This window comes from Pelobates fuscus, chromosome 12, assembly GCF_036172605.1.
Source record: "Pelobates fuscus isolate aPelFus1 chromosome 12, aPelFus1.pri, whole genome shotgun sequence".
Taxonomy (NCBI): Eukaryota; Metazoa; Chordata; class Amphibia; order Anura; family Pelobatidae; genus Pelobates; species Pelobates fuscus.
In genome coordinates this window covers 94,583,366-94,655,454 of record NC_086328.1, presented here as the reverse complement: position 1 = coordinate 94,655,454, position 72,089 = coordinate 94,583,366, and the positions used below count along the sequence as shown (strand labels likewise).

The 72,089-nt window shown below is 41.9% G+C and overlaps 1 protein-coding gene across 2 annotated transcripts; it reads left to right on the top strand.

The window, feature by feature from the left end:
- Positions 1–26,865: 26,865 nt before the first annotated feature.
- Positions 26,866–59,090, top strand: IRF7 (interferon regulatory factor 7). Of its 2 annotated transcripts, none has more exons than XM_063437850.1 (12): positions 26,866–26,910; positions 33,648–33,710; positions 34,701–34,863; positions 35,833–36,073; positions 36,905–36,958; positions 37,599–37,702; positions 38,748–38,796; positions 41,678–41,821; positions 42,945–43,142; positions 44,267–44,659; positions 46,286–46,395; positions 58,752–59,090. In XM_063437850.1, exons 2-12 carry the CDS (start codon positions 33,694–33,696, stop codon positions 58,917–58,919), a joined length of 1,641 nt encoding a protein of 546 aa, XP_063293920.1. In that variant the 5' UTR covers positions 26,866–26,910; positions 33,648–33,693; the 3' UTR covers positions 58,920–59,090. The 2 variants fall into 2 exon arrangements, with proteins under 2 accessions (XP_063293920.1, XP_063293919.1); XM_063437849.1 differs by having other exon boundaries at positions 37,563–37,702.
- Positions 59,091–72,089: the final 12,999 nt, after the last annotated feature.

Below are 72,089 nucleotides of genomic sequence, written 5' to 3'. Positions count from 1 at the left end.
ACACCTTGGCCTTGTATAACCTATACGATAGCTGGAGAATATTACACCCCATTAATCGGGATTACTCCTTCTACTCCAGGGCCCACAACACTTACACACGTATAGATACATTCTTCATAGATAACAAGACCCTACCACAACTGACCAACTGTAAAATAGGAGAGATAACATGGTCTGACCATAGCCCAATCTATCTTGACTTGGAAGACACATACCAACCCCGTGGCAGGGGCACACGGAGACTAAACGAGTCTCTCCTCCTAGATAAACCATTCGTTGAGCGTATGAGACAAGAACTCAGTGAGTACTTCCTCACTAACACTACGGGCAAAGTCTCGGACTACACTGTGTGGTCCGCACATAAAGCGGTGATGGGGGACAGTTCATTAAACAATCTGCGTACATAAAAAGACGCCACCAAACCACCCTCCTAGACTGCCACAAACAAATAGCGATAGCCATTGCCTAGAACAAAAAGACACCCACGACAGCCCTAGCGGACAAATTAAGAGACCTATACCAGGACCTTACCAAGCTTAATGCCCAAAAGACCAAATACTTTCTACACAGACTAAGAGCCACCACATACCACCACAGTGGTAAAGCATCCAAATACTTGGCCAACAGACTCAGAACAAAGCAGGCCGCTAATAGAATCCCATACCTTATAGGACACACAGGAGACAAACTCATGAACCCCATGGACATAGTACAGGAATTTGCACACTTCTACAAACAACTATACAATCTAGACTCAAGCGGCGGCGCTAAAGCCCCAGACACACAAGCTATCTGCAACTATTTACTAGGTATAGACCTCCCCAAGCTTGACCAAAACTCAGCGAGAGCCTTACTCGAACCGATTACTATGCAGGAGATTCGGGAAGTAATTAAGAGCCTGCCCCTGGGAAAATCCCCAGGCGCAGATGGACTCCCAAACATCTATTATAAGACATTCACAGACATATTAACTCCACACCTGCTAAAAGTATACCACAAAGCGACAGAGACAGGATCCCTTCCCCCTGAAATGCTGGTGGCCACGGTAGTAACGCTCCCGAAACCTGACAAGCCTACGGACAATTGTAAAAATTTCCGACCCATCTCCCTTCTTAATACTGATGCAAAGATATACGCTAAGGTACTGGCCAACAGACTGGCACACATCCTTCCAACTATCATAGGAGACGACCAAACAGGCTTCGTTAAAAGTAGGCAGGGCAGAGACAATACTAGAAAGCTCTCCTTGGTGCTAGAGAGGATGAGGGGATCGGGTCAGGGCGGGCTTTTGCTAGCCCTTGACGCCGAAAAGGCGCTTGACAGACTGAACTGGTCATTTCTTGAACACACGCTCCTAAAGTATGACATCCCCGCAGTATTTATCAAACAGATCTTTGCCCTATACGCAGGTCCCACCGCTCGGGTACTACAAGCCGGCTTTCTCTCAGACCCATTCCCTATAACGAATGGTACGAGGCCGGGATGCCCTTTATCGCCGCTATTATACGTCCTGGCCCTGGAACCATTACTGGTCCAAATTAGGAATCGAGAGGGTATCCGGGGAATTGAGCTACATGGCAGAGAAATTAAAATTAACACATTTGCAGATGACATCCTCCTCTGTGTTACCAAACCAGAGCAGTCGATTCCACTTATCTTAGACCTCATAAAGGAATACGGGACGTTGTCCTACTACTCCCTTAATGCCAGTAAGACACAGGCACTGGGAGTGCGGCTCACCCAACAAACATTAACCGCACTCAAAAAATAACATAATTTTGAATGGAGAACAGATACAATAAAATACTTAGGACTGACTTTCACAAAAAACCCTACAGGAACTTTTTCTGCTAACTATGTCAGGATGTGGGGGGATTGTCGTCAACTAATGAAGAAATGGAGCACCCTGTTTCTGACCTGGGCCGAGAGAGTAGCAACCGTCAAGATGTCCATACTCCCTAAGCTGCAATACTTGTTTCGCAACTTACCAATTCAGGTACCCATGTCCTACCTCAGAGACACGCAAAAAGATATCAATAGATTTGTGTGGGGGTGCCAAAAAGCTCAAGTGCAGGGAACATTGCTACAAACACCGGTGAGGCAGGGCGGCCTCGCCTTACCGGACATCAAGACATACTACCAAGCAGCACTTTTAGCAGCAATCCTTCCCCACTTTACAAACACGGCTTTACCGCAATGGGTGCAAATGGAAAAATGAACCATAAAGCCCTTTGATGTACCCACCATACTGTGGCTTCTTAAACAATTTAGACCAGAGATTCCACAGATGCCATCGCAGTTGAAAATAGCAGTCAAAGTTTGGGACAAGGGGGGGCGGAGTCTGACCGCCAAGCTGCACAGACGTGCATGGAGGGAGCTCCTGCCAGGCGGGCAGCAAAATGGACCAAAACGGAGGCTATTCAGCCCAAAAACGCACTGCGGTGCGCTACCCACACTGGGGGTGCACCGCAGACTCGATGGACACCTTCCCGGAGCCTGTCGGAGCCCTGAACCCGAAAAGAGACCTGCGGCCTGCGGGAGTAGGTGCTGGGGAGAGGCGGCCGCTCTCTCCGGCACCGGATCCCCTCAGAGGCGCTCCGGATCTCCCATCCCCCCCCCTTGGACCGGAGGGGGTTATCCCGGTATCCATAAACCAAGCGGACCGACACGACGACGAAAGATTGCAGCCCCGCAGCCAGCAGTGACCCCAGCTGGCCACGGCACACCCAAGATGGCCGCCCAGCACGGGCCTAAAGGCGGGAACACTAGCGCTTACACACGCGCTCACCAACTGGAAGCTCTAGACCTCCTCTGCACAAGCTTCCGCAAGCTCATGAGCGATAAGGGACTATCCCACCGTCAAGCGGCTCGAATGGTGGCCTCATGGCTCCGTCCGGAGACTCGCCGCCGCCACTACGGACTCCCACAACAAGCCCTCAGGGCAGCCGCCCGACCAACTGCACAGCGACGACCGCAAGGGCGAGAAATCCCGGGCGCAAGCACCCAAGCTTCCACAACCCAGAGAGCAACCTGCCGTCCCACACAACTTGCTCCACACTCAACGTACCCGACAACCTCGGGCAAGCAGGGCTCAGCCCCAGATGGGAGGAAGTGGAACCAAACACTGCAAACCCGGGGCGAATCGATGCTGCCGACCAGGAAGGCCGTGACCCAAAGAGAGGACGGGCGCAACACGCACCAAGCACTGCCATGTACCTGCAGCCAAGCAATCAGGAGAAATCACAGGGACGACATGGCTCTACCAAGCCGAGGTATCGGCTGATCGTGCCACATACTCTTGAGCAAGGTACCCATGTCCCCTAAAGGACTTACAGCCCAAACCCAGCCTGTCGGTACCAAACCAGTGACTCACAAGATGCCGTAATATTGCGACACTTTGCCTAATTGTTTTAGCTTAAATGACCTAGTTATGCTCTATTTCAGTTACACCAGTTTGAGCATAAGTCTATTCTTTACATAAGGCTAATCATATTGTCCACCAGCAAGGTTACACTAACCTAATATCGCTTCATAGCGACTATCTAATCTTACTAGAATACAAGTAATGCTGTGGTCCTAGCCTGACAAATGTATGCTCACCAGCTAAATATATTACTAAACCTAGCAATGCTTCGGATTGTATTATGCAAGCCTAACCTATATCAATACTCGCTGTTTTCATGTTTAAAAAAAAATATATATATGTGCTGTACCAAAATGCCACTCATCGCAATGCCTTGAATATGCCTGCAGTAGCTGTCGTGGCCCTGCACGCCTGTTTGTAACCTATCTGCACATACAAAAATAAAGAATTAATAAAAAAAAAAAAGTTTGGGACAAGCTTAGACATAACCTAGTAACCCATACCCCCCTGTCACCAGCCACCCCGCTCAATACTATCACATACTGCATCCCAACCTTTAATGCCAAGCCATGGATCACTAACGGGGTCACACACCTACACCAAATACTCACGCATAACAAACTAAAAACTTTTCCAGCCCTACAAGAAGAATTCCATATACCGGTGGCCTCCCAATTCTTTCACATGCAATTAAGCTCATTCATACATAAACACACAGAGAAAACTTCCACCCCCAGCGAAAACCCCCTCGGTATGACGAAATGGGAACAGACGACCACTAGGGGTTCATGGGCACCAACATTTAAGCCACTATCCTGGTGTTATCAACTTATCCGACCCACACAACACTTTGCAGATTCCAACCCAGCCAAGCACTGGGCAAAAGACCTACAGTGTCACATAAGTAAAGACCATTGGGAGCGTGCTATAGTGGTGACCAAAAAACTAATTAAGTCAGAAACCCTACTGGAGCAATACAGGAAGACCCTATATAGGTGGAACATGGTACCCGCTCGCTTACACAAGCTGTACCCAGGTTCATCTCCGGAGTGCTGGAGGTGTGGAAAGGGAGAGGGTACAAATTACCAGCTTCTGGAGAGACATACACCGCCTGATCCAAGATATTACACGCACCAAGCTTCCCTTCAAACCCATAACGAGCCTTCTACTACACATGCCAAACAACACACCTAAAGAGATACAGAAACTAGCCTTCCACATTCTTTTGACAGCCCAGAGGGCAATAGCTAGATTATGGAAATCTCAGAGACTTCTACAAGTACTACATTTACTAGGATATTTAGAGGTGTGCCATTAAGGCTAGATTTTCTACCCAATTCGGGTGTTTGACCACTAATTTGGTTATGTTTGCTATATGACTCCTTACGTTTATATTATTTGGAAGATCCCATTTTTTCCAATTCCAGTACTTACTTTGGACACCTGGGTATTTTATCCAGATGATCTAAGTAATCTTTTCCTTCTATTTCTAAATCGGGGTTAAGCCCCAGGACATTTCTGGAGTGTCCGTATAGGTGTTTTTCTACCTGTGGAGAGGGGTTCCATGAGTTGGGCCCACCGACAAGGGTAGAAATTACTTTTCTGAAATCTCAGAGACCACCACAAGTGGCAGAGGTGTGCAAAGACATTGATACACAACACCTATATGAAACCTGCTATCGAGGGGTCCTCCCCTTGACAGACACGGCAGCAGAGGCTTGGAGGCTGTGGGAAGCGAGAAGGATGGGAGACCCCCTGAAAGCTAAGCCACTAGACGTGCTAAGCTCCCAGGGTCAATCACCAGATAACGATAGACAGATGAGAAACAATGCAACACGTTAGAGACAAAAATGAAGGAACAGTCAGATTTACGAATATAGAAAAAGTGTATGTAGGTATATGGCACAACTAGAGATCTTAATAACTGTGATTATGAACTTTGATGTAAAAAGTGTGATATGGACCCCCTCCTCCCCTCCCTGCCTTCATTCTGTACCCCCTCCCCTCCCCCGTTTCATGTTTTATGTTTATGGCATTGACAAGATGAAAATCAATAAAAATCTTTAAATAAAAAAAAAAATAATGAATTGCCAAGTGATGCATGTCCCTTTAATGAAATTCTGCTCACAAAATGCGTACATTAAATGGTTACTTCAACCAAAAAACTGTTGTTTTGGTTAGAGCAGCCCTAGCCAGAAGAAGAAGGCTGTGAGGGATGGAGGGCAGGCTCAGAGGAAGACTGTAAAAGCACTGAGGGGTGCTTAGTGCTATTAGCTGTCTGGCACCAGCATTTTGTGAGTACTGGTGTCTGATGCCAATTTTGCACAAACTAGTCACCCAGAACTCTTATTCTGGGCTGTCTTATGGCAACCCAATAACGCTGCCTTAGGTGGAGTTAATTCTCAAACAGCATAGGGGTTAATCTCTGTATGTGCATCATTTCAAAGGATAATTTGCATGTACAGGTTCCAGGCACCATAACCATTTCGAATCCCTTGAGTGGTCAAGTTGCTTGGAGTAACACTTTGAACTTTCCTCCCTACCATTTACAATAAAATTGTGTATAGCATGACAGGTATAGTGTCAGGAACATGTTTTACTGACACTATAGTCCTGAAGTGGCTTTTTAGTGGGACCCCTCCCCCAATCTCAGTAAAAAGGAAATGTTACTTACCTTTTCTCCCAGGTCGTGCCATTCTCGCTGCGGCTAAACCCGCCCGACTCCACCTCCATGACTGAGATTATCAATCTTGGTGTTCTCAGCCAATGCAATGCTTTCCCATAGGAGAGAATTGGGAGGCTATTGCGCGGGCGGCAAAATGCCACACTGCACCAATCAGCATCTCAATGCATCTCTATGGGGAACATTCAGCGTCTCCATGCAGAAAGTGAAGACACTGAACTTAGGTGCTGGGAGGTGTTACTAGGCAGCAAGGTAAGCTCTGCCATTTTCTTTGAAATTCCTGCAGAGATAGGCAATAGACGCGAGAACCACTACATTAAGTGGTTAAACCGTTTAGTTTTGGGGATTTTTAGCTAGTATGCTATTGTGGTTATATTTCACACTGAGGAAGGAAAGCATGCATATTTTTAAGAGCCTGTTACTCATTCACACTTTTGCTAGAAGGATATGAAGATAAGTAGCGATTTCCAGGAACCCCTTATGAGAAAAAAAAACATTTCATTCATAATAATCAACCATTATGTTCTCCTCTGCTGTCTGCACTTTTGTGTGATTTATTTTACTGCAGGATTGTGGGTAAATTTAGTTGGCAACTGAAACAGAGCCTGACTTTAAAAGACAAATATCACCTAGTTAAATATAATAATCCTTTAATCAAGTGTTTAAAGGAAATTGATTTTTTTTATTAATGAAAAATTCATTATATGTATAAAAAACAAAAATAGGAAAAAGTCATCTCTACCTTTAGTGTATGATAGGCCCCTTCAGCCATGTACATGCACCTTTGGTCAGACAGTATTAGAAAACAGAAAGTCTCTATGGTCTTCTCTACAGGGAGTAAAGCAGGTAAAACCATAGAGACTATCTGTCGGTTTTCAAACAATGTCCAACCAAAGGTGCATGTATATGGCTGAAGGATCCTGTAATATCCTAAAAGTACGAACAAGGTTTTTCTCATTTTTACATATGCTTAATTTTAGAAAAATCTATTTCCTTGCAATACTTCATGAAAGCATTATTAAATTAATAGTTTTGAGGTGTTGATACCGGAGAAACTGACGGAAGCCAAGCACAGAGAGATGGACACAGGTTTCTTCAGGAAGGAAGAGATTCTTTATTGGATCACCGATCGGGACTCAGAGGGACTAGCGTCACCAAAATACAGCAAAGTCTGAGTACTGAATACATAGAGTACATTCCTTATATAGCACTGTAGCTCCTCCCACAATTAACTACACCCACACATACCCTTAACCTATTTAATGAATAGAGTCTAAACTCATCCATCCGGTCTAACCACGTGGCTCATCTGATACAAAGGAGAGGGACGCGTAATTCCAGTTCTTACATTCCTGCACCTGGTCAGTACAGTGATAACAGTATCTTAGCTACGTGTAATTAACCAACTGATACTACAAACACATATACATACATATGCCTTGTGGCAATCTTAGCCTGCTAAACTTGTATTTTACTGGAATTACATCACATTCCCCCCTTTGATGCCTCTGATATTTCACAATTACTTGAGGCATCACTTAACCTTGGTTTGCTTACACCGCAAGTTACCTTGAACCAAACCAGACTTATCTTATGATGTGAATCTTTTCAACACTCATCTTCCTGCATAGTTTCTCCCTGATCTAAAGCCTTATACTTATATATCGCCATTATCTGTGCAGCAGCCTTCCTCTCTGCTATAGTTCCTATCAGGCTTTGCACAGACCTAACTACTAAGGGTATAAGACACGGTAGGAGTAGACACAACATTAAAATTAGTAGGACTCCACCTACCACTGCCTTAAGCCCTCCAAACCACTCATACCAGCTACCAAACCAACTACTTGGATTGTACCCTTTCCATACCTGAGTAGGCACATGCGCTAGTTTAACCATATGGCTAGTAAGCTCAGCTATTGCTTGCCCTTCGTCATCTATTTGAAGACAGCAATTACTTAGGTTAAACTTCCCACATACACCTCCCTCTACTGCCAAAAGGTAATCCAAGGCTAATCTATTTTGGTAGACTGCTGTCCTCATCCTGGTGTTATGCTTCGCTAGAAGATTGAGCGCTTGTGATGTCTCATTTGTGATAATCTCAACCACCGCCTGTAATCTTATAATACGGTTGAGCATATAAATAGGGGTTCTATAACCAAAGGTACCATCCTCAGCCCACGTGGCTGGCCCATAGTAATCTATAATACGCTGGGGAGGCCATTCATCATCTTCCCAGGCGCCTATCTCTATGGGTCCCCTTTTCTTCCTATGATTCACATCATACACTTTAACACCTAAAGTCTCACCTGTTTCAATCGGTAACAAGAAGAAGGATGGTTTGAGCATACCCAACACACATGCCCCTTCCCAGTCCTGTGGCAGCTCCGAATAGGCTTTCTTACCACAGATCCAGTACAAATTTGCTGGGGCTCTCCAAGTAGATGTGATGGATAGATCAAACCACACATCCTTTAAATTGGCATATCTAGCAAACGGGTTAGATGGTTCTGAGACATTTGAAGCCGACCACCAAGTTGTATTCTTTGTATCATCATCATAAGCTTTTTGCCCTAGACAAGTTAATTCTCCTACAGAAGTATTATACATTATTCCTTTCCTTGCTATGCAAACATAACCTATGATGGAGGTCTTTAATCTCCACTCAGATTTACCTCTAACACTCATCTGATAATCGGCTTGTGAAGATATTAATTGTTGAACTGCCTCAGAACCGGACATTACCTCCTTTGCTTCCTAAGGCCATTGGTCTCCCATGTTAGTACCTCCACACACATAGCAGTTGGTAACATTAAGACTACCGGCAATACTTTCAGCTAGATCAATGAACAGGTTTTTAGCATTATGGGGGATCTTATTATCTATACTCATCTCTTCGTAAAAGGAATGGTATACTTGATGAGTCTGGGAGGATACCGTATCAGTCTCTATCCCTATAAATAATATTGTCCCAGGGTCTAAACCCGTCCCATATATTTGAAACCCAAATAAATTACCATACTTATCTAAGAACTTGTCGGGGTTATTAATGAGTATATGGACTGGGTTGCATTCCATAGACTTACAATAAGGGCTAGTCGGCAACTTAGTCACTATCATGTCTTTGTCTACTGTCTGTCCCCAAGTTGCCCACCCCACACAAGACCAATATGGACAAAAGTTATAATCTCTATTTGGGCATCTAGGACTTACATATTTATTTTTGCTACTGGGACAAATATATTTATCGTTAGACCCATACGTCCTCTCCCATCTAAGATCCCCACATACATTCCACGGTTTTCTACCACTCGATATCGCTTTACACGCATCAAATAGCAGAACACCCGAAGAATGTACGGATTCTAACACCGTTTTATTAATTAGGGTCCCCTGAGGATCTCCATTCCTGAGAGTCAACCAAATTGTACGAGGTTGATACTCCGGACTGAAGCACTTAGGTTCTCCTACTCCTAAATGGCACACACTATAGTCTATATTTAAGTATCTACATCTCGATACATCTCCTTTACACTCGTATTGTGAATGCCAAATTAGGGTTTGGGATATATGGTTACCTGTTCTCGTAGTCTTAATGCATACCTCACAGCTAGGAGTGTCGGTACCTCTACCTTCCTGAATATAAAAACACATGTAAATAAACACAATCAAAAGCACATCTTTCGCCGTCATCCTCAGTCTTCGTCCGTGCGATGGAACCTCAGCTTCCAGGATGTGAGGGCTGCAGGGAATGGAGTTCTGCTCGTCTTCACAGGTGTCCCTTCGAGACTTTCCTGGCTTATACACTATGTGATGGTAAGCGGACAGGCTTTATTATGGCCTTCTCACTCACACCTGTAACAATAAAATTTGTAATCCACAATAATTCCTCGTTACTCCGACTGAGTAGTGCGTTTTAACCGGATCTTGCAGGGATTCTCTGGATCTGCTGTAACTTGCCAAGAATCGACTGCTGCTGGTTTAACCCTGGAGTGATGTATCCACGGAGTCACTTCTGCTACTTTTATTGCTGTAGGGGTAGACAAAAGAACAACATAAGGACCTCTCCACTTGGGCCCTAACGGTACATTATTCCACTCTTTAATCCACACTTGATCTCCTGGATGATAACTATGAACAGGGGGATAAATATTCACAGGTAATCTATCTTGTACCCATTTCTGTACCTCCTCCATAGTCTTACCCAACTCTACAACCTGCTGCCGGGTAATTCCTTCTCCCAACTGACTCAAGTCCCCCCTTAAGTTACCAAGTACGGGAGGTGGTCGCCCATACATGATTTCAAAAGGAGAGAGGCCCATCCTTCTGGTAGGGGTACTGCAGATTCGCAATAAAGCTATGGGTAAGAGAACGTTCCACTTAAGTTGGGTTTCCTGACACATTTTAGCCAACTGGTTCTTTATAGTTCTATTCATTCTCTCTACCTTACCAGAACTCTGGGGTCTATATGCAGTATGAAGCCTCCACTTTATACCAAGCATATGAGTCAGTTGTTGTAGGCACTGGTGAACAAAAGCTGGACCATTGTCCGATCCTATAGAACAGGGTAGTCCATATCGGGGTATTATTTCTCGTAGCAGGAATCTCACAACTTCTCCTGCTTTCTCTGTACGAGTAGGACATGCTTCTACCCAGCCTGAATAGGTGCACACAATTACCAGCAGGTAACGATGTCCACCCGATTTAGGCATCACTGTAAAGTCTATTTGTAGATCGGACATGGGGAGTCCCCCCATAAACTGGACTCCTGGTGGCTTTACTGGTCCTTGTCTTGCATTATTCTTAGCACACGTTACACATCTACGTACAATGGCCTGAGTCAAGTTGGACAATCTTGGTATGTAGAAATGTTTTCTAAGAGATTCTTCAGTACTGTCTCTCCCAGAATGTGTCCCGTTGTGATAATTTTGGACAATTTCTACCGCTAGCGATGCTGGTATAACTATTCTTCCATCTTCTAGCTGATACCACTTGTTCTCCAGATACTTTCCCGGTTCAGTCTTTAACCACTCCTCTTCTTGAGCTGTATAAACTGGAGTCCATTGGGACAGTGGAGTTGGTATAAGAGCAGCTATATGCCCTACATACTCCTGTCTTCCTGATTCAGCAGCACGCTTAGCTGCACTATCTGCCATCCGATTTCCCTTGGTTACATCACCATCACCTCTCAGATGTGCTCGACAATGAATAATACCGACTTCTTTCGGCTCCCACACTGCTTCCAATAGTTGTAGGATTTCAGCTGCGTACTTGATTTCTTTGCCCTCTGAATTCAGTAGTCCTCTTTCTTTATACAAAGCTCCGTGGGCATGAGTGGTTAAAAACGCATACTTAGAGTCCGTATAGATATTTACTCTTAAACCTTCAGCCAATTGTAACGCTCGTGTTAGTGCTATTAATTCTGCCTTTTGTGCTGATGTTCCTTTCGCCAGTGGCCGAGCTTCTATCACCTTGTCTATTGTTGTCACTGCATATCCTGCATAGCGGATCCCTTCTTTCACATAACTACTGCCGTCGGTGTAATATTGAACATCGGGGTTCTGGATGGGAAAATCACGAAGATCTGGTCTACTTGAGAATACTTCATCCATTACTTCCAAACAATCATGTTGACTTTCAGTAGGTTGTGGCAAAAGGGTAGCTGGATTTAAGGTGTTTACAGTCTCTAAATGCACTCTTGGGTTTTCACACAACATTGCTTGATACTTGGTCATACGGCTGTTACTAAACCAATGATTTCCTTTGTAATCCAACAACGTCTGTACTGCATGTGGGACTCGTACATAAAGTTCTTGACCCAGAGTGAGTTTATCGGCTTCAGCTACTAGCAGGGCGGCTGCAGCTACGGCTCTTAGACAAGGTGGAAATCCGCTGGCCACTGCATCCAATTGTTTAGACATGTAGGCAACAGGTCTTTGCCATGATCCCAAGTACTGTGTCAATACTCCCACAGCCATTCTTCTTTGCTCGTGTACATATAAGTAGAATGGTCGTGTGTGATCAGGTAGACCTAATGCTGGGGCACTCATCAAAGCCTTCTTCACATCTTCAAATGCCGTTTGCTGTTCTTGGGTCCATAAGAAGGGGTCGTGCTCTGTACCTTTGATAGCTGCGTACAGAGGTTTTGCTAGTATCGCATAGCTGGGAATCCATATCCTACAGAAGCCTGCTGCCCCCAAGAATTCTCGCACTTGTCTTCTATTCTTGGGTATTGGTATTTGGCAGACAGCTTCTTTTCTCTCTGGCCCCATAATTCTTTGACCTTCAGAGATATGGAACCCCAGATACTTGACAGTTGGCAAACACAACTGAGCCTTCTTTCTAGACACCTTGTATCCTGCCTTCCAGAGAATGTGTAGTAGATCGTGCGTTGCTTGCTGACAGATTTCTTTTGTAACTGCTGCTATCAACAAGTCATCTACATATTGTAACAATACACACTCTCCTGGGATGGACTCGAAATCCAATAGATCTTGACTTAGGGCTGAACCAAATAGGGTAGGTGAATTTTTAAACCCTTGGGGCAGTCTTGTCCAAGTCATTTGGCGTTTTGAGCCCGTTACAGCGTTCTCCCATTGGAAAGCAAAAATACATTGACTTTCTGCGGCAATTCGGAGGCAAAAGAAGGCATCTTTGAGGTCTAAAACTGTGAAGTAAGTAGCCCCGCCCGGAATTAAAGCAAGCAGGTTATATGGATTGGGTACAACTGGATGTATACTAACAACCGCATCATTGACTGCTCTTAAGTCCTGCACAGGTCGATACTCATCTGTGCCGGGCTTTTGAACAGGCAGCAATGGGGTGTTCCAGGGGGAAGTACAGAATTTTAGGATACCATACCGTATGAACTTATCCAGATAGGATTGGATGTTCTTCTTAGCCTTCTGCGGAATGTGATATTGTCTTAGGCTCACTGGATAAACCCCATGTTTCAGTTCAATTTTTATTGGTGGAATATTGCGGGCCAGTCCTGGTGGGTTGTTCTCTGCCCAAACTCCTGGTATGTTAAATAATGTCTCATCACTCCTAGGGTTTTGGCTAGTCAACACTGTATAAAGTCGCCACTCTTCTTCCTTTGGTACGGATAAAGTCATAATACCTGAAGGTCCATTAAACTTTAAAGATGTTGTTCCATCTGGTAGGAACGTAATCTGCGCTTGTAATTTGGATAGCATATCACGTCCCAGCAATTGGACTGGACATTCAGGCATATAAAGGAATTGGTGTTTTACTACGTGGCCTCCCAATGTACAGAGTCGACTTTTAAGAACCGGTTTTTCAGCACTTCTTCCAGTTGCTCCTATCACAGTAATAGTCCTTCCAGATGGAGGAGCAACTAGATTAGTCACCACTGAATGTTCAGCACCAGTGTCGATCATGAACGCACTCCTTTTCCCCCCTATTGATACATCGACCATAGGCTCCGCTCGACCAAGGGGGATGGAGCCCGGTCGGTATCAATAGTCCTCCATGACCGTGTCAGCCAATCCTACAAAGTCCCTACCTTCTCTATCGCGAGACCTTTGCGCTGCTGGAATATACCTGTCTTCCCTAACACTTCCTCTGTTCCCATTACTCCCTCTATAACCATTACTCCCTCCGGGACCTCCTCTACCTCTCGCTCTGCCTCTAAAGTTTCCGTAGCCTGCCCTGGGTTGGTCTCTCTCGTACTGCTCTCTTTGCGGACATTCGTTCCTCCAATGCCCTTCTTCCTTGCAATACGCACACTGATCCCTACTCAAAGGCTCCCTACTCCATCTATTATTGCCTCTATCTGGGCCCCGTTTATCTACGCCTGCGATCGCTACCGCTAGCATATCAGCCTTTTTACGCATCTTGCGCTCCTCCTCTTTCTTGCTTTCTGTTTCCCTATTCATATAGACCTTATTAGCTACCTCCATTAGTTGGGAGATTGACATACCTGCAAACCCTTCTAACTTTTGTAGCTTGCGCTTAATATCTCCGTAAGCTTGGCTGACAAAGGCGGAGTTAACCATTCGGGAATTGTCTGCGTCTTCCGGATTAAAGGGGGTGTACAAGCGGTACGCCTCCAATAATCGGTCATAAAAGACACTGGGCGCTTCATCGCTTTTCTGGATCACCTCAACTGTCTTCGACATGTTAATGGCTTTCTTTCCTCCGGCTTTCATGCCAGCAATTATAGCGTCTCTATAGGCTCTGAGTTGAACCATATCAGCACCATTTACGTTCCAATCGGGATCAGTGTTGGGATAATGTGTTGCGGCCCATGCTGCTGGATTAGCTTGGTTCAAAGCACGGGCTCTATCTTCTAATGCTTTAATGGCTGCTTGATTTATTCTTGTCCTTTCCTCATTGTTAAATAAAGTCATTAGTAACTGCTGGCAATCAGCCCATGTCGGATTATGTGTCTGTACTATTGAGGTGAACAGATCAGTCATGGCTTGTGGTTTCTCAGTATACGAGGAATTATGGGTCTTCCAGTTTAAAAGGTCGGTAGTGGTAAATGGGACATATACGAAGACAGGGTCAGCGTGTGCCATTTGACCTGCGGCATCGATATAAGCTGACCCGGGATTTAAGCGAAGAGGCATCTGATAGTGCTTTAATTGTTGGGCACCAGTCAACTGTCGGGTTTGGATGGGGCTACGTAGGGAAGCGTCAGTCATGGGTTCCGGTCGGGGAGATATAGGGTATGGGGATGTGGGAGGTTGGTTTTGGGAAAAGGTAGTGAATAGAACACTTCGGGCCGAGCTAGATGAAGCTTGACCGGAAGTCTGAAGTGGCGCCAAATCAGGATATTCGTTTCTAATGGGGGTGGGTTCTGGTTCCGGAAGGGGAGATTTAGTACGAGGGGGGGTGGATCCTGTACTGGAGGAGGAAGCGGAAGTGGATGAGGGTAATGAGGGAAGGGTTACAGGACTTCCTGTATTTGCGTCACTTCCTCTTACCGGAAAGTAAGGGGGCGGCAAAGGGATCTCGGACTCAGGGGGCGTGTCCAAAATGGGCCTAACACCAGCCCTAGTGGACGAACAAGTCCTAGCTACCATGAGGCGACACTGTTCCTCGTGGCATGTCCGGAGCCATTTTGGCGAGTCATTTACGGCCTGTCTCCAACAATCAATATAAGGAAACTGGCCGTAAAGTTCAGGCCTACCCGATACAGCCACGTGTAAGCGCTGTACCAGAGTTGGATCCAAACTGCCACGTGGCGGCCATGCCGCAACCAAAGTAGGCCACTCCCTAGTGCACAAAGTGACCAAACGTACAGGGGACATCTTAACCCCAAAATCACAAACTTTGAATCCCTTTTTAAAATTCTTAACCATACATCCTAAGGGATCCGGAATCGTTGACTGCGACGCACCCATATTTAACAGTGGAACGTCGTCGACAACGATTACTATACACGCGTACTATTCAACAGTCACACCCGTTTCCTCTGGCAACAGCACCACGTGGTACGGTTACCAAGTGAAACGTACACAATAACAATAAACACTCAGGGAATTCCCGTACACACACAGCTGCTACACCAGTCACTATATAATCAATATTATGCCCTTTGGCGTAACTACACAGTCACCCACGCTATAATTCTCTATATACGAATTACCCGTCTATAACACACCCCAGTAACATCGTCTTTTACAAATAGCGGTTACAGTACGGTTAGCATAGGTCAAAGCACAAGTTAAGGTCACAATACAATTATTAGTGGTTATGGTGTTAAACATGCAATGGACGACAATGATTAGTACTTATTATATAATGTCAGTAAATATACAGGGTTATGGTACCGTGCACTATAATACAGCAACACACTATTAACACTCTCGCTAGACGGCTGAGCTCGCGCTATCTAACAAGATATACACTTTACTAAAACAATCGTTAACACATTTACAATTCCCAACTAAACTATTGGCCAGTACCTTGAATGGACTACCTAAAACTATATACACCCGTTTTGGTTAGCCACACTGCCCAATCACCACATATACATAGCGAGCTAGAGATCCGAATTTACACAGGCGCCTCTTAGTCGCACTATACAACGAGCTAGAGATCCGAATTTACACAGGCGCCTCTTAGTCGTACTATCAAAAGTCTAGTGGGTTCCAAATTTACACGCCTTCCCACTTAGCCCAGATAGGATGAGAACTAGCGAACCGAATTTACACAGGCGCCGCTTAGTCTCCCGGTCCCTCCGACCTAGCGAACGTAATATACACCCTAGAACGCTAGTCTAGACAAGACACCGGTGTCCGGCTAGGGCTATCTTACACCAGGACCCCGCCTGACTAACCAAATCAAACGGTCTGACTAAAGAGCGTTCGATCGAGCGGTGCGCCTTCGCTCCTTCCCTCCGACAGAGGGGGCAGATACACAGATTCAAAACCCCTTTGGGCCTACCGCACAATCGGTATACCCCTAGTGGGTCCTGCCGTCTAAAACAGCAGTTATCTTACCTCCTCGTTCCTGAACCTGAGTTCACACTCATCGACGGGGACACCCCAGCACTTCTCACGTAGAGGCCGATGATCTCCTGGACAACAGACCAGTGGCGCCGAGACGAAGGGAGGTCCACGCAGAAGTTCAGGGGTGCAGCCGTAGAGAACGTGGGCAAAGATAGACCGTCTCACGCCTCTGCCTCTCAGCTACCGTTGAACGATGAGCTTCCCGGCCAATGCACCAAATGATACCGGAGAAACTGACGGAAGCCAAGCACAGAGAGATGGACACAGGTTTCTTCAGGAAGGAAGAGATTCTTTATTGGATCACCGATCGGGACTCAGAGGGACTAGCGTCACCAAAATACAGCAAAGTCTGAGTACTGAATACATAGAGTACATTCCTTATATAGCACTGTAGCTCCTCCCACAATTAACTACACCCACACATACCCTTAACCTATTTAATGAATAGAGTCTAAACTCATCCATCCGGTCTAACCACGTGGCTCATCTGATACAAAGGAGAGGGACGCGTAATTCCAGTTCTTACATTCCTGCACCTGGTCAGTACAGTGATAACAGTATCTTAGCTACGTGTAATTAACCAACTGATACTACAAACACATATACATACATATGCCTTGTGGCAATCTTAGCCTGCTAAACTTGTATTTTACTGGAATTACATCACAGTGTCAGTTGTCCTGTAAACTCCACCCACTGTCAAGTTTTGTCAATTTGAAAACTATAAATAAGGAAAAGTAAAATGTATTTTATGAAAACTTTAGCTCTCCGGGAAAAAAATAAAGAGATTTAGAGAAAAGATGCCATGCAGAATCAGATTCTAAAGTTTATTTTTATTGACAGTTACTTTTACTCATGTAAGATTAATGAGCCAAAAGAGTTTGTTACATGCAGTAAAGTCCCGGGGGGGGGGGGGGGGGGGAGAAGGGGAGGACAGAGGGGATGTGTGGGATCTCAAACCAAGATTTCCACCTCTCAACAATAAAAATTATTTTAAAAATAATGAATTATACACTTGCATGCCTGTGTGACCCTGCCTACGCGAATATACACATGGTCGTGCAAGTCGAGATTATACCGGTGGCAGCCATGCTGCCGTTTGCTGTTGTCCCCATAAGTGGAATACCAAAGTAAAAAAATTGACAGGGCTAGAGTGTGTGTATAGAAGGAGCTGTTTGTCGTGTAGTGTGTGTGTGTGTATAGAAGGAGCTGTTTGTGGTGTAGTGTGTGTGTAAAGGGTCCTGTTTGTAGTGTTCCATGTGTAGTTAGGGACTATAGTGTGTGTGTACATGCATGCATGTGCTAGCAGGGTCTGTAGTGTGTGTGTGTGTATAAGGCTTGTAGAGTGTGTGCATTTGTATCTAGGTGCTGCAGTGTGAGTATTGGAGCTGCATTGGGTGAGGATGTAGAAACTGTAGTTTGTATGTATGTGTGTGGTGATGAAGTGTGTATGTGTGTATAGTGTGTTAGTGTACAGTGTGTGGGTGTAAAGAGTGGGATAGGGAAGGGTTTTATTATTTTTTTATAATTATTATTTTAAATATATATATATATATATATATATATATATATATATATATATATATTCCCCTCTCCCTGTTTTTACCTTGCAGGGGGAGGAATTCTGATGTCAGTGGGGCTCTAGACTTTGTGAGGCCTTATGCAAATATCAAAGGCCCCCACTAACGCCATAAGTGAAAATATAAATAAATAGGGGTTGCCTTGTGTGTGTTTAAGGAGCTATAGTTATATTGAACGGCAGGCTTGCAGAACTGAATACGGAGAGCTAGTCTCTATATTCATCGTTCAGAGACTTGCATGGTCACAGCTCTCTGCACCACTGCATTGTGAGCTCTCTGACTGTAGGGGGTGACAATATGTGGAAGGGGTGACAATGTATATATGCGTATACATGCATAATAGCTTCAGGAAATCATATATATTAAGTAAAACTAGTTCAAAAGTTCCTTTAAGGTATATATAAAGTTAAGAAATGTATGCACTCCTTGACACACACACCCAATGACGCACTTTGTCATTCTCATATCCTTTGAAACATACACACACAAAAACATGCAGTCTGACCCATGCACACACTGATCCATACATACACTTCACACAGACTGACCTGTATATGTAAACACACACACTTATTGACACACACAGAGGTATGGATGGTCTCCCCACTGGCCCCATTACATTATAGAGAGCCCTATTTGGGCTGATGCTGCCCTGCCTACCTTATTCTAAGCAGAAAGTACAGGATCACCGTTCCCATGCATTACTACAGGACTCGAGCCATGGTTACATGAATAAGAAAATCATGCTGTTCAAATTATAAACTGAAATGTCGACCATGCAGTTTGCGATGAAATAAAGAGGAATAAACTGAACTTTGGTTAAGACCCAGAGTGCTGGTATAAAATTAAAATATTTGTGCACAGTGTGGCTTCCTAAGTGTAATTAAAGTTCAATTTACAAAGCAGGAGATTAAAAAAATGTCTAAAGCAAGCTAACATCTGATTGAAAAGGAAACCATTTTGTTTTCATGCAGGTTGCGTGAGTAACAGCCAGTGGAGGTGTGGCTATGGTTGTTTGAATAGAAACAAAAGTGATTTATCTACTAAGTGTCAGATAATCAAGCAGTGAGACTGCAGGGCAGGGGCGTACCTAGAGCATTTGGCACCCGTGGCCATTTTTTGCCCCCCTCTCCCCCCCCCAACTTAGAAATGTAAAAAACACCAGCAGTTTTTTTAAATGTATTTAGTACTGAAAAGCGTTGGTGTGTTTGAATGTAAGCATTGTTTTGTATGGAGTATGTGTGAGTGTTAGGGGTGTACTCACTTTTGTTGCCAACGGTTTAGGCATTAATGGCTGTGTGTTGAGTTATTTTTAGGGGACAGCAAATTTACCCAGTTATACAGGCTCTACAATTGCTACTTGCTACCACTCGAGTGTCATTTGTTTTCAGTGTTGTCATATGAAAATATATAATAAAATATTAACAAAAATGTGAGGGGTGTATTCACTTTTGTGAGACACTGTATATGCCAGGCACTGAGCAGTTAAAAAAGTTAAAAAGTTATAGCAAGTTTGCATGCCTTAATGGGGAACTGTATCATTCCAGGGCTTTCAGAAAGGCCAAGCATCGAAGTTACTGAATAAACTATTGGTTTTTGTTAAAGGACCACTATAGTGGCAGGAAAACATACTCGTTTTCCTGGCACTATAGTGCCCTGAGGGTGCCCCCACCCTCAGGGACCCCCTCCCGCCGGGCTCTGAGGAGAGGAAAGGGGTTAAAACTTACCTTTCTCCAGCGCCGGGCGGGGAGCTCTCCTCCTCCTCTCCTCCCATTCGGCTGAATGCGCACGCGCGGCAAGAGCTGCGCGTGCATTCAGCCGGTCTCATAGGAAAGCATTATCAATGCTTTCCTATGGACGCTTGCGTGCTCTCACTGTGATTTTCACAGTGAGAATCACGCAAGCGCCTCTAGCGGCTGTCAGTGAGACAGCCACTAGAGGATTTGAGGGCTGGATTAACCCATTTATAAACATAGCAGTTTCTCTGAAACTGCTATGTTTATAAAAAAAATGGGTTAACCCTAGCTGGACCTGGCACCCAGACCACTTCATTAAGCTGAAGTAGTCTGGGTGCCTATAGTGGTCCTTTCAGATTATTTTTATTATTACTATTATACTATTGTACCATTATAAGAAGGAATTTTTTCCTAGTTTGTTGCAAAATTGGAAGCGCTTGAGACTTGGTTGTTTTGTCTTCTTTTGGAATAAATAGCAAAAACATATGTGAAGGCTGAACTTAATGGACGCAAGTCTCTTTTCAGCTATGTAACTATGTAACTATATTTTCTGCCACTTTTTCAAATGCATATATATATATATTTATATAAAAAACAAATCTCTGATTAAAAACTGTTGAAACCTGCCACAAAGGTAGACACCAATGGTTCAATATATCCTATGGTACAAAAAGTTAATAGGTTACATGTTCTGGCAGCCATCTTGATTTTGGCGACTAATTTCAAACAATATTCTAACACCTGCTCCTCCAAAACTATTTAAGCTACAGATGTACAAATTGCTGTGCAATGTCATGTTGTTACCTAGATTCGGATGTGTTAAAAATAAGTAAATTGGTCACATGGTTCGCCAGCCATATTGTATTTCTTAATATTCTTTAACTACAGTTGCAAGAAAACGTATGTGAACCCTTTGGAATGATATAGATTTCTGCACAAATTGGTCATAAAATGTGATCTGATCATCATCTAAGTCACAACAATAGACAATCACAGTCTGCTTAAACTAATAACACACAAAGAATTTAATGTTGCCATGTTTTTATTGAACACACCATATAAACATTCACAGTGCAGGTGGGAAAAGTATGTGAACCCCTAGACTAATGACATCTCCAAGAGCTAATTGGAGAGAGATGTCAGCCAACTGGAGTCCAATCAATGAGATGAGATTGGAGGTGTTGGTTACAGCTGCCCTGCCCCATAAAAAACACACACTAGTTCTGGGTTTGCTTTTCACAAGAAGCATTGCCTGATGTGAATGATGCCTCGCACAAAAGAGCTCTCAGAAGACCTACGATTAAGAATTGTTGACTTGCTGTGTAAAGCTGGAAAGGGTTATAAAAGTATCTCCAAAGGCCTTGCTGTTCATCAGTCCACGGTAAGACAAATTGTCTATAAATGGAGAAAGTTCAGCACTGCATCTACTCTCCCTAGGAGTGGCCGTCCTGTAAAGATGACTGCAAGAGCACAGCGCAGACTGCTCAATGAGGTGAAGAAGAATCCTAGAGTGTCAGCTAAAGACTTACAAACTGGCAAATGCTAACATCCCTGTTAGCGAATCTACAATACGTAAAACACTAAACAAGAATGGATTTCATGGGAGGATACCACAGAGGAGGCCACTGCCTCCATTTTAGCTCCTTGTCAATTATTGTAATACGCCCTGTCAATTGTACTTACCATTCAACCAAGAGAAAGCATAGAGATAAAAAAAGAGAAGACATTAAACAATATGAAAATGTTTGCCCTTGCTCTGCTTAACTGGATTATGATGCCATTTGTTAAATGTTTAATACACTGCTGAAAAAAATAAAGGGAACACTTAAACAACACAATGTAACTCACAAATCAAACTGTCCACTTAGGAAGCAATACTGAGTGACAATCAATTGTACATGCTGTTGTGCAAATGGGATAGACAACAGGTGGAAATTATAGGCAATTAGCAAGACACCCCCAATAAAGGAGTGGTTCTGCAGGTGGTGACCACAGACCACTTTTCAGTTCCTATGCTTCTTGGCTGATGTTTTGGTCACTTTTGAATGCTGGCGGTGCTTTCACTCTACTGGTAGCATGCGACGGAGTCTACAACCCACACAAGTGGCTCAGTTAGTGCAGCTTATCCAGGATGGCACATCAATGCGAGCTGTGGCAAGAAGGTTTGCTGTGTCTGTCAGCGTAGTATCCAGAGCATGGAGGCACTAACAGGAGACAGGCCAGTACATCAGGAGACGTGGAGGAGGCCGTAGGAGGGCAACAACCCAGCAGCAGGAACGCTACCTCCGCCTTTGTGCAAGGAGGAACAGGAGGAGCACTGCCAGAACCCTGCAAAATGACCTCCAGCAGGCCACAAATGTGCATGTGTCTGCTCAAACGGTCAGAAACAGACTCCATGAGGGTGGTATGAGGGCCCGACGTCCACAGGTGAGGGTCGTGCTTACAGCCCAACACCGTGCAGGACGTTTGGCATTTGCCAGAGAACACCAAGATTGGCAAATTCGCCACTGGCACCCTGTGCTCTTCACAGATGAAAGCAGGTTCACACTGAGCACATGTGACAGACGTGACAGAGTCTGGAGACGCCGTGGAGAACATTCTGCTGCCTGCAACATCCTCCAGCATGACCTGTTTGGCAGTGGGTCATTAATGGTGTGGGGGTGGCTTTTCTTTGGGGGGCTGCACGGCCCTCCATGTGCTCGCCAGAGGTAGCCTGACTGCCATTAGGTACCGAGATGAGATCCTCAGACCCCTTGTGAGACCATATGCTGGTGCGGTTGGCCCTGGGTTCCTTCTAATGCAAGACAATGCTAGACCTCATGTGGCTGGAGTGTGTCAGCAGATCCTGCAAGATGAAGGCATTGATGCTATGGACTGGCCCGCCCATTTCCCCAGACCTAAATCCAATTGAGCACATCTGGGACATCATGTCTCGCTCCATCCACCAACGTCACGTTGCACCATAGACTGTCCAGGAGTTGGCAGATGCTTTAGTCCAGGTCTGGGAGGAGATCCCTCAGGAGACCATCCGCCACCTCATCAGGAGCATGCACAGGCGTTGTAGGGAGGTCATACAGGCACGTGGAGGCCACACACACTACTGAGCAGTGGCGTACATACCAGGGTCGCAGGGGTCGCGGCTGCGACCGGGCCCGGCCCACCAGGGGGCCCGGCCGCCCCTGTGACCCGGTATGTAGCCACTGGGCCAGCCTCTTCTCCTGGGGGGCCCTAGAGCCGGCCACCTCCGGGCCCCCCCGAGGCTGGCCCTGCTGCCACCCGGCTGGCCGGTCCTGCGGGCGCGCGAGGGAGCACTCTCCCCTGAGTGCTTCCTCTTCAGCTCCCTCGCGCACCGCGTAGGGATGCCGGCGCCGGAAGATGACGTCATCTTCCGGCGCCGGTATCAGTACGCGGCGCGCGAGGGAGCTGAAGAGGAAGCACTCAGGGGAGAGTGCTCCCTCGCGCGCCCGCCAGCCTGACTGCCCGCCGGGTGACCGGACCCCCAGGAGCCCAGCAGCACCACTGGACCCCAGGGAATCCCCTCAGCACTCCAAAAGGTAAGGAGGCTGGGGGGATTAAATACAAAAAAACTTTAGTGTGTGTTAGTGTGTGAGTGTTAGTGTGTGTGTGTGTGTAAGTGTTAGTGTGTGTTAGTGTGAGTGTTAGTGTGTGTGTGAGTGTTAGTGTTAGTGTGTGTGTGTGTGTGTGTGTGTGAGTGTTAGTGTGTGTTAGTGTTAGTGTTTGTGTCTGCTAGTGAGTGTTACTGTGTGTGTCTGTTACTGTGTGTGTTTGTGTGTGTGTTTGTGTGTGTGTTAGAGTGTGTGTGTCTGCTAGTGTCAGTGAGTGAGTGTGTGTCTGCTAGTGAGTGTCAGTGATTGTGTTACTGTGTGTGTCTGTTACTGAGTGTGTTTGTGTGTGTGTTAGTGAGTCTGTTTGATGTCTGTTAGTGAGTGTGTGTTTGTCAGTGAGAGTGTATGTTTTGTAAGTGAGTGTGTATGTATGTCTGTCGCTGAGTGTGTCTCTGTCAGTAAATGTGTGTGTCTGTTAGCTAGTGTGTATGCGTCTGTTCGTGAGAGTGTGTGTGTGTCTTCAGCACTTACCTTTCTCCAGCGCCGGACTCCCTTGGCGCAGGGGAACCCTCCGCCTCTCATCTCCGAATGCGCATGCGCGGCAAGAGCCGCGCACGCATTCAAACCGCCCATAGGAAAGCATTACTCAATGCTTTTCTATGGACGTTCAGTGTCTTAGAATCGCGGAAGCGCCTCTAGCGGCTGTCAGTGAGACAGCCACTAGAGGCTGGATTAACCCTCAGTGAAACATAGCAGTTTCTCTGAAACTGCTATGTTTTCAGCTGCAGGGTTAAAACCAGAGGGACCTGACACCCAGACCACTTCATTGAGCTGATGTGATCTGGGTGTCTGTAGTGGTCCTTTAAGTGTGTGCATCTGTATGCACTGGCGTACATACCGCGGTCGCAGGGTTCGCAGCCCTGCAACCCCTGCGACCATGTGCCCGCCGCAATGTGTTGCGGCCCCGGTCCGCCAGAGTAAGCGCGGGGGGTTGGGGGGGGCCCACGGATCAATTTTCGCACCGGGGCCCCATGGGTCATGTGTACGCCACTGCTACTGAGCCTCATTTTGACTTGTTTTGAAGGACATTACATCACAGTTGGATCAGCCTGTAGTGTGTTTTTCCACTTTAATTCCAAATCCAGACCTCCATGGGTTGAAAAATTTGATTTCCATTTTTAAATTTTTGTGTGATTTTGTTGTCAGCACATTCAACTATGCAAAGAACAAAGTATTTCAGAAGAATATTTAATTCAAATCTAGGGTGTGTTATTTTTGTGTTCCCTTAATTTTTTTGAGCAGTGTATAATTTTGAAGAAAATGAAGCATATCATGAAAAAGGTTAAAACAAGTCATAGGGGATTTTCATTGTTTTATCCAATGGTGTACACTACATTTCAGAAAAGTGAAAGTTGCCATTTACATGACAATGACTTTAAAAGCCAAATACAATAAATCTAGGAGTCTGTCTAATAAGAATTCTGGACAGCACATTGTAGCAAGTCTTCCACAGCCTACTAGGCGCATAATGTCTGTTCCAGATCCACAGTAAAAATTACACTTTAAGTGGAAAATAGTAGACTTGTACACAAAACTTTTTTTTACCTGCATCGAACTGGTCAAATTCCCGTTAATCTACATCTAATCTACTCTGCTAATAGTGATATGGTGGTGGAGAAGCTGGTGAAACATTGCAATTCTGTCTCTTAGGCATCTCCCATAAATATAATTAATCAGAGGAGGATCAAATAAAATAGAGACATTGAAAATTGCATGTGCTGCTTGTGAGCATAACTCCCACTAATTTTAAGTAGACTGGGATACAATTAAAGGAACCCAGATTTGTATTCCTGATACTATAGGTCCAAATAGCTGTTTAGCCCCCTGGCTTCCCTTACCTCGGGTGAAAAAGGTGATTTCACTCACCTTTTTCCAGTGCTGCGCGGTTCTCGTTGAGGCTGGTCCTGTCCACGTTCTGCCCCCTTGGTTGAGATCATCAAAACTTGATGATCTCAGCCAATCCAATGCAATGCAATGACTTTCCCATATGAAAGCATTGGGAGGCTACCTCGCATGCACGGCAAAATCAGGGCTGCGCCACTCAGCATATCCTCATAGAGATGCATTTAATCAATGCATCTCTATGAGGAAAGTTCAGTCACTCATGGAGAGCACTGAACATCAGTGATGCACGTTGTGCTGCACTGACCCAGGAAGCACCTCTTGTGTCAGCCACTTGAGTGACATCAACAGAAGGTGTCCGTCTGAAAAGGCAGTGTTTACATTAGAATTTTCAGAGAAAAGGCTGTGCTTACATTACTGCCAATAGGGACTCCTCCACTGGCAGTCACTCAGACGGCCATTAGAGATGCGTCCTGGGTCAGTGCTGCACAACGTGCAGTACTGACATTCAGCATCTCCATGCTTTGCTCTAGGGATGCTATAGGCACACAGACCATTTCATCTCAATGAAGTGGTCTGGATCGAGTGCCACTGTCCCCTTAAAACACTGATTCAATGTTTTCCTAAAAGGACCAGCATGATGTTACTGGGGGAAACCAAGAAAATGTCTGGGGACCTCGGAGCTGGTATAAGTGGAAATTTTAACTCTTTTAGGGTCCCGGGGGAAGGGGAGGGAAAGAGTTAGAAATAGGGGCATAATATACCGTTAGGAATGTAGTTCTGTATTCCTAATGCTATAGTATTGCTTTAAATGAAGGCTCCCTGTGTTAAGTGTCAGACAAACCGTGCATTATACTCTAATGCACAGCTTGTCTGAAACTCTACTGTTGAAATCAATAAAGATACAGCTTAATACAATAAAAACAGTATGACAGCATTTTACAATTCTACAATACTTCTGGGAGATGGGGAGTGGGAGATTGACAGCATTCTACAATACTTCTGGTTCTGGGAGAGAGAGAGAATCACAGAGACAGATAGAAAATATAGCCAGAGAGATGGAATAAATCAGAGAGACAGGTAGAAAACACAGCCAGAGAGAGAAAGCTGTAATTGCAGCCTATAAAGTAACTGCCTAACTTCATGTTTTATGCATCTGATGTATCACCTGATTTCTATAAACCGAATAGCTGAAACCAGACGTTTCAGCTCATCAGTGTCGGTAGAGCTGCAAGGACCTTGCTGTTTTACCACTCTTCAGCCCCCCACAGGCTGGTGGCAGTACTACAGCCTCTGGGTACAGTTTATGGACAGTTCATACAGCAGAGTGGGGAGAGAGAGAGAGATACAGTTTATCACGTGACTTCCAGGAAAAGTCTTATTCTAAGTTTCTTAGTGTAGTTACATCCGGCTGTCCTAAATATGTTCTAAGGAAACTCCCCACGCTTTCGCAGTGTTCTATTCCAATTGGTTTTCATTCAAAGCTGACACATGAGGGTTGGGCTAGCCTACTATATATGGGGACATGTCATCCCTCACTGCAATTTAAAAACAATTTCTACCAGTGCTGAATGACAGCCTGACAGCTCACCATCAGCAAGGTAAACAAGCCACATTGAAGCTTTTATAGAAAATATACATAGTGTCTGTCAATAAGCTATTTTGAAAGGATGGCATTTCTCACTAGTGCACACTTTATATTGCAGATTAATTAATCACTCTGCTGATTTTACTGTTCTGAACTTAGTGCATTATTTGGGGAGAACGTGCATTAGTTTTAAGTAATATAAAATGTTTGCATTTTTGTTTTAAAGACACAAAGAAATTGTTTGCAATGCAAAATTGTCCCTATTGGAACATGTTCAGACGTTGCTATATTTGGCTAATTTAACAATAATATATTAATATATATTTATGGATTTGTCATGTTTATATAAATATATATATTCACCACAGATCACCATTTAGTGAATAATCCCCAAGATGTCTCTGCAATGATTGCATACTAATGTGTTAATAATAGTATAGTGTATGAGATAATCTCTCTGGCTGACTTAGTGTGATTGTAGTGACGTGACTCCTATGACTAGTTCCATGTCAGATCTATCTTACAATATTTACCTCTCTCAGGCTGCTGTCTGTGCATGATGGGAGATGTAGTCGACAACAGCTGCAGTCTCCTGTTTTGCACTTATGATCTTGCTGGTGTGAGCATGCTGAGAGATGTAGTCCACAGCATTTGGTATAGCAAGGGTTAGATGTGATAAATCAGGATGATAGTCTGATGTGTAGCTTGACACTGCAGGCAAATAAAAATACCGTTTAATTAAGGACACATGACGTGTGACATGTCATGATTCCCTTCTATTCCAGAAGTTTGGTCCTTAAGGGGTTAATATTAGTTCCTTATTCTAGGTTAGGTAAAAAGTACCTGCTAACTTAAGAAACTTTGCACATGAAATATTAAAGGTACAAACAAAATCATGTACCCACTCAATAGGTGAACGCTGTTTTTGTTTTCAAACTTATGTTACAAACTATTACATGTTATTCCATCCACTGAAGAATATGGCAGGGGCATTAGTAGGTGGCAAAAAGGTCAAAAGCTTCAGTCCATGGGTAAATTATGTCTGCCTCACATATGTTGATGAATGCTTGCCCATCCTAAAATACCACCCTGTGACCAATCCTGCACTCTAACATCTTCTATGAATTTCATTGTCACCAAATCGTTTAAATAATTCTAAGTATTACATAAACCTTTATGTGTGCACTTCACACTCGTTATATTGATTGTGTTCTGCAGCTCTATTCCCCAGTGTACTTCATCTCAATGAAGTGATGTGTGTGAAGTGTCCCTCTCCTTTCAATGTTTTTTTTTTTAGAAACTGCAATGTTTTCATTGCAGGGCTAAGTCCGCCTCGAGAGCTTGTCAGTATGACAGCCACTGGAGGCGCTAACTGAGCTCTTTCACTTGATGCTCTATAGCAGGCTTCCCCAAACTCTAGCCCTCCAGATGTTGCTGAACTACAGCTCCCATGATTCTATGAATGAAATAGATAGGTTGAGAATCATGGGAGTTGTAGTTCAGCAACATCTGGAGGGTCGGAGTTTGGGGAAGCCTTCACTATAGGAAAGCATTGAAAACAATGCTTTTCTGTGGGGAAGCTTGAATGCACATGTGCATTAGGTCCCCAATGCCCCTATTGCATTGGGCTGTCAAGGAGGTGGCCATGCCTCCCCAGTGACATGCTGGAGTTGGAGAGGCAAGCAGAGCGGAGGGAAAAAAAGTGAAATAAATAAATATTTATATATTTAAATTTTTAGAGCAAATGGGTGGGGGGAGAGGGTTATACAGATTTAGGGCCAATGACACTTGCATTACTGAAGCTCCTTTAAAGCCACCACTGACATCCCCCACTCAAAAAATACGTTTTTCACAAAGATAACATTTTTATGAAATACTCATATTGATTGTGTTAAAAGATATACTTAGAAAAAGTGACGATTATTTTGCTTTAGTATTTTGTCCTACACTTAAGAAAACGTGTCAAAAGGCGAAACTACCTTTGTCACTAATAATGGCTGTAGGGAAAAGGACTTTGTCTATGGAAGATCTTGCTGGACTGGTCCACTTGCATTTTTTTTTTTTATAAGGTGTGGCTAGCATATTTGTTCCCTGTAATGTTATGTGCAGTTCTGTTACCAGCACAGAACCATGCTAGCCGGTGTCACAAGCTGAGTGTAGCTAAGGTGCACTCACTGTACATGCATACATGCAGAGTCCATTTCTGTGCATGGAAAGATTATTCTCAAGTAAGCAATTTGCTTGCATACTGGTTAGAAAAACGGTGTTACTGAACAGCGAAGCAGAGGTTGTTGGAGATTGCAGCCACAACTTCAATTAAAGGGACACTATAGTCACCTGAACAACTTTAGCTTAATGAAGCAGTTTTGTTGTATAGAACATGCCCCTGCAGCCTCACTGCTCAATCCTCTGCCATTTAGGAGTTAAATCCCTTTGTTTATGAACCCTAGTCACACTTCTCTCCATGTGACTTGCACAGCCTTCCATAAACACTTCCTGTAAAGAGAGCCCTATTTAGGCTTTCTTTATTGCAAGTTCTGTTTAATTAAGATTTTCTTATCCCCTGCTATGTTAATAGCTTGCTAGACCCTGCAAGAGCCTCCTGTATGTGATTAAAGTTCAATTTAGAGATTGAGATACAATTATGTAAGGTAAATTACATCTCTTTGAAAGTGAAACCAGTTTTTTTTTTCATGCAGGTTATGTCAATCATAGCCAGGGGAGGTGTGGCTAGGGCTGCATAAACAGAAACCAAGTGATTTAACTCCTAAATGACAGGGAATTGAGCAGTGAAATTGCAGGGGAATGATCTATACACTAAAACTGCTTTATTTAGCTAAAGTAATTTAGGTGACTATAGTGTTCCTTTAAATGTGCTCTTTAAAACCGTATTCTGATAGTATATGGTTGGGAGATATTCTGCACGGCAATACAATTGAGGAACTAAACAGAATTTTTTTTTTTTTTTTTTCAAAAACACTGCTTCAATGTGATTTGCAATGTCTTTGCAAAATAGTAGCAGTATCATATTGCAGAGGAGGCGCTGACCTTAGTAATTTCTGAGTGTTGCACCAGCACATTGGTAGTTTGAATAGCTGCTAGGTCTCCCATTAGTCTTTGGTTTCCTCTTCAAAGAATAAAAGGTGAACTAAGCAAGTGTGACAGAGATTATTGGTTATCATAATGCACCCCTTTATCTAAGAAATGGCTGCATAATTGGCATTAAAGTGGCATTGTTAAAGAGATGCTCCAAGCACCAAAACAACTTTAAAAAAAAAAAGATTTTATAGCTTTTAGCCTAAATAATAACAATTATTATTATTATTATTGCATAACCAATTTTGTGTAGTTTTCACAAAATACATTTATAAATTAAAGTGACACTATGGTCACCAGAACAACTACAGCTTAATAGTAGTTGTTCTGGTGAGTATATTCATTCCCTACAGGCATTTTCATGTAAACACTGTCTTTTCAGAGAAAATACAGTGTTTACATTGCCCCCTAGGGATACCTCCAGTGGACACTCCTAAGATATGCCACTGGAGGTGCTTCCTGGGGCAGTGCTGCACATGCTCTGCATTGAGATACTTATCTTTCCTCATAGAGATGCATTGATTCAGTGCATCTCTATGAGGAGGTGCTGACTGGCCAAGCCAGTGTTTTGTCCCACCCCGTCCCACCACCATGCCGATTTCAGCCAATCCAATGCTTTCCCTATGGCCAAAAGCATTTCATTTCATTGGCCAAATCATTTCATTTAATTGATGATGTCAGCAAAGAGGCGGGGTAGGATCAGAGCCAGCACTGGAAATAAGGTAAGTTTTCCTACCTTTTAAGGAGGTTAAGGGGGAGGCAAGCCACCTAAATGGTGGTTTTTGACACTATAGGGTCAGGAATACATGTTTGTGTTCCTGACCCTATAGTGTTCCTTTAATGTTCTGCTGCATTCTGTATCTTAGTCCTGCCTCCTTGTGGAGCTCTGTTATACAGACACACACAAGCAATATGGAGTTCCTAGAAAATAAAAATAGGGACATTGGAATAGGACAGAGGGGTTTAGGCTCCAAATAGGGACGTTCTCTCCTAAATAGGGACGCTTTTTAATACTGTTTTTAAATAGCAAAGCTAAGTCTATAGCCAAGGGTATCACAAGCTGTTTTGAAACTTGTAAAATCAATGAAATGAAAATTCTTGTGTCAATGAAAATTCTTGTGTATTATGAAAGTATGTTCAAGGTTCATTCCAGCCCTACAACTATTTATGACTAAAGTGGAAGCTTATGAAATCCAAAAACATGGGACAATCCAGAGGTTTGTATTTAAGGTTTGCCAGTTCAGAGCAGAAAAATCATTGAGTAAAAATTGTACCAGCTGTCCTTTTGAAATAAAGACACTTAGAAAGAATCAGTGGTGCAACTGTAATATAAGTGTTGTTGTTTGGTAAATAATTTTGTAATCCCCAAAATGTAAATATAAAAATTTACAATTCCTAAAACTCTACTTTTCTTCTTAAAATGACAGTCAAATGGAGATCTTGGTTTATTCTCATTCAGGGGCAGACTTAATGCAGAAAAAAAACAACCTATTGTGTTATGGGAGCTTCAGGCATACTAGTTGAACCCAGAACATATAATAAAGTTCTGAGCAAGGGGATTAGAACGTGTAATATTACACAAAACATGCAAGAGTATCCAAAATGTTGGTGGGAGTCATTGTGGTGTAGTCTATATAAAAAACAAATTTCAAATGAGGAACACTACACCAGATGATATGTGGTCAGACAGCGGTGACTGAGTGTTGACAAATAACCCAATACTATGACACAGAGAATTAGTGTAGACGTAAAAAGCTAGAACTTTAAAAGTACTGAATTTTACATAATCTGTTCCTTAGTTTAAAATGAAACTGATGATTGTATTTGGACACTGGTTCTAGACAGGGCTATTATGTAAAATTCAGGACTTTTAACGTGCTAGCTTTTTACTCACTTGATTATATTGGTATACGTGTTGCCTCGAGGTATGACATAGCTGATAGAATGACTAAATATTACGGTTCGCACCATAAAGGTACAGGGATTGGATCATAAGACGTCATAGGTCAATTCAAGCTACTCGTGTAAATTACTTGAGTCTTTTAGATGAACAAAATTGTAAACAAACTTGGAATTGTGAAACATTTGTAAAATACACACCTGTCGTGTTTCAATTGTGAGGCACAGATTTTATCCTTTTTTGTCCAAATAATAAAAATAATAAAGTCCTTTTAAACGCACTGCATGACATTTCCTTTTAAAGGCTTGGTATACATACACAAGATTAAGTCTTACCTAATAGGTTGGGATTACCCAGAATTCGTTTGTAACCAAATACTCAATTTCTTCTTTCAGAATGACCAGCTCATGGGCACCTAAAGCATAAAAAAAAAAATTGTTTGATCAAAAAGTAATACAAACAGAAAACCTCCTAAGAATGGTTTAAACAGTATCGATGCACAGATTCCACAGTCCCATATACAAAGAACATCAAAAACCCTGAATATAAAAATAACAAGTCTGCTGGGACCAACCACAGTGCTCAGTTTTAACACATTTAAAACCTTTTTCTGAGAAACACACTGGCAATATTGAGAAATTTCCTTAGCTCCCTCTGCACACTTATAAAAAGAATATAAAGGATTAAAGCACCACCACCCTTCATCATTCGGTATTCATACTCACACAAATGGTTTATCAAACTGATATGCTAGTTATGGCAGTAAAATGTTTTTTCCATAAATATAAAGCTAAGCTAGACACCGATAAGACTGTGCCAGCCCGATTAATTAGCCAAATTGTATAAAGAAAATATCAAATGGAAATTTTGTGTCCTTTGGACTTTGTATCCATTGGACATTTTCTGTATACAATTTAGCTAATTCTTAGGGTTTCCCCTTTGAAGTCCCTTTACATACTCCAGGTCCCCTTTTGGAGGTTGTCTCCTTTTCCGTTTAATTATGCAGACAACTCTAGTGACCGGTTAAAATTGTACCAGAATTTTACCCTGATTGTTTCTAGGATAAAGTTGGGCGCAAGACAAAAAAATTAATGAGCAGCAGTGTCATTTCTGGCTAGCTGGTAATTATGCTAATGTAGCATACTTCAAGGCGTTCTGAGTGAATATGTCATGCCGAATTAAAGAGCAACTCTCACTTATCTGGAATTTCGGCATTTACTAAAACATTGAAAATCATCTATAACTTGTGTTGAGCTTTTTTTTTTTTAGGCAATGCTCCATTTAAAAAGGGAAAAAAAATCCTGTTAAAGATTTACCAAATAGCATCATAAACCAGTTCAGACAAGGCCAATTCCTTGTAGAAGAGGACATACGGAAACATTGTTCGATTTCTCCTCTTCTCTGTATAAACCAGTTCAGACAAGGCCAATTCCTTGTAGAAGAGGACATACGGAAACATTGTTCGATTTCTCCTCTTCTCTGTATACTTTATCTATGCTGACTGCCAGGGGCAAATGTAAAAAAATATAATTTTCTTTTTGAACCTCACAAACTTATATTTGTATGTGTTTATTATAGGGATAAGTAAACCAAATATTACAATTCAGCGGAAATAAAAATTCCCCTTTAAAGAAAGTTTAGTGATGGAGGATTTTGCTTTCATTCCTAAGTTATGAAATGTAAAATAAATTAGAAAGTACCACAACAAGGTTAACCGCATCATCTAAATATTTTTGTGTTTTTTCTAATTCTAGTTTCATTTTGAATTTTTAACAAATCTTGTTCCTCAACCACGCCACGATGCCTGGACCAGAAAGGTAATGCCATGGACTTAATTAATTAAAATAGTTATTTTATTAAAATGTATGCCAATTTGTTTTCATACCTGTTTTAAATTAATTAATTATATATTTGTTGTTTTTTAAATGTTTATATATTATATTTTTGAACGAATTTTTGTTTCTGCGTTAAATATAAAAAAATTTAAAATAATCCGGCTGATGACTATATAAGCGTTATGTTGTGAAATATTATATTCTAAGCAAAAGAGGACTGAATTGTTGGGGCAACAATTTTACTAAAACCTGTCATAATATGTTACAATAGGGAACAGCACGTACCCACAGGGTACAAAGAAGCCCTGCTCCACCTCCAACCAATCCACATAGAAACAATACAGAAATGTTTCAGCACAGTGTGCATTAGTGTAAAAAGTGACAATGTTTCGACCACTGCCGTGGTCTTCGTCATGCCATTGCTTTGGGAGCTGTTATATTGTTACTGAAAGGAGATCTGCCACCTCAAAACTATTTTTGATATAATAAACCTTTCATCAAGCTTTGAATGGATATACTATTTGTTTTATTTTTATTTTTTAAATGACGTTTAAGTAAAAAAAAAAAGAAAAATAGAAAATCCGGTCGCTATCTTTTTGGTATATAACATCCTTCAGCTATCTATTTGCATCTTGGGTCAGACAGTGTTTGAAAACCGACAGTCTCCATAGTCTTCCCTGCATTTGTGCAAGGAGTGCAGCAGGGAAGACCATAGAGAATACAGGTTCCCTTGAATATACCTGCAATGTGATAGGTTAAATATTTATGGCTATATGCCTGGCTATAAACCTGTGTGAAATACAAATACAACCTGTACAAAAATACGCACCTTTACAGACCCATTTTCCGCTTCTTAAAAATATTAAAACATTACACTTTTAAATAAAGAACATTCTATCACAGTAGCACCCAACAAACTATTTGCAAAAAAAAATATTAGATGTATTTTGTATTTTTTTCTGATATTTAAAGGACTTACACCAGGGAACTTTTTGGACCCTGGCTCATCAGACAGATTGACAACAACAAGTTTGATGGTGTTTGTTGGCTGGATGATGCTCGGACATATTTTCGTATTCCCTGGAAACATCTGAACATGAAGACTAGAAATGAAAGGGATTATAAAATTTTTAAGGTAAGTTTGTTTTGTGGTTGTTTTGATTTTGATTTTATTTATTTTTTCCCCATAATTGTATATAAACTTCAACGCAGCTCATTTTGCCAAGCAAGAACAGTTAGGATTTGAGTGATTCATCTCATATCCTTTCCAGACTTGCATTTTTCTTCTCTGATGGCATTACAGGAATTGACTACCCAGAAGTTATTTTATGTGGAGAAAAACTAGTGATACTTCTAAAGAATTATCTTTGTTTACCCAAGTTCTGTAAATTATTTATATTAAGCACTATTTTAGAGTCAAAACTCCTTTGCTTAATAAACACAGCAGCCAATGAAAGCTGGACAGTGCCCTTCCCCCAGTAGTGAGTGTGTGCCACTTGGCAACCTCTTGGCATACAGTAATCTAGATCTCACTGACTTAGTGCCGTTTTAATTGATTCAAGGCTTCATAAAGTTCTAGAATCTTTAGGAGATACTCATACTGACTGGGTTGAAATGTCAATGAAATTCCAACCCAGTCAAAAGATATAGTGAGACAAAGTAGGAACTACTCAGTATTTCTCCAACGCATGACACTTCTCGACACTGGACGGAGCTACTGCCATCAAAATGTGTTAATCCCCCAGTCCTCACCAGTGAAGACTGCAGGGAAATTAGCTCTGTCTATAAAGGGAGGGTCTTGCAGGACCCTCCTTTCATAGACAGTCTTGCAGGATCCTCCCTTCGTACTCTTACACATGTGAGATAGTACAGCACTGAAGTCGGCTCCTGGCAGCTGAACCCGCCAGAATATCGTTGTGGTGCCCGTGAGGGACAGTTAAGTAGAATTCACCTTTCCCTGGACACAGGATCAAATCATGCAAAGTCTCCAGCCGGTGACAGTGCCACTTTAATACACTTTTATGGAAAAAAAACTTAGATTTACTAATTGTCACTTCACATTTTCTTTATTCAAATACATACTGTACATTTGTCCTTTATCTAGGCCTGGGCGGAACAGAGTGGCAAGTACGATGAAACATGTGAAGATCCAGCTACCTGGAAAAGAAACTTTCGCTCCGCCTTACACACAGTTACATGGGATAACAAAAAAGTGTTTACTGAAGTTCAAGACTTATCACACAGCCAAGAAGATCCCCACAAGATATACAGTGTCTACCATGTTCCAGCAGTTCCACTACAGCCTGCATGTATCATTTCTTCTGGACCTCCTTACGCACATGCAGGTAGGCTTCCCACCATTCGCATACATGTAACACTATTCGTTTCTTTATTAAACAATCACTAGTTTTGTTTGATTATAGCTAATTTACTAAATCTCTCAAAAACAGCTTAAATTGCAGGTTTTCCTGGTTTTATTTTTTAATATTTAATTTTAAATTGTGGTTCCAAATACGCCTTGAATTCCACTATTCATTAAATATTGAGAGGACACTTGACTTAAGATAGTACATACTACTATTTTAATACATTTTCGTCCTGCTATACGTCATACACATTTTTAATCCATCTTTTTATGATGTCTTTACTGAAGTATTTTTGTTTGCATCTTATTTCTCCAATGTTTGAAGTCTGTCTTATTTCTCCACTGTTTGAAATCCGTCTTATTTCTCCATTGTTTGAAGTCCATCTTTTAGCCCTGGGCCAAGTCCTTCAAACCCATATGATCTGTTGAATTAAATAATATTGTAATATTTGACAGTCCGACTTATTTAGGAAAAACACAGGTCAGAAGATGTATTGGTCCAGAAGGAAATGTAAATTTAGCATTGAGATATACTAGAATTGATCCATGGTAACACATCACTCTAAAATAATACATTGAATAGTGAATTCAAGGAGTAACTTGACTTATATAACAGTGATGTCAAGCCATTGTATGTGATAAAAACAAAATAGCAATTCTTCTGTATTTACTAAATGGAAGAATGTACAGACTAGAGAGTTATTGTGAGGTTTCTTCATCACTTATTTTTTTACATGTATGCATCCAGAGCATAGTTTTCATAGATGTAATGTTATATTTTTCTTCTTCTTTATTTAAATAAACTACATAGCCTGTGCCGTACCACAAGAAGATCAAACCTTTCAAGTCCAGCAGCAAGTGACTGGTAAGGAGAAAATATATATACCGTATATACTCGAGTATAAGCCGACCCGAATATAAGCCGAGGCCCCTAATTTTACCCCCAAAAAATGGGAAAACTTATTGACTCGAGTATAAGACTAGGGTGAGAAATGCAGCAGCTACTGGTAAATTTCTAAATAAAATTAGATCCTGAAAAAAATATATTAATTGAATATTTATTTACAGTGTGTGTATGAATGCAGTGTGTGTGTATGAATGCAGTGTGTGTGTATGAATGCAGTGTGTGTGTATGAATGCAGTGTGAGTGTATGAATGCAGTGTGTATGAATGCGGAGGAGGAGAGAGCTGACAGGAGCTGCAGGAGAGGTAAGTAAGATCTCTGCAGCCCCCACAGCCCCAGTCTGTATTATGGCAATGCAAATTGCAAATTGCCATAATACAGACTATTGACTCGAGTATAAGCCGAGTTGGGGTTTTTTAGCACAGAAAATGTGCTAAAAAACTCGGCTTATACTCGAGTATATACGGTAGCTCTTTTTGAAAGTTTTTTTCTAATGTTTATTTTGTTGCTGTTGTTGTTAAACTGCCTCAAATGAAAAGTATAAAAAGTCTTCTTATTTTTCCAGGTGGTAATAATGCCTTCTCTAATCACCTTGGGACAGATGAAATACAAGTTAATGATCCCAATGCTGAAGATTACAAGCTGTTAATAAGCCCCGATTCATCTTATGATTTGAGACTGCCATCAAATGGGTCGAAAGAAGCAGTATGTGTCTATAGAGATGTGTTTTCATTTATTAATTGGAAAAGGTTTTTTTAATTATGTTTATCGACTAGCTTTAAAGGGATTCTATAGTGTTTGGAATACAAATACGTATTCCTAACACTACAGTGCCCCTTGGTCTCCCACCTCCCCCTACACGCTGCTTCTCTCCCCCTTTATTTGCTCACCCAATTCCAGCATCAATGTCCCTTGGTGCTTGGTCAGTGCTCCGCCTCCTCCGACGTCATCCGATGGTGGCTATCTAATGCACAAGCAAGGTGAGCACCTCGAGTGCATTGGGCCCTCCCCATAGGATAGAATTGACTCAGTGGTTTTCTATGGGGATTTCACTGACGCTGGATGTTCTCATTCAGCGATAAAAACATCTACCATCATTTAGGGACCCAGAGTCCGGTATACTCCCGGAAGTGCCTCTAGTGGCTATCTACGTAAATTACATTACATTACAGGACTAAGTGGGACAGGGACACTGCACCCAGACCACTTCAATGAGATTAAGTGGTCTGGGTGCCTATGGTGTCCCTTTAACGTAAATAATGATTTTATTTATAGCGGCTTCCTTTGTATAATGTTCTACAAACCAGAAGTCACGTCAACCAGATTCGTGAAAAAGTAAGCTAGTCTCTGTGTAAAAGTGTAATTTTGTTTTAGTATAAATTTACTATTTACACAAACATATGTATGTAGTAAGGGCTTACATCCCCAGGCTCCAAAGTAAACAAACGCAGACAAGTGCAGGCTTTCTGTCCTGAAAAAAAAAAGTTTATAAAATACTTTTATAGGTGAGGCATAGTTATTAAGAATCGGTAAAAATGTGTGGTACCTGTATTAAATTGGGCATAAATAACTGTACTCCACATTTACTGCCCAAGTGTTTTCTGTATCAGTCTACTGAACTTTAATATAATTCAGCTGAGAAATAAACTTTTAATTTATGGCACCTTTTTGAAATCGTATTTAAGGTGGCTTGTACATTTTTTTTTATAATCCTGGCCATTTATTGCATGATTTGTATATTCTCTTCTAGGAACTAGATGAATTTCTGGAGAACTTCAACATACGAATCGACGAGATAGGTGATTTGGATGTTATTTGTTGTTGTATTATATGGTTTTCTTTAAATATTTTTATCACAATTATGTATTCATTTATTTATTTTAAATCCCGTGAGTACTTTTCTACAAACTTTACTCTATGCTGCCATTCAAAAATGTGTGTTATGACCAAACTAGTTATGATTTGATAGGCATTTTCACTGGTAACAAAAAATGGCATGTCATAACTATCATGAGATTCATGCTACTTTGTGCAGGTCAAATCACATGGCCGTTACTTTGTGATGTTCATGTTTAGGCACTTATCACAATCTTCAAAGGCAAATTTTACAAAGAAAAATCAAAGATAGAAATAAATATTTATATAATCAACAAAATATAAATTGATAGTAGCTTAAAGAATCACCCGACATCCAACACGTCCGCAAGAGGAGAATCCCATAATAATGACAGTTTATAAAAGTGTCTATGTCTATTATAAATCCCCTGGTCAAGGTGGTTTCTTCCTGCTTCTGTTAGTTCCTCTGAGCTAACAGAAGTGGCAAGTGCACTTTACTTGAGAGCGCTTGCCTCCTCCTTGCATACCTCAAATAAGTGTTGTGCATGGAGGGCTTGCAAAGGCTGCAGTTTATAAGAACTGCAGCTCTTGCATACTGTTTTAAGATATACCTCAATGAATACATTCATAGTGATTTCTATATGTTTGTTTGTTTGGTTGGGGTTTTTTTTACGGTTGCCATGGTACTCTAATTCTGCATTTTAATAGCGGTTAACAGGCTGATAATTTATCCAGAGAAACATATTTTGTTTTCATTAAAATAAATTTAGTATGGCCTTTAGTGCTTTTACAGATCATTGTGGTCCACAGGCAGGCATGTTTATGTGTTAAAAAAAAATCTTAACATCAAGCAAACATTAATATAAACATACAGATTTAAGCCCTGCACTTAAACCTTCACTACTCCTTGGTGGCAGCCAGGGCTGCCATTAGAAATTTTGGGGACCCTGACACAACCCTAAGTCCACCCATAGGACCCGCCCACAGTGCACACCCCTGAATCCGCCCACACGGATGCAGTGTGTTTGTGTAGCGGATGCCGTGTATATGTTTGTGTAGTGGATAATGGGGCATGCAAGAGTTGGAAGCGTATGATCGCATGTGCTGGGCTCCCTCATCATTATACAGGCTACCAGGGGTCCTGCAGGGACAGTGGTGTAACTAACATAGAGAGGGCCCTGATGCAAGACAATTTTGGGGGGGCCCCGTCTAGCACAAGGGTGGCCAAAATGTAGACCCCATCTGTCGTTCAAGTCCCAAAATGTTTTGCCAGCTGGGGATCTACAATTTGCCCATCCTTGCGGGATTATATTTAGCATTAAGCAGTGTTTGAATGTACGCATGTTTTATGTTGGTGTTTGAATGCAGGCATGCATTTGTGTGTAGTGTATACACTGCCACACACACTGATATAAACATAAAAATAGATGCATGCACACACATAGATACGCAAACACACACACTGACACATGCAAATACACAGGCACACCAACACACAGTTACATGCACAGATACACACAGTTGCACTACTGTTGCACTACTGTTGCAGTTGCAGTACTGTCACAATTACCAACAGATATACACATACTGACACATAGTTACACACAGATATACATACACACGCATACACTCAGGTGCACACTGACACACAGAATTACACGAACACAGATACACACACATACACTCAGGTACACACTGACACACAGATAGATCAACAGACACACTGACAAACACATGTTGGTCATTTTTTTGCCACTCCCCTGTTTTATTACCTTTTGGATTCGGGAGGGTGGCTTCTGCTGGCTGGGACTGTTGTGAGTCAGAGTCTGGCTCTCCCCTCCTCTCTGTCTTGTCCTGTGCCTCCCCCTTCCCGTGCAGGTGTTAGCTGGGTGGAAGTGACCGACGTTCATTTCCTCCCAGCACTGCTATCATCATTAAAGGGGCCTGGTCGCACAAGTAGAGATCCACAGCATACTACCAGGCCCCTTAAGACATATGCCCATCGGGTGGCCCTAAGTGCATGGGTCTTCCGATGGGTCCCCTTAGGTACAGCCACATTTGCTGCATGAGCGGTAGTTCTGCTACTGTGCAGTGCACCTATATATAGAGATAATCTCTATATAGATATGTGCACATTTGAAATGACTTTAGTACTCATCAGCCCCAATGCATAGAATAATTGTGGTTTGTGTATTTAAAAAAAAATAAAAAATAAATCATTTAACCTTATATATCTGACTTCGAGGCATTTCTAAATATAATCATTTCCCCTTAAGAAGATGCTGCTAAGCTATACTGCAAGTGAGATTGAGAATAGGAATCACTGCTTCTCCCCATGTGTATAGTGAATGGAAATTAATGAAGCATATAACTATAAAAAGATTTCAACCATTAATATTTTTCATCTAAACTCATTCTCTCTCACCACACCTTTTTCTCTTCTCTCTTACTTTCTTTCCTACTTCTACCTATTCTAAAAGGAAGGTCACTTCTCTTCCTTCTACCTTTCTTCTACTTTGTTATTTTTTTCTTAATAAATCTTCTCAGGCATGATCGGCGTGATAGGGGAGAGAGGAGAGCTAGAGCTGCCCGGTTAGATTCCGTATTAGAACTCCTTTGGGACAATTGATGTATGCCTGAGACCTATAAAACCCTCGACGGGAGACGAAAGACACGGATGTGTTGCTATGGGATCTCAGGGGGGTTTTGCAGTATATTTTTGCATGCTATTGTAATACTATTGTTGGCTTCTGTGCAAGCAAACCCTACCCTGTATATTTGTTGCTCCTGTCGAATCGAAAAATAAAGAATTAAAAAAAAAATAAACTCATTCTCTCTTTTCAGATGTGCAGGAAAATACACAAATATACCCACATAATAGATTTTCACAAGAACCAGTATACCAATACACAGAGAGCGGTGACCCTATGCCCAATGGCTCTATGACCCTGGCAACCCAAAAAGTCAGCACATTATTTCCTCACCCTGGTAAGTTCAATTTATACATACAACATAAAAACCCACATAAATGAATAGGCGCAAAAGAAAAATTAGTAATTGGCAAAATCACTTGTATCAAATTACAATACATCACGCTTCCTTACTCAGGAGTTAGTATCTTGATTGAAGCATGCTCATCTGTGCAGGCTATATATCAACTAGTTATCTTAAAAATGAGACAGATCGAAAAAAAAAAAAGGTACTGGCTAGACTAATCTACAAATCAGGAGTTCCTGCATGGAAAATAAATTGCAGTAGACTTACTTCAAAGTTACATATGACTCGCTTAATCTGTAAAATATAAATGCCTCGTAGCTACATAGAAACATAGAAACATAGAATGTGACGGCAGATAAGAACCATTCGGCCCATCTAGTCTGCCCAGTTTTCTAAATACTTTCATTAGTCCCTGGCATTATCTTATAGTTAGGATAGCCTTATGCCTATCCCACGCATGCTTAAACTCCTTTACTGTGTTAACCTCTACCACTTCAGATGGAAGGCTATTCCATGCATCCACTACCCTCTCAGTAAAGTAATACTTCCTGGTATTATTTTTAAACCTTTGCCCCTCTAATTTAAGACTATGTCCTCTTGTTGTGGTAGTTTTTCTTCTTTTAAATATAGTCTCCTCCTTTACTGTGTTGATTCCCTTTATGTATTTAAATGTTTCTATCATATCCCCCCTGTCTCGTCTTTCCTCCAAGCTATACATGTTAAGATCCTTTAACCTTTCCTGGTAAGTTTTATCCTGCAATCCATGAACCAGTTTAGTAGCCCTTCTTTGAACTCTCTCTAAGGTATCAATATCCTTCTGAAGATATGGTCTCCAGTACTGTGTACAGTACTCCAAGTGAGTTCTCACCAGTGTTCTGTACAATGGCATGAGCACTTCCCTCTTTCTACTGCTAATACATCTCCCTATACAACCAAGCATTCTGCTAGCATTTCCTGCTGCTCTATTACATTGTCTGCCTACCTTTAAGTCATCAGAAATAATCACCCCTAAATCCCTTTCCTCAGATATTGAGGTTAGGAGTCTATCAAATGTAAGTATGTAAGTTTGAAAAAACTATGTTTTTATGCTGACTCAAATTTAATTTCTGAACAGGTACAACGCACCAGACGTATAGCCCTTTTCACAATGGATATTCAGAGAATGTCACACATGTGGCCCAAGTCTTCAGACCAGACTCAGAATCTGTCCATCAAACAGAGGAGCATGTGGTTGAACAGGTTCCCAGAATGGCTAGCAATGCTGAAGCTCATTTGCATGGAGAAAACACATGTGCATTGTCTCATCACCAAAGTAAGTTGACTTATATTATTTAAAGGATGAACATCTACTCACACCTAAGCTACTAGGATATAAAGTCAAAAGGTTCTACCACAACATATCCTTTTCATGATCCACTATTCCTACCTGCCTAGAATAATTCCAGCCAACATTGCTCCCACTTTGTATTTTTTTTACCTGGGACGCTAATTAATACTAATTAATACTTGCTTCCATATCTATCGTACTTGTACAATCCATAATTTTTTTTTTGCAATTTCCAAGTAATCTCAAAATGTATCTTTTTTTTATTTGTTTTTTATTTATATCTACATTTCCTATACCTGCATCTACCAACATAAATTGAGTTAATGGGTCTTTTTTACAGTTATAAAATATGCAAGTCAACACCTTTTACTCTTGACACAATGGGGCACATGTACATACTAGTGAAACTCAAGCAGATACATTACGAAAGGTTGTTTTTTTTTGTTGGGTTTTTTGCTGTTGTTTTTTCTCTCCACTTTTTATGACTTGGTAAATCTAACACATTACAGCTCTCATTGTTATGGTTGTGCAAGCGTAGAATTTAAAGGAATACTATAGGATCAAGAACACAAACATGTATTCCTGACCCTTATTCCAGTCTACTGCTGCCTGCTCAGCCACTGATCTGCCTCCGTGGCTGACATCATCAGAAGTAATAATCTAAGCCAATCACAAAGCTTTCTCATAGAAAAGCATTGGATTGGCTCAGTTTGTTAAGGAGGCTGATCAGGGACAGAGCCAGCACAAGTCAAACATGGCCCTGGCCAATCAGCATCTACTCATAGAGATGTATTAAATCAATCCATCTCTATGAGGAAACACTGAATGGCAGTGCTGTACAGGGTGCATCACTGCCCCAGGAAGCATCTCTAGTCCTCTGTGGAGTGGCCAGTAATCCCTAGGCTGTAATGTAAATACTGCATTTTCTCTGAAAAAAAGTGTTTACTGCAAAACACCTGAAGGGTCTGATTATACAAGACAATAAGCTGTAGTTGTTCTGGTGACTATAGTGTCCCTTTAACATTATAAGGCATTATTGAGCCGAGCTATCATGCTTATAGCTATATCTTATACTATATATTTTAATAATTTCTTCCATTTTCTTGTAGGACGGATTCCACACTTAACAGAATGGGAAGTCACAGTATTCTACAAAGGAAAACTAGTTTTAAAGCAAAACGTTACCAAAAAATTTGTCATAACATTTGAAGAAGCCAATCAAGCGCTAGAATCTGTTGATCTAGTCTATTTACCTTCCACTGAAAAGTTGGTGGATCAGACCCAGATCAGACATACAAATACTATACTTGAGAATGTACAAGGCGGGCTTCACCTTGAGGTCAATAGCATGGACTTTAAGCTGTATGCCACACGGCATGGCAAGTCAAGGGTTTATTGGTCCAAGTCTGAAGGTGTTGAATCCTCTACCAATAATACCGAAGCAAATATTCTGTCCAGGGCGATCCAGAGTGAGATCTTTGACTTTAATCAATTTAGAAATGGTAAGTTCAAATGGTGACAATGCTGCATGTATTGTCTTACTATCCTGGTAGGCTATTTAGGGCGCTCTTTTTCTATTAAAACTGATGTGTAACTCATTTAAAAACAAGGTCATTTTTTTTTTGCCCTGACAGTTCAGACATGATGTTTGGTTCTGATGTAATAGCACTCATATATTGAAACATGAACTCAGCCAAGTAGCACTCATATATTGAAACATGAACTCAGCCAAGCTTCTTTCCACTGTCCGTTAAGGCCTCAATTAAATAATTTTGGATAAGCTTTTCAAATAACGTAATATTTTTTATTACACTTTGTAATTATTAATTTTTTTTTCAAAATATAAAAATGTAATAAATGGATAATCAATATAATTCAAATATTTTTCAAAATATTAAATCCTTTGAAAATCTAAAACAAAAATAATAAATCAAGGCCTAAGTTAGATAATAAATAGACCCAGTTTGGTACACTTTCAACTACTTACATTAGTGACATAAATGTTATTAATTACCCTGGCTGGCAGCTTCTGGGATCTTATGAAAAGGACCCATAGTGGCTCTTAAGGGGATGAGAACATATATTGATCTGTAGTCGTCCCATTTCTATGACACCATATTGCTTCTAAATGCTCTGAGATAACATTGTCAGAGGCTACTGCCTACTTTTTACTTCTAATATACTTCCAGTGGGATTTCAATACAGTATAAAGGATTTCTATGGAACATTTTAAAGTTCTGTTTTAAAATGGCAGCATAATGTATTATGGTATGGTTTCTTTCATTTAAAAACTAATTTATGCAAATATTCAATGGTTCAAGATCCATGTGTTTAACGTATTTAGAGGGATACTATAGGCACTAAAACAACTTATAGCAGTTATGGTGTATACATCATGTCCCTGCAGTCTCACTGTTCATTTAGGAGTTAAAAGACTTTTGCTTCTATTTATGTAGCTCAAGCCATACCTCCCCTGGCTGACTCACAAGCCTGCATAAAAAAAGTTGTTTTGGTTCATAGATTATGCCTTTGCCGTCTCACTGCTCAATTCTCTGCCTCTTAGGTATTAAGTCAATTTGTTTATATAGCCATAGTCACACCTCACTGCATGTGGCTGGCTCAGCCTTCTTAAACACTTCCTGTACAAATAGCTCTCATGTTTAAACTTCCTTTATTGCACAATCGGTTTAATTTATAATTTTGCTAGAGCCTGCAGGAGCCTCATGTGTGTAATTAAAGTTGAATTTACAGAGCTAAGTGTAAAGTAAGTTAAGATCTGAACTAAAATGAAACCATTTTGTTTTCATACAGGCTGTGACTAGCCAAACTTTAAACAGAATTGACTTGGAGAATTTAGCTTAGTCTGCTATTTTGACCAATCACGTTTAATTTATATCATTTCTCACTTAGGGCAAAACCTGAAAGTGTTGCTTGATCTTGTATAAGAATTTTAAGCAAAAAGGTTCCATAGATCTAAATAAATAACTAGTTAAATTCTTAATTGCAGAGAGTTAGTTATAGGAATGCCACTTCCTGACTGAATTCTGTATAAATGGTTATGCAACCTCTCAAGTTAATTTGGCTCTAACCAAGTTACATGAACCAATATAGATTGTGTTTGTTTCCAGAATTGAAAGATTATAAAGACAATAAAGGCAGTTCCCCGGATTACACTATATACATGTCATTTGGGCAGATTCTGGAAAACCCCATAATGAGAAAACTGGTGCTTGTAAAGGTAAGCATTGATCTTGCTAAGAACGTTTTTCGTTCCTTATGTTGACAGAGATCAGGGATTCAAGAGCGTCAATGAAGAAAAAACAAAGTAACAATAGTTTTGTGTGTGTGTTTATTTTTCATACAACATTACCTTATTTCTTCTAAGCCGCTTCCAAACTCATTTGCCATTTTCAGTTCCATTTTCCACCTAGCGACACCTGTTTCCCAGTCATATTACACCTCCCAAAATCGTGCCATCACTATGAACAGGGACGGCTCTAGACTTTGTGAGGAAATATTTATGATATAAAGATGTCTAGGAATCCATTCATTTTAAAACCAGAATATCTGCTATATATGTGTTACAGAGTAGTACAGAAAAGGATCAGCACTCTATCTAGATAACACAAAACAAGGTAACGGCAGCACACCTAAAAATAGGGCTCCCTTACAGGCCCTATAACATAAACAGTAGAAGGAAAGGTAGCGCCACTAAAACAAAAAAAATTCAATAATTATCTGGTATCAAATATAGCAAAATAAAATAGCAGAATAAGTACACAATAAGTAAAAGTCCAAGATAGTCTGGAAAATGTCTATGGGGTAGGGAGGTCCAAAGTGAAACCTGTCTATAGAAAGGTGGACACAGTCTTGCTAGTAGGAGTATTCCTCAATGTGATATATGGTGCAGTATGTCCCAAGTAGGATCTGGATACAGTATAGAAGATCTATATGGTCCTACTCACGTTTAATAGAGCTATCTACTTAGCTCTAGTGTGGATGGCGTACAGTGGTACAATCCCCACTTATAGGATACGTGAAGTGTTTGTAGTCTTGCTTGATGTAGGGACCATATGAAAATATAAAAAACAGCAGTAGTGCTTACAATATAAAAATAATAATAATACAATATCATGTGGTTACTCACATTTGATTGAGCAGGCTGACTGCTCAATGAATACAGCTTGAGTGGTATAATCCCCACCAAGGATTCTTTGGAGTAATATCTTCACAGGAAAATTAAAAGGATCTGGTACCAGGTAAAAAGGATGCAAATATCCTAAAAAAGTAAAGTGGCTAACTCGCAGACAGAAAGAGGCAAAAATACCTTTATTAAAAAATACTGTTATATTAAAATACCACAATGCGTTTCGCCCTTAGGCTTCTTCAAATTGAGATCAGAAAGTATAACCTGGCAAAATATATGTGTGTGTGCTGTATGTGGGTTAGTGGACATTTGAGATTAGAACCCTTTCAGAACAGCCCATGGGGCTGAGCTCTCTTGCCTATTAAAAAAAACACCTTGCGGGGGCCGGAGCCTGGCAGCCATGCCGAGCGGTCGCACACTACATGGGCACCAAGGGGAAAACGCACTGAAATAATTGAGAAAAAGCCCTCAAAAGTGCCTGCTCAACAGCCCCAGCCGAAAGGGTCTTCCAAAGCGGCAACAAAAGCCAGGAGATCCGACCGCAAGCGACAGTCTCTCACAGGGTATTGACCCGAGGCCTACGGAGGGCCTGATCAGGCGGCACGAGGGAGATGGCCGATGCCTCCACTGCAGCAGCCTTTCAAGCTGGAGGTCTCCCTGGGAAACTCTACCTTCCCCTCCCCCTCCCCCCATGCCGGCTGGGGTCATCCCGGCAACCACAAGCGACGAGCCAGCATCAAAGAGTCGACCTGACCCTACCTGCACGACAGAACAAGCGGGGAAAATCATGGTGGACGCCATGTGCAGCCTTGCGCCCAGCACCACACTGCCCCCACTAGCAGAGAGGATTGACCGCCTACTGATAGCTTTCTGGGCCAAACTCGCCCTCCACAAGGATACCAAAGAGGTGTCGCCTGCAAAGACCACACAAGAGCCAGCACGGCAGTCAGTAACCCCCAGACAAGGCCATAGAGCAGCTTGAACCGAGGAGAGTACGGATGATCCGGCGGAAATCTAAACCTAACCGCCACAAAACCAATCCAATGGAACCCTGCCACACTCTCAAGCACCGGCCCAGCCAGAAGGTACCCCATTCAGGCTTCCAGATGGGCCCAAAGCTCACCATGCCACCCAAGAGACTATGCCACGCAGGGGTATCCCAGGACCCCGCAACAACCCACCGTAGAGCTAAAGCACTCGGCCCATGGGGGCTCACCTTGAGAAGGGCCTGGCAAGGAGACATTGTCGGAGACCTGACCAAAGTCCATCACGCCAGCAACACCATACACGCATCAGGTGTAGGGTGAAAAACCCGGACTTACTACCAATAACCGTGAGCTCCATATTGCGCAGTATGTGGATCCACGTGTTGCACTGAACTACATGCCTAAGTATATATTAACCCTCACTGTTTAAGCCCATAGCGCCACCAATCTCCATGCATGTTTTAGTGACGCTACTCTCATACAATCTGCTGCTGAAACCTAGAAAAACTCTTATGTTTCATATGTTATGGTAAATCCACAGTTTTAATGTCCTCTTAACTCACTCCCCCCAAAAAATGTGCGGTTTATTCTTATGCAATGCCATGCTGTTATGCCTGTTACCATACAACTTGCGACTGCTGTTGGGGCAGAGCAGGCATACTGATACTTCATGCACAACAAAAAAATAAAGAATTTAAAAAAATAAATAAATAAACCACCTTGCAGAACCGAGAGTTGTTTAGCTTTGAGCAAATAGTTTCGATTTTTATAATTAAGGTCTGTATTTTAGACTTCTAGCAGTGTTTGGTCAGGTTGAAATCCATACTATAATTAGGCTCATTCAGAGCCTTCTCTGTAAAGTACGGACATTGGTAAATATTTTGGGCAATATCTGTATTTAGCATTACGAATGGGCCCTGTACAGCACCACATGCTTTTACTCCATTTACTATGGAGCCAGAGATTAGTGAATATCCCTGAGAGTTTTCAAAATGTATTAGGTAGTCAACTGCACCAATATTAAAATACTTTCTAGCCATGTTACGAGTAGGTTTGAGTTCAAAATGCTGCGGGAGAGGTGTTTGACTATTGTTTCTCGATAGTACGTAGGAAGGACGTTTTTTTTGTTTTGTTTTTTGACAATCGTTACTTTTTGAAAGTATAATGGAGGGTCTACATTATGTAGGAAGGAAGTTAACGAACTAATGATGGCAGTTCCTGTGGGCAAAATTGTGTCCTTCACCAGTATGTGAACTTAACTTACTTCAAAGAGTGCTGATTGCATGAAACTCTTAGCTCTCCAGGAACACATGTCTGCCTCTGCAACATGTATGAAAACAGACATATTTCCTATAGGAATCCCCCTGGTATGACACAATGTGGTGGTAATACTATTGTACTTGTGGTCTTGCTATGGGCATTGTGTTTACGGGGGAACTGTGTGAGGGGTGGTTGTGTGGGAATGAGCATTACTGTCTGTGGGGTGGTGCCTGTGTGTTTATGAGGGTGACTGTGGTAGAGTGGTTGTGACATGGTGACTGCAACAGGATGAATGTGACATGATAGGGTGACTGCATTAAAGTGAGTGTGACAGGGTCACTTTGGCAATGTAACTGTGTGTGAGGATAAGTGCGGAAAGTGACTGTGACATGGCGGCTGAGTGTGTGGGGGGATGATGTGGCAGGGTGTCTATGTGTGTGGGGGTGTTGTGACAGGCTGAGTGTGTGCTCGCCTTTTTTTAATTTTATGTCTTTTTATCTATTTATAGTTGAACCCCCCTTCTGGTTACATTTTAGCAAGGAGGGAGGCTCTGATCCTTATTCCTGGTGGTCTGGTGACCTGCCAGATGAATCTACCCTCTGGATGTGAGCAGACCCCTCAGAATCCGTCTCTGACTGGGAGGGAGAATTTGCTGAGCGCTGCTCTCAGGTAGAACACAGCCTGCAGAGTGAGCAGCTCGGGGCACCATGCAGGAATATATCTAGATCTCTCGGCTGGCCGGTGCTGCCTGGGGGAGCTCAACAGATCTGCTGCCTGAAAGGTAGCACTAGTTCTGCTATCAGCAAAATCATTGCAAACTAAATTTGTTTGCCAGGAACTAATTTAAAGGAACACAAACACAAACATGTATTCCTGACCCTATAGTGTTTAATACACTATTTATATCGACAGAAGGTTAAATGGCGCAAAAGGAGGAAAATATATATGTATAGCGAGCATACACAATATAAATAGAAACAAATAGATGCAACTCACTGGGAGTCCTGGTGAGATCTCCTAAGTGCTAAATAGATAATAAGGAATGGTGAGTGCGCTTACAATAAATAAAATACAGTGTTTATCACACTTAAAAAATCTGAAGGGCATATAACACGTTTGATTAAAATGCAATAATACCAAAGTGCTATAGTGCTTTAAGAGATTTACAAAATATGTGAAGTGCCAAAGTGCATATATGTGCAGACAAAGGAAATCCAATATAAATAAAAAAAGGACTCTACAGAGCCGTGTATTTTTTGTCCCAGAAGCTCTGCAAGTATATCAGTCCTTTTTTTATTTATATTGGATATCCCTTGTCTGCACATATATGCACTTTGGCACTTCACATATTTTGTAAATCTCTTAAAGCACTATAGCACTTTGGTATTATTGCATTTTAATCAAACGTGTTATATGCCCTTCAGATTTTTTAAGTGTGATAAACACTGTATTTTATTTATTGTAAGCGCACTCACCATTCCTTATTATCTATTTAATACACTATTTAGGTGGCTTGCCCCCTTAGAAAATGTTAAAACTCACCTTATTTCCAGCATTGCGCGGGTCCGCTGGCCCTGCCCCCGATCCGCCTCCTTGGAGAAAGCATTGGATTGACTGAAATTGGCAGGGAGGCGTGATGGGGGCAGGGCCAAAGACATATTGGCTAATCAGCATCTCTATGAGGAAAATTCAGCGTCTCCATGCAAAGCCTGGAGACGCTAAACGGCAGCACTGTTCCAGGAAGCACCTCCAGTGGCCATCTGAGGAGTGGTCACTTAGAGGTGTCCCTAGGGGCAGTGGTGTATCCTGTTTTTGTGCTGCCCTAGGCATGACAAAACTCAGACGCTCCTCCTTCCTTCTAAATACACACACACACACACACATTCACTGACAGACACAAATACACTAGCTAACAGACTCACACACTAACACACTCACAGTTTTTTTGTTTTGTTTTTTATTTAACCTACCCAGACTTCTTACCTTTGGGAATGCTGGGGTGGATTCTCGTTTCCCTGGGGTCCAGTGGGGCTGCTGGGCGGCGAGGGAGCACTGATCCTCCTGTTCAGATTCCGCCTCCCGGCATCACTCTGCAGCGCGCGAGGGAGCTGAGCAGAGAGCTCACTAATCAGTGCTCCCTCGCCAGCGCCGCCCACATGGATTGTCAGTTAGCCGCCAGGCTAACAAGACATTTGCCTGTGCATTTGCCTTGGGCGGCACTTTCCAGGGGGCGGCAAAAAAGGCCGCCCCCTGGAAAGTGCCGCCCAAGGCAAATGCCTTGTTTCCCTCGCAGCTAATATGTCCCTGCCTAGGGGGCAATGTAAACACTACCTTTTCTCTGAATAGGCAGTGTTTGCATGAAAATGCCTGAAGGCAATGATTATATTCACCAGAACAACTACATTAAACAGCATACAGCTTAATGTAGTTGTTCTGGTGAGTATAATAGCTCCCTTTAGGCATTTTCATGTAAACACTGTTGTAACGGAACTCCCGTACTCCGACCGAGTACCTTCCGTTGATGGACGCTTCCTAGCCTGCGCTGAGGACCACAAGCACCGCACCGGACACCACAACCACCGCAGACTCCACAACAGCCGTAGCTTAACTGGAGTCTTCTGTCCACCCTGGATCAGCTTCTGTCCTCCAGGACCGTGTGGGAAAGACCTCTACTCCAGGAGAGCGTATCAGGAAAAAGCTCTTAAAAGAGCTAAGTGATTAAAGCTCAGGGAAGTATGCAGAGCATAGCAATCCCCAGTGTGAGTATAGCTGTCCCCTCCAATCACGAGACTAGACTACGTGTTGAGGGTCAAGAAGAACTAAAGTTTTAATCAAACATTCTGCTTTAATGCCCATTTTACAAGGGTTTTGTAAAACAACCAATAAAATACATACATTACAATAAAACACTCCCAGCAATTACACACAAACACTCCCCTCTGCCTGTGATATAATTACTGAACACAATGGGTTAATGTAATTATTACAGGCAGGAAAAATATACTTTTTACACATACACTGTAACTTTAAAACTATACATCTAATCTTCATCATCCAATCACATATTATTAATCAGCATACTTTAAACATAAACACTCTCAAAAATCATACAAATCCCTCCAGTAGATAAAAAGTTAGACGGAAGTCCTTTATGACCGACCGCAAGCACATTTTCATTCCCAAAACAGTTCCATGGATTTGGGCTGTGCGGTCGGTCTATTTCAGGCAGAAAAATGACTAAGTCCCATTCGAATGCACAAACGGGGCCGTTCGCGCAATTGGCTCAGTATAGCAGTGAGTTCAAACTGCCGAACGGGACTTAGTCTCTGTAGCTGAAAACTGAGTGTAGGAGAAGGTGAGGGTCAGCGGTGTTCGTTGAAATGTGTAGCCGATTTCAGTTCCATGAATTTGGCAACACACACACCACTGACCGCGTGCGAATGAAAGAAGATGGCAATTTATCTACAGCAACCTCCCAGCCTGGTAGGTAAATTGCCTGCACGCTTCCACTTCTGGGTGGTCCGCCTGTACAGTACTTGGTTCAGTAAGCCCCATTTACTGAACCAAGTGGGAAACAGCCATGCACAACTAATTTTCCCAGTCTGGGGACACTGGGGACACAGTCTTAAAGGGGCATAGTCCCAAACAAGTCTGGGATGCCGTCTTAAAGGGGTATTGTCCCGATTTTCACCATGCCCCAAAAATTTGCCAGCACCAGTCCCATAAAAGTCCATAAGCCCCAATACAGTTCTTAAAGGGCCATACACAGCCCTTTACAAGTCCATAGGCCCAAATAGCATTTTTAAAGGGCCATACACCCCAGGGCCATAGTCACAGGGGAGGAGGCAGGCAAGCAGACCTCTCCAGGACCAAGTGGCGAAGGGCACTTCAGAGAAAAGGCATTGCCCCTATGGACAATGTAACACTCCTCAGATGGCCACTGGAGGGGCTTCCTGGCTCAGGGCTGCACAGTGAGCAGCCCTGCCGTTCAGCGTGGGAACGCTGAGTTTTCCTCACAGAGATGCATTGATTCAATGCATCTCTTTGAGGAGGTGCTGATTGTCCAAAACAGCATTTGGCCCCGCCCCCTTGCCGATTTGCACTTTTGGTGTCATCAAGGGTGCGGGGCCAGCGTCGGCGGACCCGTGGAGAGCTGAAAATAAGGTGGGTTTTAACCCATTCTGAGGGGGTTAAGGGGGGTGGGGGTAAGCCACCTAAATGGTGGGTTTTCACTATAGGGTCAGGAATGCATGTTTGTGTTCCTGACCCTATAGTGATCCTTTAAGTTGTAATTTTTCTGGTGACTATAGTGTCCCTTTAATTTGCAATGGTTTCTAATTGCGTATACACAATTGTGGGGTGTTGGTGCACACCCTGGCAATTGTGTATATGCACTCTAAAATGTCTTGCACCATAACCACTATATTAACCTGTAGTGGTTATTATGCTCAGTGTCCCTTTAATTTAGTTGTGATTCATTTTCTGACAAAAAAAAAAGTGGTAGACTGTGCCAACAAATGTATACAAAGAAACAGTGTCTAGATTTATCTTATAGGACGATGTGTATATATATATATATATATATATATATATATAATCCAATGCTTGCACTCCTGTTAAGAGATAATCGGCCTGGTGCTGGTCAGCAATAAATATAAAATAAGTAGTGTAAAGATAGCACTCCAAGGACTTCAGAAATATGGTGAAAAAACTTCAGGATCCTGACGAAAGTTCCATTAGTGAACTGAAACGTTGATCCACCTAGGCTGATGCCTGAATAAAGATAAGCTTTTTTTCACCATATTTCTGATGTCTTTGGAGTGCTATCTTTACACTACTTATTATATATATATATATCAATTGATCTGCTGCCTATCACTTAATTGTAATAGTGAGCGCCTATTCTGTGTTTTTGTATATAGTTGTGATTCATTATCTATCTTTGTGAATGAGCATGTAAATTGATTATATAACTATTCCTTAATTTTCATGGCTTTCAACACTGCTGATTTTGCAGGTCCGTTTTCTCTCTGACACCCAGCTACGCTCGAGAAACGAAACTGCACAGTTTATATACTCTTGTATAAACAAACATGCGTGCACTGTTCTCAGCTGTCTTACCAATAACCTATGCATGCTCATAATGCTATAGAATGTTATGAATACAAAAATTCTGTTCTAATTCACATAGTTTATTAAAATCTATGAATGAAGCTCTCTAGTCGTCATCATATTGATGAATAAACAATATAAGCATGTCAGATGCTGTGGACATCTACAAACTAATGGCTGAGAATCATATGGCAGTTTTTCCGATCAACAAAACAGGAAGAATTGGATTTGAATTGCAACAAGGCTGATTTCAACCTGTTCCAAATAAGGACCACCAATTTGTGCTAAATGTACCAGCTCATTGAAACATGGCTTGCTCTGTTTACGCACTATATAAAGCTATAGATGGCTGCAAATCCATTTAGCATAGCACCCTCTTTACTGACAGTTCTGATCATGTGTCTATACAAATCTGTGCCCCCCCTCCCCCCCCCCCCCCCCAAACCTCCCAAAACAAAAGTTTCAATAAGTAAAAATAAGGGTACTTACAGTTTGTGGGACTCTTTATATGCATCGAATTTATCACAAATTATTTTATCTGTACATCTTTGTTGTTGAATTTTGTTTTCTATATTCGTATGGAAATTTCTCTTCAATACAAATTAAATAGAAAAATTAAGAAAAAAAGGATGAATCTTCCAAATTTAATTCAGAATCTCTCTCTAGTTCCTATACCAAGGAAGTCAGGGTTAGAGTGTGGGTATTCGTCATTCTCAAACTCTTATACTCTCCTTCTAAGTTTCACTTTCCTATTCCTGAGAAGGGATTGAGTTTATCACCCTGGTCCATCCCCTGCACATGTTTAGAATCCTGTGTTTAACCTTTGATTCCTAAAATGAGACAAACTGTAAAGCATTCTTGCTAGTGTTTTTTGTAAGGATGTCTTTTTTATGCTTGTTTTGTTTTAGGAGTTTTTAAATTTTATTTTTTTTAAGGACTTTACGTTGAGTTAATAGCGCAACAATTTTAAAACCTGAGGCAATAATTTAATCAGCTGAAAAATCTGGGCCATTTGAATGGTAATTTTTTTTTTCTCATTCAACGCATAACAGATGCTATAGTAATCAATGTCAAAAGGAAGTGAATAGGTAAAGCTAAATTGATTTCACCCCTTTCTGAAGGCAAAAGCAAACAGAGACAGAGCAAAGCACTGTTGACAGAGCCAAAAGCAGTATTCGTCTGTAAAGCCAATGACCTCTGGAAAAAAAAATACCTTTTAAGTAGCCTTTCCTATGGGGTTCTGGGTAATGCTGGACGTCCCCATGCATATCGTGAGGATGTCCAGCATCAGTTAGGCAACCAAAAGTCGCTTAAGACCGCAAGTCCAAGAAGTGGCTGTCTAGGAGACCGCCACTAGTGGTGGAGTTAGCCCAGAAAGATAATTATTGCAGTTTATTAAAAACTACAATAATTACCATTTGCATGGTTAAGAGACCTGGAACACTGCACCAGACCACTTCAATGAGCTGTAGTAGACAATGTCCCTTTAATTTGAAGCTTTAAAGTGGGATTACTCCAGCTAACAACGACTTTTAATTATTAGTGAGCAACACAAAAATTAAAAATCCCCCAACATTTTGTGTAAAATCTATAAATACCTCAGGATCCAAGGGACGTTTTTTCCCTCTTTGTGGTTTATATACCTATTATATCATTTTCTTTCATTTTTTTTTTTTGTAGTTGGAGCAGGTTTAAAAAAAAACAAAAAACAAGCAAACGTCCTTATTGCAAATGAAAGAGGATATTACTTAGGTGGGCTAATAACAGAGACGTTGTTTGACTATCCTGCAATGGATTGTAGGTTATTATTTTTGTTTAGAGTTTTTCATTACTGACAACAGAACAATGTTACAGACAGGCTGACATTTAAAAGACATTACATAGAGTCTAAACTAATATACATGTACAGAATGATAGAGTTGCCCTCTTACAATCTAGTGGGAGCTGGGTGATAAAGGCAAAGGGGTTTCACAGGAGCAAGTCAGATCATGAGATGATGGATGAGAGATAATAAGATATATTTATATATCATGTATATATTATATATAGTTAATATATCCCTTTATCTAAGCAAGTTACAGTAAACTCTAAAATCACAGTTGTCAGCAGCCCATTTTTCTTCCTGCTGCAGTTAATTATTTCAGTAAAGTAAATATACTAAACGTATTTACTATCGCTAGTGTTTCAGTCCCCATCTGTTTTTTTTTCAGTTGCAGCGGCTGTTAGTTTACACAGAGAAAGCACTATATGATGATGTCCTGATAAAAGTTTTGTAAAAAAAAAACGAAACGTCGCTATTTTTATTTGCTGAATAATAAAAGCCAAGTTTTTTTTTAGTTTTTTTTAAATAAATATTTTTTTTACTATTTACATATCAGCAACAGGAATTTAGTACCTTCATACACCCTGAAGTGCAGGTTTTCTGTATATATCTTATTAATTGCAGTTTGCACACTGGCTGTATCTACTTAAAAAACAAACAAACAAAAAAAAAACGTTCCCATTGTATCTGAGAGAAAGATGCATGTGTATACAATTTATCATTTCGGTAACAGAAACCAATTGTGTGACACTCTGTTTGATACATTACATAAAGTAGAGTAGTTTTAGAAACTCAGCAGCCCTTTAACCCCTTAAGGACACATGACATGAGTGACATGTCATGATTCCCTTTTATTCCAGAAGTTTGGTCCTTAAGGGGCTAAACTGACTATCTGCATGTGTATACTCAGGACTTTATCAATTTTTTTTGTTTCTGTTTTTTAAAATGGGTCAATTGATTTTAATATTGCGAACAATGAAAGTTGTTTTAATAAGATTTCACGATCACCTGCCAAAATCATCTAACTTTAAATGAATGAGCCCTTTTCATTTTAGTTGTTGGGGTGTAGGTGCACTTAAAGCCAAGTGTCCTATTAAAGGCCTATATACATCTGTGGGTGAGCAGAATATTGCCTTATTCGCAGATGACATGTTACTCTTTCTCCCTGACTCCCAGTCATCCATGCCACAAATTTTGGACCTCCTCTTCGAACATGGGTCTATTTAATATTATAAAAACCACCTGGGCAAAACAAAGGCACTTTCCTTGGGACTCCCTCTGCGTCTCCTGGAGTCCCTACGCAAGGAATTTCCACTAAATAACCTGGGTATTAGACCCACTAGCATTAGACCTACTCCTTAAAAGAGAATAATACTAGGCTGCTGAGTCATTTTGAGGGTGAAATTAGGCAACGGTTCAGGACTTCTGCGCTAGGATAAAAAAAAATTTTAAGAACCCACTAATAAAGGTCTTGCCCACATTTAGCCTTGCTTTCCAACTTGAAGTTTACTTATTAGAAAGGTTCCCAGACATGATGCAGAGGGTAAAAAAGCATTTGATATTACAATTGTTCTTGCCCACTAAGGTGTGCACTGCGGTGGCCAGGAAGTCATTGGAAGATCCAGATGGGTGCGAACTATTGGGTCACCTAACCCCATTTGTCTGAATAAGGTTATGTCTCAAAGAATTACAGGTTCTTTACACAAATTTGAAAAGGCTCCAGGGGTCACTTTCACTTCCTCTTAGAGAAATATTCTTAAACATTATTTAGATACTTTGATATTCTGGCAGAACTTGGGCTGTTCCACAACTAAACTGTTTGCTCCACAACATTCTTGGGGTTGCTTATATTCCTATGTAGTATTATTCTATACGTGTTGCTGTTGTTTATAGTCATATATGTGTTCTCCCATAATTTTATGTACTGTGTATGTGAATTGCGCTGTCAAAGCCTATTGTATTTAAATTCTTTAAGCTCCAAATAAAAATGTACAAAAAAACAGATGTACTAGAACTGGTAAACTCAAGGTATAGGCAGTGGTATTTTTTGTTTTTTTCATATATGGTGGTGCTTAGAACATCTAATGACAGAACAAGATTCTTTCCTTTCAAAATGGCTGCTCCACGTTTAGAATATTGTCCACAGCCACTGTTTTTATAAATACTATGCAGTTAACTGACTTAGTATTACCTGCTGCTGACCATCTGTGCCTTTTTCTTTTGATTTTTTGTATTTATATATATATATATTTATTTATTTTTTACAGCTTGTTCCTCAGTTCTGTGTATACACTCACGAGATGCTACGGAGAGAAGGAGTTTCATCACTCAACCAAGAAAATATAAGTCTGCAGATCTCCAATGGGAGTAGTTTAAATTGTGATGAACTTGATTTTGCATCTTCTATGGACATTGACTTCAGTTGTTTGATATAAATGATATCAAGTTCTGAATAACCATAGAATGTAAGGTGATCCTGGGTTCCATATGCTGTTTAAAACATTATTTGTTATGTTATGGTATGATAATTCAGTCCATTCGTTTTTTTGGGTTAATAGGTTGAACCGCCAGACTATACGGCTGCTAGGCTTTCAGCCCATTGTGATTACCTAACAAATATGTAGGACGAGGCAGCAAAGTCCACATTCTCACTATTTCTCCAATGCTTTACTTTGTGTTCTTGTAGAAGATGTTGTTAAAACTAACCATCCACTTTTTTTAATGGTTTTGAGGTTAAGTGAATGTAGTAAAGTGTAACAGAGGTTCTAGATGTGTTGAACTGGAAAATTATTTGTAGCATATGGGATCAATAGCCGATGGAATCCCTATTCCGCGTGTTCTTTACTGTTGCATTATGGCCAAGACAATGCGAGCTTCTTGTACCATGAGCGAACAAGGCAACCCCTTTTCAGAAGCTATTGTTGGCTTTTTCTCTGATGTGCAGAAAAATGGGACAAGTTAACTAAGAATAGTAGGTCCCTAACCACTGACATTTGGCATGTATACCTTGGGCAGCAATGTTCTAATGATAAGCACAGAAATCTATTTTACACTCATGGGGAAAATTCTGGGACAAGGCGCAATCTGCAAGAACATTCCATTTGCTTCCATGGTGATTGTGTCACAACTGCTGTTTATGAATAACCAATAGTCTGTTTCACGGAGTCCGTCCACTGTAAGAACATACATGTTCAATACCACAGTTTTTATTTTTTTTTATAATTATCCAGTGATATATTCCAGACTAATGTCAAGATGATGATGTTTTTTTTTGTTGGTTTATTTTTTTGTTACTCCGGTTTTTATCTGAGATTTTATTTTCTTACTCCTGGAAAAACTTCCCGTGGTAAAATTAATTTAACATTGCATGTATTATTGAAGCTGGACTTGTGCCATAAAAAAAAAAAAATAAATTACTTACACACTTTAAAAAAAAAAAAAAAATTAAATATGAGTGTACTGTTTAGAGCCACATTTAAGTGGATAGATACAAAAACAAATCAGCGTTTTGCCTTTAAGGCCTTCCTCTCAGTTAAATCTAAAGTAAGTTCTGTATATTTTGTGTGCTTATATCAATACAATGCTCCTTATTTTTTAATCAGCCTGCATGATTAAAGAATAGCTTTAAAAAATACATTGTATACATATATATTGTGCTCATTAAATACGAGGGAGTTGAAATAGCTAGCATTATATACAGAGCCTGATCTCATATTTAGTGACAGTGAAAGGTTTAAAAAAATAAATTTCAAGGCAAGCAGAAAGCCTACTTGCAAATTACGTTGTTAAAACTGCCCATTTGTAATAAGTTACAGCTTGTGCAAATAATTTGCATTTAATAAAAAGGACTGACATGTTCCTTTGTCAGCCTTTACCTGTGAAATTACTGAAAATGACTTTAATATCCAATCAAATATTATTTATTTTTGTCCTTGATTGATATTCAATCATGTTTAAAGCGCAAACCATGCTACACAGGGTATCCACCATTTTATTTCTTCTGTCCATGATATGTAGAGATGTTTTTCAAAAATCACTAGAATAGACAGATGATACTTTTCTGAAAATGTATATAATATTTAAGTTGATGTTCACCATCTATAATGTTCTTGGTTGCGAAATAACCAAGGCAAAATCCTTTGGTTGGACTGTGGATACAAGTTGTGTGTCCAAACTGCCTAGCCATGGAACTCAAATTAAGTTTCAGACAGAGCCATTTGCATCAATAATCAATTTTTATTAATAGGCTGGGTGAACAAATATCTCTATGAACGATCCACTCTACATTCAGTACAGGAATTGAAAAAGAACCCCCCTTTGCTTTGTGAGCCATGGGTGCTTGTACAGTAAGGGGCTACATTTTAGCAGCCTGGGAGAGAGGGCTTTGTGCACACTGTGGTAAAAGCTATAGACTGCAATGCCTTCTATAGTACAACTCTATAGTCTTAGCCGGGCTATGGCACATATAAGAGGTTTAAAGCCTAAAAGTTTTTTATTATTTATACATTGTGATATAATTTTTGGGAAGTTTATTTCCTTAAAATGCCAACATTTTCCTTACAAAAACCCAGAAAATTTGTATTTTCTTTTTTGATTCATTTTATTCACCGCTATTATACATGACATATTGTATTTGGTTTTGGGTATTGATGTTTCAAAGATTGTAAAATTTTGGCGTGTGCTTTTTTTTTTTGGCGTGTGCTTTTTTTGTTTGTTTCTTCATTTACTATACACATGTTAAACAAAACAGCTATATATCAAAGATAAATTTATTCTGAACAAAACAATTAAAAGCTACCAAATATTTTTTTTTTTACCTGTTGGTCAATGCCTCTTATTATTATTATTATTATTATTATTATTAACAGTTCTTTATTTACTTTTTTCTCATCAGCTGTGCTCAGGCTCACCTGTATGGGCTTAATGTACAAAGTAAATCCGTTCTTTTAGCTTCGTAGGTTGCTTGTGAAGTTCAGCAAATTTCTTTGTACATTTTTTTTTTGTGTAAGTCTACTTTATTTGTAAGGCCATTATTGAAATTTGGCGCATTTTTCTCCGGTAAATAATTCAGAACAATCCCACTACATGATATATATATTTATTTGTGTAATGGGCAAATAGCCGTATATGGAGTAAGGATACAGCATAAGCAAAGGATAGTATAAAGGGAGCAAGTCGGTTGTGGTGTGCAGAGACCGACGATACGGTAGGCCTGTAAATAAAGAGGGCCCACCAAGGAGTAAGAAAGTAAGGTAAATGGAAAGAAAAGAGAAAGTGTTGAAATGAGGAGTGGGTGGGAGGGTCATTCTGATGCTGACCTCAAGCGATATGAGTCAGGTAAGGGGTGTCCCTTATATAGGGGAGTGAATTAATTTAAGCCCCTCCCACAAATACAGGCCAAACGGCCTTAATACTTGTGTAAGGGGCAAATAGCCGTATATGGAGTAAGGATCCGGCATAAGCGTAGGATAGTATAAAGGGAGCAAGTCGTTTGTGGTGTGCCGAGACCGACGATACGGTAGGCCTGTAAATAAAGAGGGCAAAAATGAATAATCAAAGATTTAATACAGTCAACAAATATATACAAATTAACCAGAGATTTCCTTAAATGCATTACAGTATTTAATTCCTGGAAGGATTTTGAAGGTAGGAATCTAGGACCAAAAGTGGACACCATTTGTTGTGAGTAGGATAGTATATTTTCTCTACTGTTGGTGTGTGTTGACTTGTTTCGGAATGTGGTAGAGTCAATAGGTAATGATAAATGTGTTTACGTACGTGGGATCATTGAAGACAATGATCTGTCTGAGTGGTGGTGATGGTAGTGGATTCTCTGGCCTGAGAAAGACATAAAAGGCATGGCTGGTAATTGCCGACTTGGTAGTATAATTCAATGGTTGTAGATCTAATAGGTCCGATAAGGATGAAGAGTTGGATGGCTATTGGTAATCTCTGAGAGGAACGTGGGGGAATGGATGCCTGAAAACCTGAGTATATTCTTGTCTGGTATGATAGCATGAAGTTATGGTAGTTTGGGCCATAGGTTATCCTGTGTTGTTGAATGCCTGTAAAATATATCATTAATGGTGTGTGAGATAGTTTAAGGTGGCAAAAAGAAGCAAAACCTAGGAGAATTGTTATGACACAGGTTGAGCTGTCGTGTTCCAATGAGATTCTTTAAGCCAGGTGAAAAGCTGTGTTATGCGTTCTACAAGTATGGGATGAAAGTGCTAGGTGGGATAGTGCATGCTATGCTGCATGAGTATGTCTAATCCATGATTTTGTCTCTGCAACGAAAGAGTGTCCGTGACTGTATGGGCGGCTGTAGGAAGCGTATGACGAACATGCCTGGAATATAAATGAGACAATTGTCAGCAGGGATGTATACCCCTGCCTGGTACATGAAAGTAAAAGAAACGTGATAAGTTGCCAAGCAAGTGAGTTCCCCAGAAATATCATGACGTTATGGATGAGTAGTGGCGTTTGCTGATGATATGACATGTGCCTAGTTGTCTGAGTAACAATGGATTGATGACCCTGACCATGATTTACCCCATGCCACAGCAGCTGCTACAATGGGGTAGATCCACTAAAGGGGCTGAGGTGGTGGAAAAAAATTCCAAACCTGGATGCCATGGCCAACAGCTCCAAAGCAATCGTTCCCGGTAGATCGCTGGCAAACCCGTGGTAGACACCGCGTCTGACTATCTGGTTGGAGAAGTGTCAGACAATCCTGGAAGGAACATGCTTTTACCATGCCAAGTGGTTAAGAAATCCCCCCCCCCCCATGTGCAGGTCTGCTGTTGCTGGGGTGTCTAGGGACATCCTTTGATCGTCATGTTGGAAGTGTGGAAAAAAGGGGAAAGTACTCTGGATGTGAAAGTGTGGTCCTGTGGAATGATTGGCATGGCAAAATTAAGGAACCTGGTAGGGATTGTAGTTCCTTGCAGTTGTAAGTACTAAGCAGGAGCAGGAAGTAGTAATTGATGTAGTTGAGAATGTTCCCTATTTGTCTTGTGGTAACTTGCGTGTATGGATGCAGACTCAAGTCGTATGCCCAGTAATGTGATGATAGTGTCTGGGCCTTCTGTTTCTTATGGGGTACTGGGACGCCCAAGTGGTCAACCAGACTAAGCTGCCGTGATGCTTCTAGTGAAAAATATGTTATCTTTGATCAACAAGAAGTCTTCTACATAGTGTATGACTGTAAGGCCTCTGGATATGTTATCATAACCAGTACAGAGTACCTGCGAATTTCGATAGTAGGCTAATCTGTAGCCCGAAAGTTGAGTGGGGAAAGGATTGCCCATTTTATGCCATGTAAGTGCCAGTGTGTAGGGTAGATGGTAGCCGTTTACTCAGGGGTGTATTTGCCGCGAGGCAAACAAGGCATTTGCCTTGGGCGGCATTTTCCAGGGGGCGGCAAAAAAAGCCGCCCCCAAACGCCCAGGGCAAATGCCTTGTTAGCCTTGCGGCTAACAGACATCCTGGGCTGGTGGCTGCTGGGCTGGTGGCTGGTTGCTGGGCGGGCGGGCGGCTGGCGAGGGAGCACTTCCTCTGAGCTGTCTGCTCAGCTCCCTCGCGCGCCGCAGAGTGAGGCTGGGAGCCGGAATATGACGTCATATTCCGGCTCCGCCTCCCAGCCTCACTGTGCGGCGCGCGAGGGAGCTGAGCAGACAGCTCAGAGGAAGTGCTCCCTCGCCAGCCGCCCGCCCAGCAACCAGCCCAGCAGCCCGACCGGCAGCCCCACTAGACCCCAGGGAGAGGGAGAACCCCCCCAGCATTCCCAAAGGTAAGGAGGCTGGGGGGGTAAATTTTAAAAAAAAATGAGTTAATGTGAGTGAGTGTGTCTGTTAGTGTGTGTGTGTCTGTCAGTGTGTGTGAGTGTGTCTGACTGTGTGTGTCTGTTAGTGTGTGTGAGTGTGTCTGTTAGTGTGTGTGTGTCTGTTAGTGTGTGTGAGTGTGTCTGTTAGTGTGTGTGAGTGTGTCTGTTAGTGTGTGTGTGTCTGTTAGTGTGTGTGTGTCTGTTAGTGAGTGTGAGAGTGTGTGTGAGTGTGTCTGACTGTGTGTGTCTGTTAGTGTGTGTGAGTGTGTCAGTGTGTGTGAGTGTGTCAGTGTGTGTGAGTGTGTCTGTTAATGTGTGTCTGTTAGTGAGTGTGAGTGTGTCTGTTTGTCTGTTAGAGTGTGTGTGTGTGTGTGAGAGTGTGTCTGTATGTGAGTGTGTCTGTTAGTGAGTGTGAGTGTGTCTGTTAGTGAGTGTGTCTGTTAGTGAGTGTGTCTGTTAGTGAGTGTGTCTGTTAGTGAGTGTGTCTGTTAGAGTGTGTGTGTGTGTGTCTGACTGTGTGTGTCTGTTAGTGTGTGTATGTCAGTGTGTGTGAGTGTGTCTGTTAGTGAGTGTGTGAGTGTGTCTGTTAGCAGCTAACAGACACACTCACTAACAGACACTCACACACACTGACATACACACACTAACAGACACACACACTAACAGACACACTCACTAACAGACACACTCACTAACAGACACACTCACTAACAGACACACTCACACTCACTAACAGACATACTCACACACAGACACACTCATACACTCACACACACACACTGACAGATACGCATCCATTAGCTAACAGTTAGCTAATGGATGCGTATCTGTCAGTGTGTGTGTATTTAGAAGGCGGGGGAAGGGTTGGGTGGGGGTGGCGGGGGGGGGGGTTGGGGGTGAGGGGGGCGCCTGAGTTTTGTCCTGCCTAGGGCAGCACAAAACCAGGATACACCCCTGCGTTTACTGCGTTGATGATATTGGTCTTACTTAACCAAGCTTCAACCCATGCTTGAGTTATAGCTGTAAAGGTAGATCAATGGTGTTGTATAGTAAGGAAACTCCTCGGAGGGTATGAGCGAGTTGAGACTTGGGGTAGCGGAGGTGTGTGGTGCCAATAAGTCTATGGTTAGTCTTTGTTTAAGGGAAGTTTTCCTTGTGACAATACCAATGTGTTTGTGTTTGGTGCCATGCTGTAAATGGTGGAGATTGGTGGAGACCCCTCTGCAAATCTTGGCTATAAGTGTGTTTACAGCCAATGGTTCTGTTGTGCTGACTGTAAGTGAGGGCATGCTATATTCCTTGAAGGTGTATTTATGATACCTGTATGGGAGCCCTTTGAAGCTCCAGAGCTTTAGTAAATCTACAACAAGTCTGGAAGGGTGATGTCAGGATCGGGACAGGGATCCAACACGCAGAGTACAAACAGGTACTAGGTACGTATACCGGACCTTAGAATGGCCGGACTAACGTAAGGAGTAAGAAAAGAATGGTCTAGAGACAAGCCGAAGTCAAGGGAACGAGAGAGCAGGTAAGCGAGAGACAAGCCGAGTCAAAGGGTAATAGAGGTAAACGAGGTAGAACAGACAACAGGTAATCACGCCCCCGACGAGTCCTCATTCATGCTTGGGACTTGATTGACAGATCGAGTCGGGTTGTCGTCATGACGTCGGCTACTGAGCGCCGCGTCATAAAAGGAAGTGGATCCCTCGCGGCCGGCGTGTAAACGACCGAGGGGACCGCGAGGAACGAGTGATTCAACCCTTTTGCGAGGAAGAATGTCCAAGTGTCTCACCTCCACAGAGGTAGAGACAGCAGGTACCCTGACAGTACCCCCCCTATCAGAAACGCCCACCGGGCGGAAGGAACCGGGACGAGATGGAAAACGGGAGTGAAAAACCCTGCGGAGGCGGGGCGCATGCACATCCTCCTGGGGTATCCAAGACCTCTCCTCAGGTCCATATCCCTTCCAATCAACCAGGTATTGTAACTTCCCCCGAAAAATACGAGAATCGATGATGGAGTTGATTTCATACTCCTCTTGTCCCTCAACCTGAACAGAGCGAGGAGAGGATACAGTGGAGGAAAACTTGTTACATACTAGGGGTTTCAACAAGGAAACATGAAAGGAGTTAGGAATGCGTAAGGCAGGTGGAAGAGCCAGACGATACGCAACTGGATTAATTCGAGTCAGGACCTTGTAAGGACCAATGTAACGAGGAGCGAATTTCATAGAAGGGACCTTCAAGCGAATGTTTTTGGTACTCAACCATACCCTGTCGCCTGGAACAAAGACTGGAGCCGCCCTTCTATGTTTATCAGCGTGTTTCTTGAACAACATGGAATTATGCAGAAGGATTTGTCGAGTCTGATCCCACAACTTCCTCAAATTGGCAACATGAACATCAACCGACGGTACCCCTTGGGAAGGAGAGTCGAGGGAAGAATGGAGGGATGAAAGCCATAATTCATGAAAAAGGGGCTAGAACGAGTAGAATCACAAACGAGATTGTTGTGTGCGAACTCCGCCCAAGGAATCAGACCAACCCAATCATCCTGGTGTTCGGAAACAAAACAACGCAAATATTGTTCAATTTTTTGATTGGTGCGTTCAGCAGCTCCGTTAGACTGGGGATGATATGCAGAAGAGAAATTCAATTTGATACCCATTTGAGAACAGAATGATTTCCAAAAGCGGGAAACAAATTGGGAACCTCTATCGGAAACAATTTCGGAAGGTATCCCATGTAAACGAAAAATCTCTCTTGCGAATATCTCAGCCAATTCAGGAGAAGATGGAAGTTTAGGTAAGGGCACGAAATGAGCCATCTTAGTAAACCTGTCAACCACCGTGAGAATCACAGTTTGCTTTTTAGAAACAGGCAAATCGACAATGAAGTCCATAGCCAAACAGGTCCACGGTTTCTCGGGAATTTCCAAGGGATGCAAAAACCCACATGGAAGCGTCTGGGGACGTTTAGTCTTCATACAGACCTCACATGCTTCAACGAAATCCCTAATATCTTTACGTAATGATGGCCACCAGAAGTCTTTAGATATTAAGGAACACGTCTTGCGAATGCCAGGGTGCCCAGCCACCTTACTGTTGTGAAAGCATTGTAAGAGTTCCAGTTGGAGTTCAGAAGGAACAAAATACCGTGCCTCAGGACTCTGACTAGGAGCCAGATGTTGTAACTTCATAATCTCGGCAAGCAACGGAGAATGAATCCTGAGACTAGTGTTGGCGATAATATTGCACTTAGGAACTATAGAAGACAAAACCGTCTCAGATATAGTAGAAGGTTCATGTTGGCGAGACAAAGCATCGGCCTTAGAGTTCTTGGAACCAGGTCTATAAGTGAGCACGTAATTGAAATGAGTGAGGAACAAGGACCAACGAGCTTGCCTGGTGGATAAGCGCTTGGCCTCCCCAATATAGGACAAGTTCTTGTGATCCGTCAAAATAGTAACAGGATGCAAGGTCCCCTCCAATAAATGTCTCCACTCCTTTAAAGCCATGATAACAGCTAGTAGTTCCCTGTCACCAATATCATATCTGCTTTCAGGGCCAGATAATTTCTTGTAAAAGAAACCACATGGATGTAACGGTTTATCCACACCTAACCTTTGAGACAAGATAGCACCTATACCTGTCTCTGAGGCGTCTACCTCGAGTAGGAAAGGTAAAGTTGTATCGGGGTGAACTAAAATTGGTGCAGAAGCAAAACGTTCCTTAAGTGTTTTGAAGGCAACGAGAGCTTCAGTAGTCCAAGTCTTAGTGTCAGCCCCCTGTCTGGTCATATTGGTAATAGGAGCAATAATGGAAGAGTATCCTTTAATAAAGCGCCTATAATAATTGGAGAATCCAATAAACCTCTGAATGGCCTTGAGACCCTTGGGCAATGGCCAATCTAAAATAGACTGGAGTTTATCCGGATCCATTTTAAAGCCGTCCCCAGAAATCACATAGCCAAGAAAGTTTATCTGAGATTGGTCAAAACTACATTTCTCCAATTTGCAGTACAACCCATGTTGTAGGAGTTTGCGCAATACCCTTCTGACTTGTCTGTGGTGATTCTCAATTTCTCTAGAGTGTATTAGTATATCATCTAAATATACAATAACACAATCATGTTGAAATTCTCTAAGAACTTCATTGATGAAATCCTGAAATACTGCCGGTGCATTACAGAGCCCAAAAGCCATTACCGTGTACTCATAGTGCCCATAGCGAGTATTGAACGCTGTTTTCCACTGGTCTCGCTGCTGAATTCTCACCAAGTTATACGCCCCTCTGAGATCTAACTTGGTGAAAATCTTGGAACCCTTTAGACGATCAAAGAGCTCAGTAATCAAAGGGATTGGATAGGCATTTCTGATAGTTATTTTATTCAAACCTCGGTAATCAATGCAAGGCCTTAACGTGCCATCTTTCTTATTCACAAAAAAAAAACCCGCCCCGGCAGGCGAGGAAGATCTCCTAATGAATCCCTTGTCTAGATTTTCACGGATATACTCCTCTAAGACTAAGTTCTCCTTAGTGGATAAAGGATATACATTGCCCCTTGGGGGCATGGTGCCAGGTAGGAGATTAATCTTACAATCAAATGACCTGTGTGGAGGCAAAGTATCAGCATTCTTCTTGTCAAAGACTGCCTTTAAATCCAGGTACAGAGACGGTATTTGTAAGTCTGTAGACTGGGTGGAGTTAACCGGTGTATTTCCTACGCAAAGCGGTGAGACTTTCTGTAAACACCTGTTCTGGCAACCCTGACCCCATGAGGTTATCTCCCCTAGATCCCAATCAATAATAGGATTATGTCTCTTTAACCATGGATACCCCAGAACTATAGGAACAGAAGGAGACGAGATAAGCATAAGAGATATATCCTCCTCGTGTAAGATACCAACAGTCAAATTAACAGGTATAGTCTCATGAGAAATAACAGGTTCAGATAATGGTCTACCATCTATGGCTTCAACGGCCAAAGGAGTGTCCCTTAGCTGGGATGGGATAGAGTGTTTAGAAACAAAAACTTGGTCAATAAAGCTCTCAGCAGCTCCTGAGTCTATCAATGCCATAGTTTTTATTTCTCCCTTCTCCCATGCTAAAGAAACAGGTAGTAGAAGCCTGTGATCTTTATAATTGTGAATAGAGGACAAAATAGAAACACCCAAGGCCGAGAAACTTAGGTGCGAGCGTTTCCCGGCCGATTAGGACAATTTAGGCGTAGGTGCCCTCTTACTCCACAATACATACACAACCCCTCCCTTTTCCTGTACTGTTTCTCTTCCTCTGAGAGGCGAGTATTGTCTATCTGCATAGGTTCAGAAAAAACTGGAATAGTAGTTTGAGGACTTTGAAATAAAGGAGCCAGTTTAAAGGAAGGTCTACAAGTACTATCTCGAGTGTTCTGTCTCTCTCTTATACGTTAGTCAATACGAGAAATGAAAGAAATTAAATCCTCCAAATTTTCGGGGAGCTCTCTAGTAGCCACCTCGTCTAGAATTATATCTGATAGCCCGTTTAAAAATACATCTATATAGGCCTGCTCATTCCACTTAACTTCTGCCGCCAAGGACCTGAACTCTAGTGCATAATCCACAAGGGTTCGGTTATCTTGTCTAAGGCGCAACAGTAATCTAGCTGCATTGACCTTTCTACCTGGAGGGTCAAAAGTTCTTCTAAAAGCAGCGACAAAGGCAATATAATTATAGACTAACGGGTTATCATTCTCCCACAGAGGATTGGCCCATCTCAGAGCCTTATCAATGAGGAGTGTGATAATGAATCCAACCTTTGCTCTATCTGTAGGGTAAGAGCGAGGTTGTAATTCAAAATGGATACCAATTTGGTTTAAGAAACCACGGCACTTCTCCGGAGAACCACCATAACGTACAGGAGGTGTAATACGGGAAGAAGCACCTACAGTGGCTACTTCTAGACCTGAACCTACAGGGGAGATGGACGTGGCTCGCATCTCTTCCAGTGGATTACTAGAACGAGATAATAAAGCTTGCAGCGCTAGAGCCATCTGGTCCATTCTGTGATCCATGGCATCTAATCTAGAGTCGGAAGAACCAACCTGAGTGTTTGTACCTGCAGGATCCATTGGCCCTGTCGTAATGTCAGGATCGGGACAGGGATCCAACACGCAGAGTACAAACAGGTACTAGGTACGTATACCGGACCTTAGAATGGCCGGACTAACGTAAGGAGTAAGAAAGAATGGTCTAGAGACAAGCCGAGGTCAAGGGAACGAGAGAGCAGGTAAGCGAGAGACAAGCCGAGTCAAAGGGTAATAGAGGTAAACGAGGTAGAACAGACAAGCCGGGACAAAACCAAAGAGACTGACAAAATACAAGAGCACTGAGTGACTAGACAAGCTAGAACCACGACAGGGCAATGAACAACTGTAGAAAGCCCTGCTTTATACCCTGGTTCCAAACAGGTAATCACGCCCCCGACGAGTCCTCATTCGTGCTTGGGACTTGATTGACAGATCGAGTCGGGTTGTCGTCATGACGTCGGCTACTGAGCGCCGCGTCATAAAAGGAAGTGGATCCCTCGCGGTCGGCGAGGAACGAGTGATTCAACCCTTTTGCGAGGAAGAACGTCCAAGTGTCTCACCTCCACAGAGGTAGAGACAGCAGGTACCCTGACAGGTGATGAGTCAGGAGTGTTGAAAATGCATTGGTGTGTACAGTTTGTGAGTGTGCGTTATTTGTAAGTTGTATTGGGACACATGGTTTGTCATGTGCCCTGAACCATTTGAACATATATGCAACAGTCTATATGCAACGCAACTACTCATATCAATTGTCTGGTATTTCAGAGGTGCTGGTACCTGGAGCCTGAGAGTGCTTGTCCATTTGTTTGGGACAAAATCCCTTCTGTATGGGTACCTGCAAAAATAAATATCTCTACATATTCCAAATGCCAACCCAACCAAGGGATGGTCAGTTCCCGATTTACCTGGAATCCCTGGATCTGACCATCACAGCTACATCATCATACAAATATACGCCTTGCTTCCCCAATGTGCTGGGATCATACGTGCAGGGTTAACATCTTGTGTGTCATAAGAATTGATTCTACCAGGTAACCGAGTTTCGGTTGGTGCTGGTTGTACAGTAGCGTGAGGCCCAGCCTTGTGAGGGCTGTGGTGACTGATTCGTGATTGCCAGTCTGTCATAAATTTTTTGGCTCATGAGTTTCTGAGTGAGGCTAGCCTTTCCCTGCCTCCGTGTTGTCTGTTGGAGTTTGAATAACTCTGCTTTCCTTGCTGTGGCAGGGTAGGGGATTTGTCACCTCCTTAGGTCGGTGGTAATGTGTGGGATCGTCCAGGATCTGATTGCTGCTAGACTAGCAACATCTCCTCTGCTTGAGGGTGTATCAATTCTAGCCGCGGTGCTAGGAAGAGGTGATTCTTCACCATCTTTTTGAGAAATACTTAAATAACAATAAAGATTACAATTATTATTTGTACCCATGGGGTCTTGTACTGGCTTGCTAGCTAAGCCGTAAGGCGAAACGATTAGGCTTGGTGTTTTTTGGTGACTGGTGAGGCCCTGCTAGTTGCCAAGTGGCTTGAGAGGCTCTATCTATGCTGAGCCCGAGGGGATTTTGTGTGACCACCGAACGTTGTGGCAGGATGTTGGCCTCTCGGTGACAGTAACCAGAAAATAGGAAGGGGAGTAACAGGTGAGGCCCTCTCTATGATACAATGTGAGGCGGCTAGCTCACGAGTGGCCCGAGGGGTATATGCCTCCGAGTGTGAGG

Coding starts and splice junctions, on each gene's coding strand:
- IRF7 (XM_063437849.1), top strand. Junction 37,703..38,747: donor CAAATGGGTCGAAAGAAGCA/GTATGTGTCTAT, acceptor ATTCTCTTCTAG/GAACTAGATGAATTTCTGGA. Junction 44,660..46,285: donor CTTTAATCAATTTAGAAATG/GTAAGTTCAAAT, acceptor GTTTGTTTCCAG/AATTGAAAGATTATAAAGAC.